The following is a 72089-nucleotide window of genomic DNA, read 5'->3' as shown; positions in this document are numbered from 1 at the left end:
CAGCAATGGCCCTGTATCGACACTTCATGATTTCCACACAGACAGGTCCCACAGCTTCCAACCTTCCACAGACACATCCCTGTCTTGAGTTTGTCCTACAGCAGCGTTCCCTCACAGCATTAAAAGTGTTTTGAGCAGAGGGAGACACTGTGGAACATCACAGGTGTATACTTGCAGTATGTGTCTTAGAGACCTGAGTGTCTCACCCTGCCCTTCACTCACAGTATGCAACCTTCCCTCTGTCCGTCCTTGCTCTATCTTCTTTCCTCCACTGGAAAGACACTGTTAGAAATGAAAATCCTCCTGAAGGAATTTCTATGAAACAGAAGTTCCTGTGGTCAAGTAGATGGACATCTGAGACTAGACTCCTATACGTGCCTATTCCAGTTTACTACACAGTCAGTCCCAACAGCTTCCTTCTTTGACAGACTCAACACGGCCACAAATCCCTCCTAAAGCACACTTCCCTCCCAATGTTTGAAGCATTTTCAAAACAGAAAGACAGTGTGGATGACTACAGGTCGTGCTCATCCAATATGTGTTTTGGATGCCTAAACGCCATAGCCTGCACGTCACTCACAGTTACTAAAGTGCCCAGAGTCTGTCCTTGTTCTATCTTCATTCCTCAATGGATAAGACACTGTTATGAAAGAGTAGCCACTTGAAGTAGTTTCCCTGAACAGATCTCTTTCTATGAATCACCCGTTAGGGCCCTGTTGCGTCACTTCATTATTTCATCCCAGAAACGTCCCATAGCTTCCAGCCTTCCAAGGACATATCCCTGTCATGTGTACATCCTATAGCACAGTTACCTCACGGCATTTGAACTGTTTTGAGCAGAAGGAGACACTCTGGAACATCACAGCTGGAGTATTTGCAGTATATGTCTTAGAGGCCTAAGTGTCTCACCCTGCCCTCACTCACAGTATGCAACCTGCCCTCCGTCCCTCCTTGTTCTGTCTTCTTTCCTCCACAGGAAAGACTGTCAGAAATGAGAATCCGCCTGAAGGAGTTTCACTGAAACAGAACTTCCAATGGTCAAGGGAATTGATGTCTGAGAAGAGATTCCTATACACGCCCATTCCAGTTTACCACACACTTAGTCCCAACAACTTCCTTCTTTGACAACCTCAAAACGGCGACAAATCCCTCCTAAAGCACACTTCCCTCAAAATGTTTAAAGCGTTTTTGACAAAGAAATAGAGTGTGGATGACTACAGGTAAGGACCATCGAAATGTGTTTTGGATGCCTAAGCGCCTTAACATGCACTTCACACACAGTATGCAAACTGCCAAGAGAACGTCCTTGTCTATCTTCTTTCCTCAGTGGAGAAGATATTGTCCTCAATTAGTATTTGCCTGCAAGAGTGTCCCTGAACAGAGAACTTCCTATGTTCACCGGCAATGGCCCTGTATCGACACTTCATGATTTCCACTCAGACAGGTCCCACAGCTTCCAAACTTCCAAAGACACATCTCTGTCGTGAGTTCGTCCTACAGCAGCGTTCCTCATGGAATTTGAAGTGTTTTGAGCAGAGGGAGACACTGTGGATCATCACAGGTGGTGTACTTGCGGTATGTGTCTTAGAGGGCTAAGTGTCTCACACTGTCCTTCACTCACAGTATGCAACCTGCCCTCTGTCCATCCTTGTTCTTTCATCTTTCCTACACTGGGGAGAAACTGTCAGAAATGAGAATCCTCCTTAAGGAATTTCTATGAAACAGAAATTCCTGTGGTTAAGGGGATGGACGTCTGAGACTAGACTCCTATACCCGCCTATTCCAGTTTACCACACAGTCAGTCCCAACATCTTCCTTCTTTGACAGACTCAACACGGCCACAAATTGCTCCTAAAGCACACTTCCCTCATAATGTTTGAAGCGTTTTCGAAACAGAAAGACAGTGTGGATGACTACAGGTCGTGCTAATCCAATATGTGTTTTGGATAGGTGCAGTTCACTCACAGTTCCTAAAGTGCCCATAGTCAGTCCTTGTTCTATCTTCATTCCTCAATGGAGAAGACACTCTTATGAATGAGTATCCACCTGAAGTAGTTTCCCTGAACAGATCCCTCTCTGTGAATCACCTTTTAAGGCCCTGTAGCGTCACTTCATGATTTCAACACAGAGAGATTCCACAGAATCCAACATTCAACAGACACAACCCTGTCGTGAGTACGTTCTATAGCACAGTTTCCTCATGACTTTTAAAGTGTTTTGAGTAGAGGGATACACTGTGGAACATCAAAGTTGGTGTTCTTGCAGTATGTGTCTTAGAGGCCTAAGTGTCTCACCCTGTCCTTCACTCACAGTATGCATCCTGTCCTCTATCCGTCCATGTTCTGTCTTCTTTCCTCCATAGGAAAGACACTGTCAGACATGAGAATCCACCTGAAGGAGTTTCCCTGAAACAGAACTTCTTATGGTCAAGGGGATGGACGTCTGAGACCAGACTCCTATACGCGCCCATTCCCGTTTACCACACACTTAGTCCCAACAACTTCCTTCTTTGACAGACTCAACACGGCCACGAATCCCTCCTAAAGCACACTTCCCTCAAAATGTTTAAAGCGGTTTTGAACAAGAAATAGAGTGTGGATGGCCACAAGTAAGGACCAAACAAATGTGTTTTGGATGCCTAAGCACATTACCTTGCGCCTCACTCACATTATGCAAACTGCCAAGAGAACGTCCTTGTTCTATCTTCTTTCCTCAGCGGAGAAGATACTGTCATCAATTATTATTTGCCTGCAAGAGTTTCCCTGAACAGAGAACTTCCTATGTTCACTGGCAATGTCCCTGTATTGACACTTCATGATTTCCACACAGACAGGTCCCACAGCTTCCAACCTTGCACTGACACATCCCTGCCATGTGTACATCCTACAGCAGCATTCCCTCATGTCATTTGAAGTGTTTTGAGGAGAGGGAGACACTTTGGAAGATCAAAGGTGGTGTACTTGCAGTATGTGTCTTAGAGGCATAAGTGTCCCACCCTGCCCTTCACTCAAAGTATGCAACCTGCCCTCTGTCTGGCCTTGTTCTGTCTTCATTCCTCCACAAGAAATACACTGTCTGAAATGAGAATCTGCCTGAAGGAGTTTCCCTGAAACAGAACTTCCTATGGTCAAGGGGATGGACGTCTGAGACTAGACTCCTATACGTGCCCATTCCAGTTTACAACATAGTCAGTCCCAACAGCTCCCTTCTTTTACAGACCCAACACGGCCACAAATCCTTCTGAAAGCACACTTCCCTCTCATAGTTTGAAAAGTTTTGACACATAAAGACAGTGTGGATGACAACAAGTCGTGCTCATCCAATATGTTTTTTGGATAGGTGCACTTCACTCACAGTTCCTAAAGTGCCCATAGTCCGTCCTTGTTCTATCTTCATTCATCCAAGAAGAAGACACTGTTATGAATGAATATCCTAATGAAGAAGTTTCCCTGGACAGATCCCTTTCTATGAAACACCTTTTAGGGCCCTGTAGCGTCATCTTGATTTCAACACAGAGATTCCACAGAATCCAACATTCAACAGTCTCAACCCTGTCGAGAGTACGTTCTATAGCAGAGATTCCTCATGACATTTGAAGTGTTTTGAGTAGAGGGAGACACTGTGGAACATCAAAGGTGGTGTACTTGCAGTATGTGTCTTAGAGGCATAAGTGTCTCACCCTGCCCTTCAATCACAGTATGCAACCAGCCCTCTGTCCGTCCTTGTTTTGTCTTCTTTCCTCCACAGGAAAGACACTGTCAGAAATGAGAATCCGACTGAAGGAGTTTCCCTGAAACAGAACTTCCTATGGTCAAGGGGATGGACATCTGAGACTAGACTCCTATACATGCCCATTCCAGTTTAGCACACGCTTAGTCCCAACAACTTCCTTCTTTGACAGACTCAACAGGGCCACGAATCTCTCCTAAAGCACAATTTCCTCAAAATGTTTAAAGTGTTTTCGACAAAGAAATAGAGTGTTGATGACCACAGTTGGACCATCCAAATGTGTTTTGGATCCCTATGTGCCTTAACTGGCACTTCACTGACAGTATGCAATCTTCCATGAGAACGTCCTTGTTCTATCTTCTTTCCTCAGCCTAGAAGATACTGTCATCAATTACTATTTGCCTGCAAGAGTTTCCCTGAACAGAGAACTTCCTATGTTCACCAGCAATGGCCCTGTATCGACACTTCATGATTTGTACACAGACAGGTCCCAAAGCTTCCAACCTTCCACAGTCACATCCCTGTTGTGAGTACGTCCGACAGCAGCGTTCCCTCACGGCATGAAGTGATTTGAGCAGAGGGAGACACTTTGGAACATCACAGGTGGTGTACATGCAGAATGTGTCTTAGAGGACTAAGTGTCTCACCCTACCCTTCACTCACAGTATGCAACCTGCCCTCTGTCCATCCTTGTTCTATCTTCTTTCCTCCACTGGAAAGACACTGTGAGAAATGAGAATCATCCTGAAGGAATTTCTATGAAACAGAACTTCCTGTGGTTAAGGGGATGGACATCTGAGACTAGACTCCTATATGCGCCCATTCCAGTTTAGCCCACACTTAGTCCCAACAACTTCCTTCTTTGACAGACTCAATACAGCCACGAATCTCTCCTAAAGCACAATTCCCTCAAAATGTTTAAAGCGTTTTTGACAAAGAAATAGAGTGTGGATGACCACAGGTAGGACCATCCAAATGTGTTTTGGATGCCTAACCGCCTTAACTGGCACTTCAATCACAGTATGCAAACTGCCATGAGAACGTCCTTGTTCTATCTTCTTTCCTCAGCCTAGAAGATACTTTCATCAATTAATATTTGCCTGCAAGAGTTTCCCTGAACAGAGAACTTCCTATGTTCACCGGCAATAGCCTTGTATCGACACTTTATGATTTGTACACAGACAGGTCCCAAAGCTTCCAACCTTCCACAGTTACATCCCTGTCGTGAGTAAGTCCTACAGCAGCGTTCCCTCACGGCTTTTGAAGTGTTTTGATCAGAGGGAGACACTGTGGAACATCACCGGTGGTATACTTGCAGTATATGTCTTAGAGGCCTAAGTGTCTCACCCTGACATTCACTCACAGTATGCAACCTGCCCTCTGTCCGTCCTTGTTCTGTCTTCTTTCCTCCACTGGAAAGACACTGTCAGATATGAGAATCCTCCTGAAGGAATTTCTATGAAACAGAACTTCCTGTTGTCAAGGTGATGGACGTCTGAGACTAGACTCCTATACCCGCCTATTCCAGTTTACCACACAGTCAGTCCCAACAGCTTCCTTCTTTGACAGACTCAACACAGCCACAAATCCCTCCTAAAGCACACTTCCCTCACAATGTTGGAAGCATTTCCAAAACAGAAAGACAGTGTGGATGACTACAGGTCGTGCTCATCCAATATGTGTTTTGGATGCCTCAGCGCCATAGCATGCACTTGACTCACAGTTACTAAAGTTCCCAGAGTCCGTCCTTGCTCTATCTTCATTCCTCAGTGGAGAAGACACTGTTATGGGGCTCTAGTCTCAGACATCAATCCCCTTGACATAGGAAGTTCTGTTTCAGGAAAACTCCTTCAGGCAGATTCTGACTTCTGACAGGGTATTTCCAGTGGAGGAAAGAAGATTGAACAAGGATGGACATAGAGCTGGTTGGACTCTGGGAGTTAAGGGCAGGGTAAGGCTTAGGCCTCTAAGACACATACTGGAAGTTCACCACCAGTGATGTTCCACATTGCCTACCTCTGCTCAAAACCCTTCAAATGTCGTGAGGGTAATGTGCTATATGACGTACTCACTACAGGGTTGAATCTGTGAAATGTTGGATTCTGTGGAACCTGTCTTGTTGAAATTATGAAGTGACGCATACAGGGCCCTAACAGGTCATTCCTAGAAAGGGATATATTCAGGGAAAATGCTTCAGGTCGATACTCATTCATAACAGTGTCTTCCCCTTTGAGGAATGAAGATAGAACAAGGACGGACTATGGGCACTTTAGGTACTGTGAGGGAAGTGCAGGCTATGGCGCTTAGGCATCCAAAACACATTGGATGTTCATGACCTGTGGTCATCCACACTGTTTCTCTGTCGAACACACTACAAATATTGTGAAGGAAGTGTGCTTAAGGAGGTATTTGTGGCATGTTGAGTCTGTCAAAGAAGGAAGCTGTTAGGATTGACTGTGTGGTAAACAGCTATAGTCATGTACAAGGCTCTAGTCTCAGCGTCCATCCCCTTGACCATAGGAAGTTCTGTTTCAGGGAAACTCCTTCAGACAGATTCTGATTTCTGACAGGGTCTTTCCAGTGGAGGAAAGAAGACAAAACAAGGACGGACAGAGAGCAGGTTGGATCCTGTGAGTTAAGGGCAGGGTAAGACTCTTAGGCCTCTAAGACACATACTGGAGGTATAGAACCGGTGGTGTTCCACAGTGTCTACCTCTGCTCAAAGACTTCAAATGTCGTGAGTGAACTGTGCTATAGGACGTACTCACTACAGGGTTGAATGTGCGAAATGTTGGATTCTGTGGAACCTGTCTTGTTGAAATCATGAAGTGATGCATACAGGTCCCTAACAGGTGATTCATAGAAAGGGATCTATTCAGGGAAAATACTTCAGGTGGATCCTCATTCATAAGAGTGTCTTCCCTGTTGAGAAATGAAGATAGAACAAGGACGGACGATGGGCACTTTAGGTACGGTGAGTGAAGTGCAGGCTATGGCGCTTAGGCATCCACAACACATTGGATGTTCAGGACCTGTGGTCATCCACACTTTCTGTGTCGAAAACTCTTCAAGCATTGTGAGGGAAGTTTGCTTTGGGAGGGATTTGTGGCAGTGATGATTCTGTCAAAGAAGGAAGCTTTTTGGACTGACTGTGTGGTGAACTGGAATAGGCGTGTATAAGGCTCTAGTCAGATGTCCATCCCCTTGCCAATAGGAAGTTCTGTTTCAGGGAATCTCCTTAAGGCAGATTCTGACTTCTGACAGTGTCTTTCCAGTAGAGGAAAGAAGATTGAATGAGGACGGACAGAGGGCAGGTTGGATTCTGGGAGTTAAGGGCAGGGTAAGGCTCTTAGGCCTCTAAGACACTGGAAGTTCACCACTGGTGATGTTCCACAGTGTCTACCTCTGCTCAAAACCCTTCAAATGCAGTGAGGGAACTGTGCTATAGGACGTATTCATGACAGGCTTGAGCTAGGAAATGTTGGTTTCTGTGGAACCTGTGTTGAAATCATGAAGTGACATATACAGGTCCCCTACAGGTGATTCACAGGAAGGTATCTGTTCAGGGAAACTACTTCAGATGAATACTCATTCATAACAGTGTCTTCTCCTTTGATGAATGAAGATAGAACAAGGACAGACTATGGGCACCCTGTCTCTCCACACAGGGTGTGGGTGACACTTGTCTTGCAACCGGCCCGCTGTGCTCTCATGCTTAATGTCAGTTTTCCGACAGCAATGCCAAGGTCTCCTCTCTTCTCCCAGGGCAGAGTGCTGCGCCTTCCCCAGACATGCTCTGGGAGAGCGTGGTGACTGGCGTGTCCCTCTCCTTAAAGCTCTTCCCACAGGCGCAACCACACTTCTCTCTTGGGCAGAGGGGATGTCTTCACCAAGAGTGTTTCGCCCAATGTGGGTTTCTCCCACCGTGCCGCCCAGACTAGGCTCAGGCAAGCAGAAGCAGCACACAGAATCAACTCTGATATCCCAGAGAATGCTAAGCTTTCACTGAGCGGTTCAGTGCGGCGGAAACCGCACTTTGCTGCCGCTTCCTCAACATGGGTTTGGGCGTTCGCCCTCTCGCATCAGGGAAGAAGAGTTGTGGGAGAGTTGGTGCCTCTTGGGCTTTGTTTTCCCGGACACTAGGTTCCCACCCTGGGTTCACAATGCCTCGCCTAAATCAGCAGACACAGCCTTGACCCTGCAGCAGCGTGCATCGCCCAGGATGGCACTCTGCACAGACTGCCATCTACCAGCTTAGCCAGGGTCTGGCCTTTCCCTCTGCCCTTCAGTCGAACTTGGAAAAGGCCTGTGCCTTCCCCAGACGAAACGAGAGGTGACAGCAGCACAGCACAGCGCCTGCTCCCTGGGTTGGGAAGCCGCCTGTTTGGCAATATCCCCTCTTCTTGACCGGACACTCATGCCTGCGCAAACGCTACCACATCCTGGGGGATGTCGGGTGCTGACCGTCCGTTCCTCCAGGGAGCTGTTTCTGCGGGTTCAGTTTCAGGAGTCTCATGGCAACCTAAGGTCAGCCCTACGGACAGGCGGGCGGCCAAAAGCTGCTCTCCCCTTGAGCCCAAGGCACAGGACAGGCCTGCCTTCTGCCCAGACTCCTTTCTCAGAGTGGAGCACGCACCCCTGTCCTAGTCGTCCCCTCTGGTCTCCATAGCAGCCAGGCTTCTGTCTCTCCACACAGGGTGTGGGGGAGACTTGTCTTGCCACTGGCCCGCTCTGCCTCAGATGGCAGCCTCTCCTGCTTAGCGTCAGTTTACTGACAGCAATACCAAGGGCTCCTCTCTTCTCCTGGGGTGGCGTGGTGCGCCTTACCCAGACATGCTCCTGGGGAATGCAGTGACAGGCTTGTACTTCTCCTTCAGTCTGTTACAACAGGCGCGACCACGCTTCTCTCTTGGGCAGAGGGGTTGTCCGCCCAAAGACGGTTTCGCTAGATGTGGGTTTGTCCCTCCACACTTCCCACACTAGGCTCAGGCAAGCAGCAGCAGCACACTGAACCGACTCTGATTTCCCAGTGAATGCTGAGTGTTTGCAGAGGTTTACAGCTTGGCGTGAATGGCACTTCACTGCTGCTTCCTCTACAAGGCTTTGGGCGATTGCACTCTTGCATAATGGAAGAATAGTAGTGGGAGAGTTGTTGCCTCTTGGGCATTGCTTTCCCAAGCACCAGGTTTGTGCCCTGGGTTCACACTGCCTTGCCACGTCAGCAGACACAGACTCGACCCTGTCTCCGGGTGCGTCGCCCCGGTTCGTACTCTGCGCAGACAGCCATCTCCCAGCTTAGCCGGGGCCTGGCCTTTTCCTCTGGCGTTCAGGCGAACTCAGGAACAGGCCCGTACCTTCCCTAGACGACGGGAGAGGAGACAGCAGCACTGCACACCTCCTGAGCCCTGGGATGGGAAGCAGCCTGTGGGGGAATATCCCCTCTTCTTGCCCGAACACTCATGCTTGCGCAGACGCTACCACATCCTGGAAGAAGTTGGTAGCTGACAGCCCGTTCCTCCAATGAGCTGTTTCTGCGAGTTCACATGCAGGAGTCTCGTGGCAACCTGAGGTCAGCCCTAGGGACAGGCGGCCAAAACTGCTGTCCCCTTGGGCCCCAGGTATAGGACAGATATGCCTTCTGCCCAGACTCCTTTCTCAGAGTGGAGCACGCACCCCTGCCTTAGTCGTCCCCTCGTCTCTCTTTAGCAGCCAGGCTTCTGTCAAATGCATAGGGAACGGGTGACCCTTGTCTTGCCACCAGCCCACTCTTCTCAGAGGGGAGACTCTCTACTTCACGTCAGTCTCCCAACTGCAATGCCAAGGGCTTTTCTCTTCTCCCCGGGGGTGTGCTGCGCCTTCCCCAGACATGCTCCAGGAGAGCGTCATGACTGGCGTGTCCCTCTCCTTAAAGCTCTTTCCACATGCGCGACCACGCTTCTCTCTTGGGCAGAGGGGATGTCTTCGCCAAGAGTGTTTCACCCAATGCGTGTTTCTCCTACCGAGCTGCCCAGACTAGGCTCAGGCAAGCCGAAGCAGCACACAGAACCGACTCTGATATCTCAGAGAATGCTGAGCTTTCACATAGGTTTTCAGTGCGGCGTGAACCGCACTTTGCTGCCGCTTTCTCAACATGGGTTTGGGCGTTCGCTGTCTCGGGCCAGGGAACAAAGTTGTGGGAGAGTTGGTGCCTCCTGGACCTTACTTTTCCGGGCACCAGGTTCCCACCCTGGGTTCACACTGCCTCGCCGCTATCAGCAGACACAGCCTCAACCCTGCAGCAGCGTGCGTCACCCAGGCTGGCCCTCTGTGCAGACTGCCATCTCCGGCTTAGCCAGGGTCTGATCTTTTCCTCTGGCTTTCAGTCAGACTCAGAACAGGCCTTGCCTTCCACAGACAAGAGGAGAAGCCACAGCAGCACTGCACATCGCCCGCACCCTGGGATGGGAAGACGCCTGTTGGGGAATGTCCCCTCCTCTTGCCCAGACACTCATGCCTGCGAAAATGCTACCACATCCTGGAGGAAGATGGTAGCTGTCTGCCTGTTCCTCCAGGGAGCTGTTTCTGCGAATTCAGGTTCGGGAGTCAGTGGCAACTTGAAGTCAGCCTGAGGGACAGGCGGCCAAAAGCTGCTCTCCCCTTGGGCGCAAGGCATAGGACAGGCCTGCCCTCTACCCAGACTCCTTTCTCAGAGTGGATCACGCGTCCCCGTCCTAGTCGTCCCCTTCTCTCCTTAGCAGCCAGGCTTCTGTCTCTCCCCGTAGACAGCGGGTGACACTTTTTGCCACCAGCCAGCTATTCTCAGCTCAGCTCTCCTGCTTCGAATCTGTTCCCCGACAGCAATGCCAACGGCTTTTCTCTTCTCCACGGGCGGTGCGCTGCACGTTCAACAGATCTGCTCCTGGGGAGCATTGTGACTGGAGTGTCCCTTTCCTTAAGGCTCTTCCCACAGGCGTGACCAGGCTTCTCAATCGGGCTGAGGGGATGTCCTCGCCAAGAGTGTTCGCTCTATGTGGGTTTCTGCCTCCGCGCTGCCCACACTAGTCTCAGGCAAGCAGCAGAAGCACACAGAACTGACTCTGAATTCATAGTGAATGCAGAGCGTTCACAGAGGTTTTCAGCGTGGCACGAACTGCACTGCACTGCTGATTCCACAATATGGGTTTGGGCATTTGCTCACTAGCATCAGGGAAGAAGAGTTGTGGGAGAGTTGGTACATTTTGGGCCTTTCTTTCCAGGGGCTCCAGTTTCACGCCCTGGGTTCACACTGCCACGCTGATGTCAGCAGACACAGCCTCGACCCTGCAGAAGCGTGCTTCGCCCAGGGTGGCACTCTGGGCAGACTGCCATATCCCGGCTTAGCCAGGATCTGGCCTTTTCCTCTGGCATTCAGTCAAGCTCAGAAAAGGCCTGTGCCTTCCTCAAACGAGAGGAGAGGCGATAGCAGCACTGCACACAGCCCGCACCCTGGGATGGGAAGCTGCCTGTGGGGGAATGTCTCTTCTCCTTGCCCGGACACTCATGCCTGCTCAAATGCTACCACATCCTGGAAAAAGACGGTAGCTGTCTGCCCGTTCCTCCAGGGAGCTATTTCTGCGAGTTCAGGGTCGGGAGTCTGGTGGCAACCTGAAGTCAGCCCTAGGGACAGGTGGCCAAAAGCTGCTTTCCCCTTGGGCCCAAACACAGGACAGGTCGGCCTTCTGCCCAGACACCTTTCTCAGAGTGGAGCATGTGCCCCTGCCCTAGTCGTCCCCTTGTCTCTCCTTATGATCTAGACTTCTCTCTCTCCCCATAGGTAGCGGGTGATACTTATCTTGCCACCAGCCCACTGTTCTCAGAGGGGAGGCTCTCCTGCTTCACGTCAGATTCCCGACAGCAATGCCAACGGCTTTTCCCTTCACCCCGGATGGCGTGCTGAGCCTTCCCCAGACATGCTCCTGTGGAGCGTGGTGACTGGCATGTCCCTTTCCTTAAAGCTCTTCCCTCAGGTGTGACTAGGCTTTTCTCTCTCGGGCAGAGGGGATGTCTTCGCAAAGAGTGTTTCCCTCTATGCAGGTTTGTCCCACCGCGCAGCCCAGATTAGGCTCAGGAAAGCAGCAGCAGCACACAGAATCAACTCTGATATCCCAGAGAATGCTGAGCTTTCGCAGAAGTTTTGAGTGTCGCACAAACCGCACATGGCTGCCACTTCCTCAATATGGGTTTGGGTGTTCGCTCTCTCGCGTCAGGGAAGAAGAGTTGTGGGAGAGTTTGTGCCTCTTGGGCCTTGCTTTCCCGGGAACTAGGTTTCCACCCTGGGTTCACATTGTCTCGACTACATCAGCAGACACAGCCTTGACCATGCAGAAGCATGCGTTGCCCAGAGAGGCACTCTGCGCAGACTGCCATCTCCCAGCTTAGCCAGGGTCTGGCCTTTCCTTCTGGCATTCAGTCGAACTCAGAAAAGCCCTGTGCCTTCCCCAGATGAAACGAGAGGAGACAGCAGCACTGCACACGGCCTGCGCCCTGGGTTGGGAAGCCGCCTGTGGGGGAATGTCCCCTCTTCTTGCCCGGAAACTCATGCCTTCGCAAACGCTACCACATCCTGGAGGAAGTCGGTAGCTTACTGCCCGTTCCTCCAGGAAGCTGTTTATGCGAGTTCAGGGTCAGGAGTCTCGTGGCAACCTGAAGTCAGCCCTAGGGACAGGCGGCCAAAAGCTGCTCTCCCCTTGGGCCCAAGGCACAGGACAGGCCTGCCTTCTGCCCAGACTCCTTTCTCAGAGTGGAGCCCGTGCCCCTGCCCTAGTCGTCCCCTCTTGTCTCCATAGCAGCCAGGCTTTTGTCTCTCCGCACAGGGTGTGGGTGCGACTTGTCTTGCCACTGGCCCGCTGTGCCTCAGATGGCAGGCTCTCCTGCTTAGCGTCAGTTTACTGACAGCAATGCCAAGGGCTCCTTGGTGCGCCTTAACCAGACAGTTGTATTCTTCTCCTTAAGTCTGTTACCACAGGCGCCATCACGCACTCTCTCGGGCAGAGGGGATGTCCGTCCAAAGTGGGTTTTGCTCGATGCGGGTTTGTCCCTCCGACCTGCCCAGACTAGCCTCAGGAAAGTAGCAGCAGCACACAGAACGGACTCTGATTTCCCAACGAATGCTGAGTGTTTGCAGAGGTTTATGGCTTGACGTGAACTGCACTTCACTGCTGCTTCCTCCAAAAGGCTTTGGTCAATCACACTCTCTCGTAAGGGAAGAAGAGTAACGGGAGAGTTGTTGCCTCATGGGCATTGCCTTCCCAGGCACCAGGTTTGTGCCCTGGGTTCACATGGCCTCGCCGACGTTAGCAGCCACAGCCTCGACCCTGCGGCTGCGTTTGTCGCCCAGGGTGGCAATCTGCACAGACTGCCATCTCCCGGCTTAGCCAGGGCCTGGCCTTTTCCTCTGGCATTCAGTTGAACTCGGAAAAGGCCTGTGCCTTCCCCAGATGAGAGGAGAGGCAACAGCAGCAGTGCACAGCACCCGCGCTCTGGGATGGGAAGCTGCCTGTGGGGGAATGACCCCTCTTCTTGCCCGGACACTCCTGCACCGCCATTACCACATCCTGGAGGAAGACGGTAGCTGACTGCCCGTTCCTCCATGGAGCTCTTTCTGCGAGTTCAGGTTCCAGAGTCTGGTGGCAATTCAAAATCAGCCCTAGGGACAGCGGCCAAATGTTGCTCTCCCCTTGGGCCCAAGGCACAGGACAGATCTGCCTTCTGCTCAGACTCCTTTCTCAGAGTGGAGCACGCGCCCCTGCCCTAGTCGTCCCCTTGTCTATCCTTAGCCGCCAGACTTCTGTCTCTCTCCATAGGCAACGGGTGACACTTGTTTGCCACCAGCACGCTGTTCTCAGAGGCGAGGCTCTCCAACTTCACGTCAGTTTCCCGACAGCAATGCCAACAGCTTTTCTCTTTACCCCGGACGGCATGCTGTGCCTTCCCCAGACATGCTCCTAAGGAGCGTAGTGACTGGCATGTCCCATTCCTTAAAGCTCTTCCCTCAGGCGTGACTAGGCTTCTCTCTCGGGCAGAGGGGATGTCTTCGCAAAGAGTGTTTCTCTCTATGCAGGTTTTTCCCACCGCGCTGCCCAGACTAGGCTCAGGCAAGCAGCAGCAGCACACAGAACTGACTCTGATATCCCAGAGAATGCCGAGCTTTCAGAGAGGTTTTGAGTGCAGCGCAAACCATACTTGGCTGCCGCTTCCTCAATATGGGTTTGGGCGTTCGCTCTCTCGTGTCAGGGAAGAAGAGTTGTGGGAGAGTTGGTGCCTCTTGGGCCTTGATTTCCCGGGCACCAGGTTCACGCCTTGGGTTCACACTGCCTTGGCGACTTCAGAAGACACAGCCTCGACCCTGCAGAAGTGTGCATCGCCCAGGTTGGCACTCTGAGCAGACTGCCATATCCCGGCTTAGCGAGGGTCTGGCCTTTTCCTCTGACATTCAGTCGAACTTGGAAAAGGCCTGTGCCTTCCCCAGACGAGAGGAGAGGTGACAGCAGCACTGTACAGCACCCGCACCTTTGTTTGGGAAGCTGCCTGTGGTAGAATGTCCCCTCTTCTTGCCCGGAAACTCATGCTTGCACATACACTACCACATCCTGGAGGAAGACGGTAGCTGACTGCCCGTTCCTCCAGGGAGCTGTTTCTGCGAGTTCAGGGTTGGGAGTCTCGGGGCAACCTGAAGTCAGCCCTAGGGACAGGGGGCCAAAAGCTGCTCACCCCTTGGGCCCAAGGCAGAGGACATATCTGCCTTCTGCCCAGACTCCTTTTCCAGAGTGGAGCACCCACTCCTGCCCTAGTCGTCCCCTTGTCTCTCCTTAGCAGGCAGGCCTCTGCCTCTCCACATAGGGAGTGGGTGACCCTTGTTTTACCACCAGCCCGCTGTTCTCAGAGGGGAAGCTCTCCTGCTTTGCGTCCATTTCCCAACAGCAATGCCAACGGCTTTTCTCTTCTCCCTGATTGGCGTGCTGCGCCTTCCCCAGACATGCTCTTAGGGAGCGTGGTGACTGGCGTGTCCCTTTCTTTAAGGCTCTTCCTACAGGCGCGACCACGGTTCTCTCTCTCGGACAGAGGGGATGTCTTCGCAAAGAGTTTTTCCCTCTATGCGGGTTTCTCTCTCTGCGCTGCCCACACTAGGCTCAGGCAAGCAGCAGCAGCACACAAAACTGACTGATTTCACAGCGAATGCTGAGCTTTCGCAGAGGATTTCAGTGCGGCGCGAACCGGACTTCGCTGCTGCTTCCTCAACATGGGTTTGGGCATTCACTTTATCGCGTCAGGGAAGAATTGTGAGAGAGTTGGTGCCTCTTGGGCGTTGCTTTCCCGGGCACAAGGATCTCGCCCTGGGTTCACACTGCCTCGCCAACGTCAGCAGACACAGTCTCGACCCTGCAGAAGCATGGGTCGCCCAGGGTGGCACTCTGTGCAGACTGCCATATCCCGGCTTAGCCAGGGCCTGGCCTTTTCCTCTGGGGTGCAGGCGAACTCGGAAAAGGCCTGTACCTTACCCAGATGAGAGGAGAGACGACAGCAGCACTACACACCGCCCGCGCCCTGGATGGGAAGCCGCCTGTGAGGGAAAGTCTGCGCTCCTTCCCCGGACACTCCTGCCTCTGCAAACGATGTCACACCCTGGAGGGATTCGGTAGCTGACTGCCCGTTCCTCCATGGAGCTGTTTCTGCGAATTCAGGTTCGGGAGCCTGGTGGCAAATCGGAGTCTGCCCTAAGGACAGGTGCCTAAGGAGCTGCTGTCACTTTGAGCCTAGAGGCACAGGACAGGCCTGCCTTCTGTCCAGACTTCTTTCTCAGAATGGAGCATGCGCCGCTGCCCTAGTCGCCCCCTTGTATCTCCAAAGCAGCCAGGCTTCTGTCTGTCCACACAGGGAGTGGGTGACACTTACCTAGCCACCGGCCTGTTGTTCCTGAGAGGGCAGGCTCTCCTGCTTCACGTCAGTTTCCCGACAGCAATGCCAATGGCTAGTCTCCTCCAGGGGCGGCGTGCTTCACTCTCCCCACACGTGCTCCTGGGGAGAGCAGTGACATGCCTGTCCCTTTCCTTAAGGCTGTTACCACAGGCGCGACCACGCTTCTCTCTCGAACAGAGGGCATGTCCAGGTAAAGTGGGTTTTGCTCTATGCGGGTTTCTCCCACCATGCTGCCCAGACTAGGCTACGGCAAGCAGCAGCAGCAGCACACAGAGCCGACCCTGATTTTCCAGCGAATGCTGAGCTTTCATAAATGTTTTCAGTGCAGCGTGAACCGCACTTTGCTGCTGATTCCTCAACAAGGCTTTGGGCGTTCGCTCTCTCACGTCAGGGAAGAAGAGTTGCGGGAGAGTTGGTGCCTCTTGGATCTTGCTTTCCCTGGCACCAGGTTCATGCCTTGGATTCACACTGCCTCGCCAACATCAGCAGACACACTCGACCCTGCAGCAGCATGCGTCGCCTAGGATGGCACTCTGCGCTGACTACCATCTCCCGGGTTAGCTAGGGCCTGGCCTTTTCCTCTCGTGTTCAGGCAGTCTCAGGAACAGGCCTGTGCCTTCTGCAGACTAGAGGAGATGCAATAGGAGCACTGCACAGTGCCCGCACCCTGGGTTGGGGAGCCTGTGGGGTACTGGCCCGCTCTGTCCCCGGACACCCCTACTTCCACAAATGTTGCTACACCTGGAGGAAGACAGTAGCTGACTGGCCGTTCCTCCAGGGAGCTCTTTCTGTGAGTTCATGTCGGGCGCCTGGTGGCAACCCGAAGTTTTCCTGAGGGACAGGTGGCCAAGGAGCTGCTGTCACCTTGGGCCCAGAGGCACAGGACAGGCCTGCCTTCTGCCCAGACTCCTTTCTCAGAGTGGAGCAAACGCCCCTGCCCTAATCATCTCCTTGTGTCTTGTTAGCAGCCAGGCTTCTGTCTCTCAGCTCAGAGAGTGGGTGACACTTGCCTAGCCACCAGCCCGCTGTTCCTGAGAGGGCAGGCTCTCCTGCTTAGCATCAGTTTCCCAGCAGCAATGCCAACAGCTTTTCTTCTCCCGGGGCTGCGTGCTGCGCTCTCCCCAGACATGCTCCTGGGGATTGCGGTGACAGGTATATCCCTTTTCTTAAGGCTGTTACCACAGGCACGACCTTGCTTCTCTCTCAGGCAGAGAGGATTTCTGGGTAAAGTGGGTCTCGCTCTATGCGGGTTTCTCCCACCGGGCTGTGGAGCTCAGGCTAAGGCAAGCAGCAGCAGCACACAGAACCGACTCTGATTTCCCAGCGAATGCTGAGCTTTCACAGAGGTTTTCAGTGCGGCGTGAACCGCACTTCGCTGTTGCTTCCTCAACAAGGCTTTGGGCGTTTGCTTTCTCACAAAGGGAAGAAGAGTTGCGGGAGAGTTTGTGCCTCTTGGGCATTGTTTCCCAGGCACCAGGTTTGCGCCTTGAGTTCACACTGCCTCGCTGACGTCAGGAGACACAGCCTCGACCTGCACCAGCGTGCGGCGCCCACGGTGGCACTCTGCACAGACGGCCATCTCCTGGGTTAGCCAGGGCCTGGCCTTTTCCTCTCGCGTTCAGGTGGACTCATGAACTGACCTGTGCCTTCCACTGATGAGAGGAAAGGCAACAGGAGCAGTGCACACCACCAGTACCCTGGTGTGGGGAGCCTGTGGCAGACTGTCCCCTTTCCTTCCCCGGACTCCCATGCCTCTGCAAACACTGCCACATCCTGGAGGAAGACGGTGGCTGACTGCCCGTTCCTCCAGGGAGCTGTTTCTGAGAGTTCAGGGTCGGGTGCCTGGTGTCAACCCAATGTCTGCCCTAGGGACAGGAGTCCAAGGATCTGCTGTGACATTGGGCCAGAGGCACAGGACAGGCCTGCCTTCTGCCCAGACTCCTTTCTCAGAGTCGATCACGTGCCCCTGCCCTAGTTGTCCCCTCATGTCTCCTTAGCGGCCAGGCTCTGTCTCTCCACACAGGGAGTGGGTGACACTTGTCTGGCCAACAGCCTGCTGTTCCTCAGTGGGCAGGCTCTCCTGCTTCACGTGACTTTCACTACAGCAATGCCAACGACTCCTCTGTTTTCCCAGGGCGGCGTGCTGTGCTCTCCCCAGACATGCTTCTGAGGAGAGGGGTTACAGGCGTGTCCCTTTCCTTAAGGGTGTTACCACAGGTGCGACCAGGCTTCTCTCTCAGGCAGAGGGGATGTTTCTCAGGCAGAGGGGAGGGTTTTGCTTTGGGGTGGTTTCTCCCACCACGCTGCGGAACACTAGGTTCAGGCAAGAAACATCAGCCCACAGAGCTGACTCTGATTTCCCAGTGAATCCTGAGCTTTCGCAGAGGTTTTCGGCTTGGCGTGAACTGCACTTCGCTTCTGCTTCCTCAACAAGGCTTTGGGCATTCGCTCTCTCTCATAAGGGAAGAATACTAGAGGGAGATTTGGTGCCTCTTGGGCCTTGCTTTCCTGATCACCAGGTTCAGGCCCTGAGCTCACACTGACTCGCCAAAGGCAGGAGACACAGCCTCGACCCTGCAGCAGCGTGTGTCGCCAGGGTGGCACTCTACACAGACTTCCATCTCCCGGGGTTAACCAGGGCCTGGCCTTTTCCTCTCATGTTCACGCATACTAGAGAACAGGCCTGTGCCTTCCCCAGAGAGGCAACAGGAGCACTGTACACCTCTCGTGCCCTGAGATCGTGAGCCTATGGTGGACTGTCCCCGCTACTTCCCTTGACACCCCTGCCACCGCCAATGCTGCCACATCCTGTAGTTGACTGCCCGTTCCTCCCAGCAGTTGTTTCTGCGAGTTCAGGCTCAGATTCCTGGTGGCAACCCGAAGTCTGCCCTAGGGACAGGTGGCATAGGAACTGCTGTCCCCGTGGGCCCAGAGGCACAGGACAGGCCTGCCTTCTGCCCAGAGTACTTTCTCAGAGTGGAGCATGAGCCCCTGCCCTAGTCGTCCCCTCGTGTCTCCTTAGCAGCCAGGCTTCTGTCTCTCTGCACAGGGAGTGGGTGAGTGACACTTGTCTTGCCACCGTCCCGCTGTGCCTCAGAGGGCAGGCTCTCCTGCTTTGCCTCAGTTTCCCGACAGCAATGCCAACGGCTCCTCTCTTCTGCCGGGGCGGCCTGCTGCGCTCTCCCCAGACATGCTCCTGGGGAGCTTTGTGACAGGTGTGTCCCTTTCCTTAAGGCAGTTACCACAGGCGCGACCACACTTCTCTCTCGGGTAGAGGGGATGTCCGGGCTAAGAGGGTTTCGCTCTAGGCTGGTTTCTCCGACCACGCTGCGGAGCACTTGGCAATGCAAGCAGCAGAAGCAGCCCAGAGACCTGACTCTGGTTTCCCAGTGAATGCTGAGCTTTCACAGAGGTTCTCATCATGGCGCGAACCGCTTCGATCCTGCTTCTTCAACAAGGCTTTGGGTGTTTAGTCTCTCGCGAAAGGGAAGAAGAGTTAGTTGCAGGAGAGTTGATGCCTCTTTGGGCTTTGCTTTCCCGGGCACCAAATTCGTGCCCTGGGCTCCCACTGTCTCGCTGATGTCAGGAGACACAGCCTCGACACTGCAGCAGCGTGTGTCACCAGGGTGGCGCTTTGTGCAGACTGTCATCTCCCGGGCTAACCAGGGCTTGTCCTTTTCCTCTTGCATTTAGGCGGAACTGGGAACAAACCTGTGCCTTTCACAGATGAGAGGAGATGCGACAGGAGCACTGTACACCGCCCATGACCTGGGATGGGGAGCCTGTGGTGGACTGTCCCCTCTCCTTCCCCGAACAACCCCTGTCTCCGCCAATGCTGGCACATCCTGGAGGAAGACGGAAGCTGACTGCTCGTTCCTCCAGGGTGCTCTTTCTGTGAGTTCCGGGTCAGGCGCCTTGAAGCAACCCAAAGTCTGCCCAAGGGACAGGTGGACAAGGAGCTGCTGTCACCTTGGGCCTAGAGTCAGAAGACAGGCCTGCCTTCTGCCTAGACTCCTTTCTCAGAGTAGAGCAGTCACCCCTGCCCTAGTCGTCCCCTCGTGTCTCCTTAGCAGCCAGTCTCCTGTCTCTCCGCACAGGGAGTGGGTGACACTTGTCTTGCCACAGGCCCGCTGTGCCTCAGGGGGCAGGCTATCCTGCTTCACATCAGTTTCCCAACAGCAATGCCAATGGCTCCTCTCTTCTCCTGGGGTGGCATGATGCGCTCTCCCCAGATGTGCTCCTGGGGAGCACGGTGACAGGCGTGTCCCTTTCCTTAAGGCAGCTACCACAGGCGCGACCACGCTTCTCTCTCAGGCAAAGAAGGTTTCGCTCTAGGCTGGTTTCTCCCACCGCGCTGTGGAGCACTAGGCTCAGGCAAGCAGCAGCAGCCCACAGAACTGAGTCTGATTTCTCAGCGAATGCTGAGCTTTCGCAGAGTTTTTCGGCGTGGCTCAAACCGCACTTTGCTGCTGATTCCTCAAGAAGGCTTTGGGCATTCACTTTCTCGCTTAAGGGAAGAGAACTTGCCTGAGAGTTGGTGCCCCTTGGGCCTTGCTCTCACGGGCACCAGGTTCACGCCCTGGGTTCGCACTGCCTCACCCATGTCAGGAGACACAGCCTCGACCCTACAGCAGCGTGCGTCGTCCAGGGTGGCACTCTGCGCAGACTGCCATGTCCTGAGTTAGCAAGGGCATGGCCTTTTCCTCTCACGTTCAGGCGGTCTCGGGAACAGACCTGTGCATTCCCCAGATGAGAGGAAAGGCCACAGGACCACTGCACACCACCCGCGCCCTGGGATGGCGCCCTGGACACACCTGCCTCTGCAAACGCTACCACATCCTAGAGGAAAACGGGAGCTGACTGCCCGTTCCTCCAGGGAGCTGTTTCTGCGAGTTCAGTGTTGTGTGCCTGGTGGGACATCACGCTTCAGTGAGACATCTGCGTTTCACGCAGGGACCTGGAACCCGAATGAGAAAGCACAGCCCTGATTCAAAGCAATACCGTGCTCGGCAGAAAAAAGTCCTCCCCTGAACGTTGTGTGCAGAGGGAAGCCTGGATTGGAGAGAAAGTGACCTGCTGCCTCAGTCAAGACCACCAGGGCTAATGGACCGACCTCTCATGGGGCAGCGCCTAGCGTTGTTCACAGGGAAGCATTGTACTGCCTCGGAGGGTGTGGGAACTCCCGAGGTGAAGTCTCTGGACCTCCCTGTGACAAATAAGTCAGGGTGCAATACCAGCATCGTCCACGCACACGTTGCCCATGGAGAAGGATGCCTTTCCAAAGCTTAGCCAGGAAACCTCAAGTGAGCACCACAGCCTTACCTCCAAGAAACAGCCTGAAGCCGGCCTACTTTTGCGTGCAGGCCTCTTTTGCGAAGAGAGAAAGAGTAGGACCGTCAGGTTGGGGTGGAAGCCTAAGGAAGGCTGTGTGCCGGCCCTTGGTTCGGGAGCCATCCGAGAAGTCGGCCCCTTCGCTGGGCCTCACGGAAGGCCCACACAAGGGCTTCAAAAGCGCCTCTTGGCGCGCCCGTAACACGGTACCCAAAGCCGAAGCAAAACACTAGATCTGAGGGAATGGTAGGACTTCTGACAGCCGCCCCGCTTCCTTCAGCCTGAAGCACGCTGGCGGTCGCCCCCACGGGAGTGAGCATTAGGAAAGCACCGTGCTGTACACATAGTTCATGGAGAGGACAGGACGGCAATGCCGGCCTTCAAGGCCAACTTTTCTGGGGGCACCCTGAACCGGGAGGCTTGCCCCAAATGGGCACTGGAAGCAAGGAGCCATTTCCACGGCTTTGCTCTAGGACAACACATTTGCCCAGCAAGCCCCACTCTGTCCGTAAAGAGAGAAGTGGTCGTGACACTGAGAAGCACAGAGGAAGGTGACAGCCTCTCAACTCCTTGAACGAGCTTCACCGAGGGTGTCCTGTCAGCTCCCAATTCCCCTAAAGTCCAAAGCCTTCTCTCAGATGCGGAGGAAAGTTCACACAACCTGACGGCTTGGGCCTCCACCCCAGGGACCTGTGGGTGTCGCCAGCGCCTCTGGTGCTACAGTGAGATTCAGGAGACACGGTTGTTTCACTCAAGGGCTCAGAAGCAGAACGAGACAGAGTGGTCCTGATTCAAAGCAACACCATGCTCCGGCAAAACGTCCACTCCAGAACGGCGTGCACCAAGAGTGAAGCGTGGAAGAGAGAGGAACTGGCCTGCATCCTCAGTCGAGACCACCTAGATATGGGGCCTGCCTCACAGGGGGCAGCACCTCGCATTGTCCATGGGGAAGCAATGTGCCGACTCGGAGGGTGTGGGAACGCCCAAGGTGAAGCCTCTCAACCTCCCTGTGAGAAAGAAGTCAGGGTGCAATGCCAGGACTGTCCCCGCACAAGTCGCTCCACGGAGAAGGATACCTTTCCAAAGCTTAGCCAGGAAACCTCAAGTGAGCACCACAGCCTTACTTCCAAGAAACAAGCCTAAAGCCGAGCTGCCTTTCCCATGCAGGCCTCTTTCATGAAGAGAGAAAGAGTGGGCCCGGCAGGTTGGGGCGGAATCCTTAGAAAGCTGCGTGCCGGTCCTCAGGTCGGGGGCAATCCGAGAAGTCGGCCCCTTCCCTGGGCCTCACAGAAGCCCCGTACAAGGGCTTCGAAAGCGCCTCTTGCTGCGCCCATAATACGGGACCCACAGCAGAACCAACACACTGGATCTGAAGGAGCGGTAAGAGTTCTGAGAGCATCCCAGCTTCCCTCAGCCTGCAAGCAGGCTGGCGGTTGGCCCCATGGAAGCGAGCGTTAGGAAAGCACTGTGCTGCACACCCAGCTCGCGGCAAGGACGTGAGGGTGATGCAGGTCTTTAGGCCAACCTCTCTGTGGGCACCCTGAGCCGGGAAGCCTGCCTGAATCGGGCACTGGAAGTGCAGAGCCAGTTCCACGGCTTTGCAATAGGACAACAATTTGGCCGTCAAGCTCCACTCCGTCCCATGAAGAGAGAAGCAGTTGTGACACCGAGAAGCACAGAGCAAGGCGCCATCCCCTCAGCTCCTTGTACGAGCTTTACAGAGAAGATTCTGTCAGCTCCGCATTCCCATAAAGCCCAAAGCCTTCTCTCAGACGTGGAGGAAAGTGCACACAAACTGAGGGCTTGGGCTTCCACCACAGGGACCTGTGGGTGCCGCCAGTGCCTCTGGTGTGACAGTGGGCTTCAGGAGACATGGTCATTTCACTCCAGGGCTGGGAAGTTGAACGAGACAGAGCAGTCCTGATTCAAAGCAACACCGTGCTCTGGCCAAAACGTCCACTCCGGAATGACCTGCGCCAAGAGTGAAGCATGGATGAGAGAGGAACTGGCCTCCTTCCTCAGTCAAGACCGCCCGGGTTAAGGGGCCTGCCTCACGTGGAGCAGTGCCTCGCGTTGTCCAAGGGGAAACGACGTGCCACCTCGGAGGGTGTGGGAAAGCCCGAGGTGAAGCCCCTCGACCTCCCTGTGAGAAACAAGTCAGGGTGCAATGCCAGCACTGCCCCCGCACACGATCCACGGAGAAGGATGACTTTCCAAAGCTTAGCCAGGAAACCTCAAGTGAGTACCAAAGCCTTACATCCAAGAAACAAGCCTGAAGCCGAGCTGCCTTTCCCGTGCAGGCCTCTTTCATGAAGAGAGAAAAAGTGGGCCCAGCAGGTTGGGGCTGAAGCCTAAGGAAGACTACGTGCCCAGCCTTGGGTCGTGGGACATTCGAGAAGGCAGCTCCTTCCCTGGGCCTCACAGAAGCCCCACACAAGGGCTTTGAAAGTGCCTCTTGGTGTGCCCATAATGCGGTACCCAAAGCCAAAACAAAACACTAGATCTGAGGGAGCAGTAGGACTTCTGACAGTCGCCCCGCTTCATTCAGCCTGTAACACACCGGCGGTCATCCCCACGGGAGCAAGCATTAGGAAAGCACCATGCTGTACACCTAGCTCGCGGAGAGGACAGGACAGCGACGCTGGCCTTCAAGGCCAACCTCTCTGGGGGCGCCCCGAGCTAAGAGGCCTGCCCCAAATGGACGCTGGAAGTGAGGAGCCATTTCCACGGCTTTGCTCTAGGACAATGAATTTGCCCAGCAAGTCCCACTCTGTCCCATGAAGAGAGAAGCGGTCACGACACCAAGAAGCACAGAGCAAGGCGCCAGCCCCTCAGCCCCTTGAATGAGCTTCATGGAGGGCGTCCTGTCAGCTCCCCATTCCCCGAAAGCCCAAAGCCTTCTCTCAGACGCAGAGGAAAGTGCACACAAACTGAGGGCTTGGACCTCCACCCCAGGGACCTGTGGGTGCTGCCAGCACCTCTGGTGCGACAGTGAGCTTCAGGAGACACGGTCATTTCACTCAAGGGCCCAGAAGCTGAACGAGACAGAGCGGTCCAGACTGAAAACAACACCATGCTCCGGCAAAAACGTCCACTCCAGAACGGCGTGCACCAAGAGAGAAACGTGGATGAGAGAGGAACTGGCTTGCTTCCTCAGTCGAGACCACCCGGACGTGGGGCCTGCCTCACAGGGGACAGAACCTCACGTTGTCCACGGGGAAGTAACGTGCCGACTCGAATGGTGTGGGAACGCCCGAGGTGAAGCCCCTCTACCTCCCTGTGAGAAATAAGTCAGGGTGCAATGCCAGCACTATCCCCGCACTCATCGCTCCACCGAGAAGGATGCCTTTCCAAAGCTTAGCCAGGAAACCTCAAGTGAGCACCACAGCCTTACCTCCAAGAAACAAGCCTGAAGCTGAGCTGCCTTTCCCCTGCAGGCCTCTTTCGTGAAGAGAGGAAGAGGGAGCCTGGCGGGTTGGGGCGGAAGCCTCAGGAAGGCTGCCTGCTGGGCCTCAGGTCGAGGGCCATCGGAGAGGGCGGCCCCTTCCCTCAGCCTCACGGAAGCCCCGCACATGGGTGTCGAAAGTGCCTCTTGCTGTGCCCCTAACGCAGGACCCACAGCAGAACCAACACACTAGATCTGAGGGAGCTGTAGGACTTCTGACAGCAGCCTCGCTTTCCTCAGCCTAACGCCCTCAGCGGACGGCCCCACAGGATCAAGCATTAGGAAAGCACCGTGCTACACATCCAATTCGGGGAGAGGAGGATAGGACAATGTTGCCCGCCTTTAGGACAAGAAGTCTGAGGGCGTCCTCAGCTGGGATGCTTGCTTGAAATGGGTGGTGGAAGCGCAGAGCCAGTTTCACGGCTTTGCTGCAGGATGACACATTTTCCCAGCAAGCCCTACTCCATCCCGTGGAGAGAGAAGCAGTCCTGACACCGAGAAGCACAGAGCAAGGCACTAGCCCCTCAGCTCCTTGAAGGAGCTTCACACAGGGGGCCCTGTCAGCTCCGCATTCCCCTAAAGCCCAAAGCCTTCTCTCAGAGGTGGAGGAAAGTGCACACAAACTGATGGCTTGGGCCTCCACCCCTGGGACTTGTGGGTGCCGCTAGTGCCTCTGATGTGACAGCATGCTTTAAGGAGACATGGTTGTTTCACGCAGGGGCCTGGAAGCAGAAGGAGACAGCATGGCCCTGATATAAAGCAACACCATGTTCCGGGAAAAACGTCCTCCCGCGAAAGATGTGCGGGTATAGCAAAGCCTGGATGAGAGAGGAACTGGCCCGCTTCCTGAGTTGAGAACACCTGGGCTGGAGGGAGTCCTCTCACAGGGCAGTGCCTTGTGTCGTCCACAGGGATGTGGTGTGCCAACTTGGAGGGTGTGGGAACGTCTGAGGTTAAGCCCCTCAACCACCCTGTGAGAAGCAAGTCAGGGTGGAATGCCAACACCTTCCCCGCACACGTCGCTCCACGGAGAAGGATGCCTTTCCAAAGCTAAGCCTGGAAACTCAAGTGAGCACCACAGTCTTACCTCCAAGAAATAAGTCTGAACCTGATCTGTCTTTCCTATGCAGGCTTACACCAGACAAAATGGACAAAATTAACTAGACATGAAACAACATATGTTGGAGAGGATGTGGAGAAGGGCAACCCTCTTACACTGTTGGTGGGAATGCAAGTTGGTGCAGCCACTTTGGAAAACAGTGTGGAGATTCCTTAAGAAATTAAAAATAGAGCTACCCTATGACCCTGCAATTGAACTACTGGGTATTTACCCCAAAGATACAGATGTAGTGAAAAAAGGGCCATCTGTACCCCAACAGCAGCAAAGGCCACAATCGCCAAACTGTGGCAAGGGTCAAGATGCCTTTCAGCAGACGAATGGCAAATAAGATATGGTCCATATATTATGCCTCCATCAGAAAGGATGAATACCCAACTTTTGTAACAACATGGATGGGAATGGAGGAGATTATGCTGAGTGAAATAAGTCCAGGAGAGAAAGTCAAGTATAATATGGTTTCACTTACTTGTGGAGCATAAGGAATAACAAGGAGGACATTAGGAGAAGGAAAGGAAAAGTGAATTGGGAGAAATCAGAGGAGGAGATGAAGCATGAGAGTCAATGGACTCAGAAACAAACAGTATTTTGGAAGGGAGAGGGACGGAGGATGGGTGAGTTTGTTGGTGGGTATTAGTGAGGGCACGTATTGCATGGAGCAGTGGGTGTGGTGCATCAACAATGAATCTTGGAACACTGAAAAAATAAAATGAAATAAAAAAAAAGGATTAAGTGTCATGAGAGATACAAAGAACAAGGTGGAGGATTCCAAGGCATGAGGAAATATCTCCAAATTTCATGGATAAGCAATACCCTTATAGGAAAGGGCCTTTGCCTGGGCCTAGAAAAATGAGTACGACATGAGCTTGAGGTTGTTAAGGAATGAGAGGGGGAGGGCAAGTGGTGGTAATTTCTGAAAACAGTATGGGGGAAATTGTGAAGAATGTCCTGAAAATTTTGAGTTGTTTAGTTTGGTTGGACTGTGGGGTGCAAAAGAGGAAAAGTGGGCACCAATGCAGCAGAATATATGTTAAGGCTAGCTCCTGATTTCCACTGTGAGCACCCAAAACACAAGGGAGGAGCACACAGTTTGGATGGAAAAATGAGATGGGTCCTCCCCACAAGCCTTAAGTTTCCCTGTTTTAACCTTGAGCCCTCCCATAATGGCCTCCCTTAATGTCTTCTGAAAATAGAACAGCTAGAATGAGTTTCTCTCACATTCAGTTCAAACTTATTTATGCAAGGCACATTCAGTCTCCAAGGAAAGACTTTACCATAACAAAAGGCTAAGGCTATGGTTTTATCTAATAGTGAAGGGTTTTTCTCTGGCTGAAAAAGTCAGAATGGTTGCTGGGTGGCTAACTACCTGGACTCTTTTCCCCTTCCCAGTTTAACACACTGAGCCTCAGTTAGCTATAGACTTAATTAAACTTCGTTTTCAGTGGTGCACATGGGTACTTTAGCTTCTCCTCCAATGAAGGATTTGTCTGGGCCCCTCTACATGGCAAGGTCATTTTTCCTCAGTGGCTCAATTTCCTGAACACACCTCTTCGGTTGAGAAATACAGACTGCAAAGAATGAGGTAGGAAGCTCAACTATCTCCAGAATTCACCTTCTTCACCCTTCGTCTCACTTCCCTTTTTTCCCCTCTGAGATACAAATCCTGTCACATTGAGGTTCTGTAACCCATATTTAATTTTTCCTTGGTTTATTGCCTTGCCATTATTTGAAGCTTTTTTTTTAAACAGCAGGCAGTATGAAAAAGCATTAGGAGATTGTTAACTACACACTCAATGTGAGTCAGCAGTATGATGTGGCTGTCAAAAAAGTTAAAGCAATTTCATTAGAAATAGAGGGCCCATAAGGAGAATGATGAAGGCTCTTGCTCTGCTTTACTCTTCCACCCTGGGAGTCAGCTTCTGTTGCCTCAGCATCCTGCTTAAGAATGCTGCAGATGGAGAAGGAAAGGGCCATTGTCCTGAGAAGCTTCAATTGCATTGGCCTCCTGATAGTTCCTCAACAGACCAGGGCTATTAAAGGGCTCTTTGCCTGAAATGCATCCCTCAGTTTCTGACATAGCTCACTCCTTTACTTCATTAGACCTCTGCATGGATATCTTCTTTTCAGAGAGGCTGCCTCTGACCTCATTGTTCAATAGTTTCTCTCATCATTCTTTATATCCCTTAATACTGTCTTGTTTGTCTCTGTAACATTAATCATCTCCTGATACACATTATGTTTCTCCCATTAGAATATAAGCTCCATGAACATAAAGTTTTGTGTATTTTGTCTATCAATATATCTAAAACTGTGCCTGACACATAGTGGGAGCGCAATACATGTTTGAATAAGCAAAGTACTTCATAACATTTACTTCATGGTACTATAATTTATCTTTTCACTTACCTTGTCCCCACTAAAATCTTATCTAAGAAATCTTTTTCCTCTCTTTTTTGATATTTAATTACCTAGCTAATGCCTAGCATGGAATGTATTGGGATGAATGGTTGGGTGACCTGCCAGAGATGTTGTAGAGGGGTTTCAAACATTAGATGTGGTTGGCCTAAACCCATGATACCCAGATATTAGATACACATGGCAATGGAACATTTGAAGCTTTTCTGAATTGAGATACATTTACAATAGCAAATGCAAAATTTTCAAAAGATTTTGAAACCTTGACATAGAAACATGTAAAATATCTCATCAGCAATATTTTCATTGAGTATATGTTTAAATAGCAATATTTTGATGTACTGGGTTTAATAAATTATATTCTTAAAATTAAGTTCACCTGTCTTACTTCTTTAATCACCAAGAGCAAAAGCTTCTGCACAGCAGAGGAAACAGTCAACAAAACAAAGAGGCAACCCATGGAATGGGAGAAGACATTCGCAAAGGACACTACAGACAAAGGGCTGATATCCAAGATCTATAAAGAACTCTGCAAACTCAACACACACAAAACAGATAACCATGTCAAAAAAGGGGCAGAAGACATGGACACTTCTCCAAAGAAGACATACAAATGGCTAACAGACACACACAAAAAAATGTTCATCATCACTAGCCATCAGGGAGATTCAAATCAAAACCACATTGAGATACCACCTGACACCAGTTAGAATGGCCAAAATTAACAAGACAGTAAACAACTTCTGCTGGAGAGAACATGGAGAAAAGGGAGCCCTCTTACACTATTGGAGGGAATGCAAGTCGGTGCAGCCACTTTGGAGAACAGTGTGGAAATGCCTTAAGAATGTAAAAATAGAGCTTCCATATGATCCTGCAATTGCAGTACCGGGTATTTACCCCAAAGATACAGATGTATTGAAAAGAAGGGCCATCTGTACCCCAATGTTCATAGCAGTGATGGCCACAGTCACCAAACTGTGGAAAGAACCAAGTTGACCTCCAACGGATGAATAGATAAAGAAGATATGGTCCATATATACTATGGACTATTATGTCTCCATCGGAAAAGATCAATATGCAACTTTTGTAGCAACATGGATAGGACTGGAAGAGATTATGCTGAGTAAAATAAGTCAAGCAGAGAGAGTCAATTTTCATATGGTTTCACTTATTTGTGGAGTATAAGGAATAACATGGAGGACATGGGGAGATGGAAAGGAGAGGACAGTTGGAAGAAATTGGAGGGGGAGATGAAGCATGTGAGACTGTGGACTCTGAGAAACTAAGGGTTTTGGAGGGGAGGGGGTGGGAGGTTGGTTGAACTTGGTGGTGGGTATTATGGAGGGCACGTAATGCATGGAGCACTGGGTGTGGTGCATAAACAATGAATTCTGGAACACTGACAAGAAATTGAAAAAATAAATAAAAATTATAAAAAAGAAAATCTTAAATTACATATGTGACTAGAATTATATTTGCATTGAGTAGAACTGCCCTAGATATTTTGACAACCTCCATGTTTAAACTTTGATATTTACAAGCTTGTGAGGTTAGGTGTTGAGGGTGCTGTGTAGGTGGGTCCATGTAATTAACACAGAAGATGATTGATTCTCTCTAATCACTGCTCCTGAGGGATTGGTGACAGTAGGGCCAAATAAGTACCAGGACAAGTAAGCACTATGATTTATTACTCGACCTCATCTTTCTCATTCTGCCTTCTCTCGCCCCATAGTCCTCAGAGCTGCTATCAAAAAGCCAGACTGAATGGTTAGAATTTTTCACCTCCTTTCTTAGTTTCATGCTCATCCTGGCAGTGAGAACAATAAACAGTTTAAATGATCCAAAGGTGAGCTACAAATTCAAAAAGGAAAATATAGTCACCTTGCATCATCTATATCCAGTAGACTCTCGACTTTGGAGAGTCTCTTTCTTCCTGTAATTTTAGTGATGCAGCCAATTCCCCTGTCAGAGCTCTGTGCTGAGTTATCCAAATATAGGAAAGTAGAAGACACATCATCTGCCCTTTAAGGTGATTATAATGAAGTTGGGAAACAAAATTTATGTGTGTGGAAAGTTAAATAAGAACACAAAATAGTCATCCAAGAAATGCTGGGCAGAGTGTGATTAAGGGCCAAATAAATGACCCAGGGAGTTAATGCTTTAGGAATTCAAATCAGTGTCAACCCCAAGGGTCAAGAAAAGTAGAGAAAACTTCCTCACGGAGGTAGTACCTAAGCTGGGGCTTAGGTACTACCTAAGTACCTAAGGTACTTAAGGTACTTAGGTACTTAAGGTACTTAGGATGATCTGTGTGCTGTTACAAAATCCTAGATTTCCAGAGGTTAAATGGCCCTTAGAGACATAGTGTACTCCCCATTATGTAGATAAGGAAATTGAGACCGAGAGAGAAAAGTCTCATAATGAGTAAGGAAAAAGTTGGGATTAAAACCAAGATTTCTTAGTTCCCAATCTACTACCCTCTCCTTCAGGTGCTAAGGAAGAATGGTGTTCTAGGTCCAAAAAAGGCCCAGAAGCCTTAACACTTACTTCTCAATATGCCCCCCTCCCAACACACACACACACACACACACACACACACACACAAAACACATACACACCCCCCACACACACACCATCACATATACATACACACATCCTCAAACCTTATATGGGATCTCTTCCTGGTTTTTTTTTTTTTTCCAAGACCAGTTTAACTTAGCAGGTGATACAGATAACACTGAATTCAAATTCCAGGTCAAACACCAATTCCTTTTTATTTAATTAGAAATGGGCCATGTGTTGATGAATGGCCTCTCTGATGTAACCTGCCATTTCAAAAGCTTTAAGGTTGAGAGGCCCTCCTTCTGTTCCTTTTTGTCCCATCACCACAAGGTATACAGACTCAATCTGAACTACAGTCACTGCCTGGCTGCCCCGACTCTGGCCTTTGGTGCGGAGGTCCATGGTGTTGTTGCCCTCAGTGTAAAGGTTGTCCCGAATCAACAAGCATTTGGTCCCTGCAAGGGTGATTCCCTGAAGAAACAACTTCTCTCTCCCCTCTCTTGCCAGCAAGATCTGAATTTCTTCCTGGGTTAGTTGAAACAAGTTGCCTTCGGGGTAAGAAGCTAACAACCAGGGTGGAGAATTGGTGATAATTGCTGCATCACAGCACATCCCAGTTTGTAGGAAGAGGGTAATGCAGTCTTGCCAGACCTCTTCACTGATATCCCCTATGCACTGCATGATTCAAGTAAGCTGTCTCTAAATGATGAATAATGTGCTTTCTAGTAATTTGGTCTGAAAAGAAGTTTTTTAGCAGTTGGCTTAAGATGACTGATAAGCTGAGACTGAAATAGCCTAAAAATAGTCTGTTTCTGATGGCCACTCCCCAGAAGCAAAGTGGAGGAGGTCTTGGTGGCTTGTATGGCTCAGCTGTCCTCTGCTGTGATTTATCAAGCTACCTCTTGAGCATGAGTGAGGTCACAAAGGCTCTGTGACTTTTTAGTCATCATCCACCACATCATGGGTGACTTTTGGTAGCAGCTTTCTGAGGCTGTACCTCTAGCTATTGAGATAGACAGTGGAGCAAAGTATACCTACTTCCATAGGATACTATAGGAAGAACACCAACCCCCAACAGTGGAAAAGCTCTCAAAGTAGAATATAGGTGGGCAATATAGGGCAATATATAAGTGGGCAATATAGTTGGAAGTTTGTTTATAAAACAGGACATATTTGCTGCAGTAACGAGCATTTCAGATGTTGGCTAATCTTGCTGAGGCCTGAGCTCTAGGTACAAAGTCAAAAACCCCACAGACACAGATCTTTTTGGGAAAACCACAATAGCTTCTTCATGGTTTCCCTGCCTCCAGATTCCTTCCCTCTAGTTTATCTTCTGGCCCACACCAGTTGTGAGTCTAGAGTTATTCATTCTTATCTAGCCATTCAGCAAGTATTTATCAAGCATTCATTATGTGCCAAGTGTTAGGGTCCATAATCAAAGGAGTGAGACTGATACAAAGCGAAGGTCAAGCAAAGCTTTCATCAAGAATCAAACTGACCGGTCAGGGCCGTCTCTTGCAAAGATGCAACCCCTCCCAGCCTCACAGACTAACTTTTATAGAGGTAGTTTAGCCGGGCTATACACAGGTGGCCAATGAGATTGCAATACAAAGAGAAAACTGCACAGTCATACAGAGGTCTGCCACACAGAGAAAAAACTGCTAGGTAACACTCAGGTGGCCAATTGAATTTCAATTTACTCTAGTAGATATATGCATGCCCCACTGATTGGATGTCTTCACCTGGCCTGACCCGCCCTTGTATCTAGGCTTTGCAAGTAAGTTCTTTGGGAGGGACGGAGTCAATCTAAGTTCACTGCATAAACACAAAATTACTCCCTCTGGCTAACCAGGCCCTTATACCAAGTACTCTTCTAAGCACTGGGACACAGCAGCAAACAGAAAAACCTCATGGAAGTGACATCAGAATGGGGGAGAAAAACGAATAATTTGAGGCCCATACTTTCCCCCCATATTTCCCCTTTTTAACCCCAGGCTTTCTTTACTCTAGTGGGGGTCCTATTTGACTTCTGATTCTTCTGAAACCTTTGGCAAGCTACTGCCTGTCCCTTAATTTCCTCTGAAATGACATCAACTTGCTTTAAGAAGGAAGTGTTAGGGGAAATGGATAAATTTAATGGTAGATAAAATCTTGGGTAGCTTTGAAAATTTATTTATGCAACAAGTATTTATTAAGTATCTACTGTATGCCAAGTCTTTTCTAGACTTTGGAGATCTAGCAGTGAACAAAAGTTCCTGCCTCACAATTTGTCAAAAAATAAGTGACATTTATAATATATCAGGCTTTCCAACACCCAGACATTATTTTTTCCATCACAAGTCTGATTCAGAGAATACCACTGAATGGCTGAATCTGTCCACACCTCATTTGAGAGATGGTCTGGTCGGCCCTTCATCTGTGATGACAAAAATTATGAGGTTACTGCAATCATCCAGGACTTAACTAGGCTAATGATAATAGACTAGTAGAAGAGGGGAATAAGAAGAGAATATGCTTTTCAGAAAGTATTCTACTGTGACTTGTCCAAGTTCTCACAGCTAGGAAGCTTTTCAGAAGCCCCTTGCCGGAATGGGATTGTTCGTCCTATCTCGGTAGGGTGTCATCACTGTTAACATTAGACTTTAGTGGAATTATATAGGTGCCCAGAACACTTACAGCATTAAAGTTTGTGAGAATAGAGACAGTACTGGAGTATGGGACTTATCTCCCAGGCCAAACCTGTAGCCCAAACCAGAAAACCATCAGCTTTCCATCACAAAGGGCATTTGCCAACAAGCAAGATGGCGAGAGGCCACAGTCAAAGTATCACAATAGAAACCGCCTGGAGGGTCACATGACGAGAGTTTGTGCTGGGGCAGAGTGGGGGTGGCAGAGTTGAGAAAGTAGAAGCTGGAGTCTGGAGGCAGTGGGAGTAGTGGCTGCAGTGACAGCCCAAGTGGTACTGAGGACTTCAGGTGGTGGGAACATGGACCATGTCACGGTGCCCAAGGTAAGGAGGAGAGCTAGGAGAGGCTGGGAGCCTCAAGCTCTCTTCAGGTGTCCAACAGAGAGCCCAGGCACACCCTTTCAGACCTTTTCTGGGAGCTCTTTGATGCCGTCTTCCCGCGCTGGGATCCGCATCGTTCTCCGTGAGTCACACCCCCTTTCAACCAAATTGTACTTTTCTCAGGGCCGCCTTCTGGCTGCCATGCGTTGGAGAGGTGGTCTGCGCCAACTGTACCCTCACACAATGCAGGGTGTGTGCCTGCCAGGTCCCTCCCTTCCCTGTCCCTCAGACTCCAGTTCCTTCTGGCACCCCAGCAGTCACCTCACACTCCAGCCTCTTAATACACACTGGCCACTCTTGTAACCCTTTTCTCAAATATCCCACAAGCTATCACATCCTAGAGTTACTTCCTATATCCTGCATTTTCCTACCCTCCTCTTGACTCCCTCTGCCCTTAACCTGCCATGATGGCTGCCCAGACCAGCACCACTGCCCCTGATTCAGTGCGGTTTTAGGTATGGGGGCTACTGCATCTCTCCAGCCCAAGCTGGGCTATGTGCAAAAGAAGGAGGTGTAGCACAGTAGACCTGGCCCTGCTCAGCCAGGAGGAAAAATCCAAAAGGTGGCACCACCAGATCAGTTGGCGCCTGCTTACAGCATTTCCCAGTTAGAGCCGCTTCTACTTTTTTTTTTTTTTTTTTTTTTAGATCCTACTTCTTCCCTCCACATTGCTAGGCTCTTTTTATTCCAAATCCATCTACTTCCTGTCCGCTTTCTTTCTGCCATCTGAGACTGAGGATCAAGAAGAGTTCACACAACTAGTCTCTGCTGATTTTTTTTTTCTTTCAATCATAATGAACGGACCCAGGCTAATTGCAGTCCACATAGAATTCCAGTATGTTTTAATTGAAAAAAAAAGGGGGGGGGTTGAACCCAGAACACTTGAATTAGAATGCTGGTGCCCCCCAGCTACCAGCTGATGGCTTCGGACAAATTATTTTACTTCTCTAAGTATTTCTTTCTTCCTGTATTAAATGGGGATAATTAAATTTTCTCTGTTCACTCCACAGGATGGTTATGAGGACTAAATAAAAAACCATGTGTGAAAACTTTTTGTAACTAGAAAAATGTTCTACCTACGTGTTAACTTAAGATTATGATGCTACCTGTTGGGCAAATCAGGAAATATAATCTTCAAACCTCTCCTTTATTGACTCCTTCTTTGGGTTCTTTCTCTGTTGAAGATCGTAACATCCTTTGTAGTATACAGCCTTACCTTATATTGGGTCATTTCTTCTGCAGGTCATGTCATCTGCCCCAGGTTTTCTGTCATGATATAGAAAGGTGGCATCATCAGAGCAAATCATCTGCTACCCAGACTCCCTATTCTCCCAACCCACTTGACCCTGGGCCACCCTACTTTCCTAGCCCCAGATTACTACTTTTTGTACCTGGGTGGTTCAGTCGGTTAAGCATGGGACTCTTGATTTCAGCTCTGGCTCCTGTTGTGATCTCAGGGTCCTGGGGACAAGACCTGCCTCAGGCTCCATGCTCAGCAGGCAGTCTGTTTGAGATTCCCTTGCTCCCTCTCCCTTTGGTCCTCCCCCTTGTGCCTATGGGCTCTTTCTCTCTCTCCAAAATGAATAAATAAATTTTAAAAAGAATTACTCCCTTTTTATTATTTATCAGAGAGAGCAGGGAGGCAGAACTGACCTTTTGCTTGAGTATTAAAATATTAAAATCTTCATGTTGGGAGATTAAAGCTATAAACTGGGCTAGCTATATGGTAAAGTAGAAAATGCCATTATCCTACTTATATCTAGATAATAATAGCAGCTAATACATTGAATATTTAACTATGTGGCAGACACTGTGCTAAATGCTTTACATGAAACTGGTCTTCAGTCCTTACATCAACCTATATGGGAGGTACTATTATTATTCCCATGTTACAGATGAGGAAATAGATGTATAGAGGTGAAGTGTGTTGTGTAATAGAGATAGGAGTGCTCAGTTTCAGACTGTTATAGAGATGTGGTTAATGCTCAAGAAAACTTTAATTGGCATCATGCCCAGACTCCATTTGTATTGCATGGATGATGGCATGGTTACTCTTGGAATATAAATAAAAACTCCAAATGAAGACTTAGTTCCTCTAATAAAATTGGCATTTCATTTTGTGTCTGGCAGAGCTGAGTGCCTACAAGTTGTATGCTGCCACAAGTCTGTTTTTTCTCCTATTATGAGTTTCTGGGAAGGATTAGGGTTTCACTGATGGCTAGGGATTAAGGTGGCCTCTCTCGGTAACTCTCTGTATCCACAAAAGGAAACGATTGTCTTGTCCATCTCAGGACAAAGAGATAACCATGAGCTTGTCAGTCATTAGTTCTGTATGTCAAGTGTAGAAGTAACTTTTATTTTGGGTTTTCATTTGTCTTTTTCTTCTCTTGGAAAGACTTTTTAAACAACAATTGAGGTACAACATACATAGAGAAAAGTTTATGTCTACATAATGTAATCTGTTATAAATTATTAATATAAATGCATACTCCATGAATGTTCGCAAATTGCATGCACTCGTGTCACCCTCACCCAGATCAAGAAACAGATTACTCTTCTACTCAGTACCCCTCCCAAGGGTAACCATTATCTTGACTTCTAATAGAATAGTTTTGCCCTTTTTTGGGTACTGAATATATGTGAATTCATATAGTATATACCCTTGTGTCTGGCTTCTTTTGCTCAACATTATGTGTGAAAGATTCATCCGTATTATTCCTTGTATTTACTGATCATTCCCATTGCTGTATTTTGTTTTGTTAACATGCCACGTGTGATTTCATCCATTCTTTTGTTGATGGGAATTTCTAGTTCTGGCTATTACAACTAGAACTTATTTTTGGTGGATATGCATAAACAATTTTGTTGGCATATATACAGGAATGGAATTTCTGGATCATAGGTTATGCATATATTTACCTAGAGTAGAAACTACCAATTTTGCACTATCACCACTTATGTATGAGAGAGGAATTATCTTTGTAAGTTATAACCTTAGGGTTTAACAAAGTACCTCAGGGCCAAGCCACAAGTTTAGCGACTCTCCTGTCCAAATCAGGATTTGTCCTTTTTACTTCTGTGTCAGCACCTAGAATTCTATTTATTTATTTATTTATTTATTTATTTATTTATTTGACAGGCAGATACCACAAGCAGGCAGAGAGGCAGGCAGAGAGAGAGAGGGAAGCAGGCTCCCGGCTGAGCAGAGAACCTGATGTGGGACTTGATCCCAGGACCCCGAGATCTTGACCTGAGCCGAAGGCAGCGGCTTAACCCACTGAGCCACCCAGGCGCCTCAGCACCTAGAATTCTTAATTACCTTTCCTTCCCAGAATGGAGCCTTATTGATTAGGATTTTTTCAGTTAACATTTACTGTTTCATTTGGCTTAGAGATGTACTGTAGTGGTTAAGAGTGTATGTTAGAGCCAGACTGAATGCAAATCTCAACTCTACTTAACCTTTTTATCTTGGCATATGTATACCTTCTCTGTGCCTCAGTTTCTTTTCTGTAAAATGATGGTAATAATAATAGTACCTATCTCACTGGGTAGTTACAGGGATGAAATGAGTTAATATTTATAGAAGTGCTTAGAACAGTGCATGGCACATTATTGGTGCTTAATTTAGCTACCAATTACTATCATCACCATCATTAATTGTTATTTACAAAGTGCAACATTGGGAGTTGTTAAGCATACATACATAGCTCTCTTAGTTACAGCAACTGACTGCCTTCTAAGATAATCAAATGAGTAGTTGAGATATTAAGCATAATATCCACAAATGAAAGTAAGAACTTTCATGAGTGGGGCAAATGAAATACTATCAGAGATTAGAGGAAAATAAGGTGTTGTTTCAGATGAGTGTGAGGGGTATGAAATGAAGAAAGTTTTATGGAAGAGTGGCATTTAGACTGAATCCAAATAATAGGATTTTACTCCTCAGAGATTGGGGAGGTGAGAGGGACCAAGGGAACTGTAAGACCATAAACTCAATGTGGTAACTCATTAGGGCAAGGGAGTGAGAGGAACAGAGAGGTATTGTAGATTGTAGAGGCTTGAATGTTACACAGAGAATTTGAACTTAGTTCTAAGTTAACCCTTGAACAACATGGGTTTGAACTACATGGATCAACTTACATGCATTTTTTTCTCCTAAATGTACAGTACTATAAAAGTATCTTATCTTCCCTCTGATATTTTAAATAATATTTTATTAATTTAATTATTTTTTAAATAGTTTAGGTAATAAAATATTATTTTAAATAATATTTTATTAATTCATTGTAACAATGGAGTATATAATACACATAGCATAAAAATATGTGTTGATCAACTGTTTATATTATTGGTAAGGCTTCCAATAGTAGTTAAGTTGTGGGGGAGTCAAAAGTTTTATATGGATTTTCAACTGTGTGGGTTTTGGTGCCCCTAATCCCCAGTGTTGTTCAAGGGTCAACAGTATAAGTAGCAAAGAGTTTTGGTGCCCCTAATCCCCAGTGTTGTTCAAGGGTCAACAGTATAAGTAGCAAAGAGTTGCTAAAGCTTGGTAAGTCTAGAAACTTGAATATAAAAGTTAGAAAGAAACTTTTAAATATTCTTAATAAGGAATGGGAATGCACTTTTTTTTCCAGCATGATGTCAGTGTTCTAAAATTATATATTGTGGTGATGGTTATACAAACTCTGTAAATTTACTAAAAATCAGAGAATTTTACACAAATGATTTTTATGGTAAGTTCAATAAAGCTGCTAACAAATAAATACAGAAAGCGGTAAAAAATAAGATGGTCTAGTGATAATCCAAACCTCTCATGTCACAAATATGGAAGCTGAGGCTCAGATAGCTGAATTTTCTTGTTCAAGATCAACCATATAGCTAGTGGCAAAGTAGCATTGTCTTTTTGTTGTTTAGTATATGTAGCAGGTTCAGACTATGATAAATTGTGTGAAATTGCCATCGGAACAACAGCAAAAATAATTGGAGTACCGGCTGGGTATAGAATGCCATTCTGGATAATAATAATAATAGCAATAATAATAATAATAATAATAACGCTTTATAGTACTCTACTGTTTACAAAGTGCTTTTCAAGCCACCATACCTGCTCTCACGATTATGATTCACATGAAACTTTCCTAAAACCAGATAATTTTTGGCTTGAGTGCCAGGAAACTAATAACCAAATTTAATATTCAATTATATTAACTATATTTGCCCTTGTAGTTAGTATAATAACTTCCTACTCCACTTCATGACTTTGATTTTCTGTTCTAATAACCTAATTATAGATCTGGGTGGCATTAAAAAAATTTTCTTTTGTTTTGTTTTGATTTTACTGTAAACCACTTCAAATTCATTTAGGATATAAGCAGGGTCAAACTGAATCAAGATAAAACTGGGTAAAGTGTTTTTTCCTTATCAAGTAAATGTGATTTTATTTATACATATATATGTATATTTTAAATCTTTATTTAAATTTTAGTTACTATACAGTACAATATCAGGAGAGTATTCACTGATTCATCACTTATATACAACAGCAGTGCTCATCACAAGTGCTCTCTTTAATACCCATCACCCATTTAGCTCATTCTCCACCCATGTTTCTCCATCAGATCTCAGTTTGTTCTCTACCATTAAAGGTATCTTATGGTTTGATTCATTCTCTCCTTTTTTCCCACCTTCATATATTTTCATTTGTTTTCTTTCTAAAATTCTGTATATGGGTGAAATCATATGGTACTTATATTTCTCTGACTTATTTTGCTTAGCATAATACAATCTACCTCTATCCACATTGTTACAAATGGCAAGATTCATTCTTTTTGATGGCTGAAAAATTACATAAAAATTATCCATCTATATATCTATGTCTATATCTAGATATTATCTATCAATCTACCTATCTATCATCTATCTATAGCACATCTTCCTTATCCATTTGTCAGTTGATGGACATTTGGGCTCTCTCCATAGTTTTGCTATTGTTACTAATACTGCTCTAAACACTGGAGTGCATGTACCCCTTCAAGTGTGTATTTCTGTATCCTTTGGTAAATAAATAACTACTAGGGAAATTACTGGATCATAGGGTAGTTCTATTCTTAGCTTTCTGAGGAACTGCTATACTGTTCTGCAGAGTTGTTGTCCAGTGCACCACCGGTGGTGGTGCATCCCCACCAACAGTGCAAGAGGGCTCCCCTTCCTCCACATCCTGGCCAACCCTCTTGTTTCTTGTGTTGTTAAGTTTAGTCATTCTGACAGGTGTGAGGTGGTGTATTATTGGGTTTTGATTTGTATTTCCCTGATGATGAGTGATGTGAGCATCTTTTCATGTGTCTGTTAGCCGTTTAACATAAATGGAGAGAGAAACCCCTGGATGTCTTCTTTGGAAAAGTGTATATTAATGTCTTCTGCCTATTTCTTAACTGGATTATTTGTTTTTTGGGGGGGGGCTGTTGAATTTGATAAACTCTTTATAGATTTTGGATCCTAACCTTTTATCAGTTTGCAAAAATCCTCTCTCGTTTTATAGGCTGCCTTTTAGTTTTGTTGATTTTTTTTCCTTTGCTGTAAAAAAGCTTTTTATCTTTTTAAAAAAGATTTTATTTATTGACACACAGAGAGAAACCAAGAGAGGGAACACACACAGGGGAGGTGTGAGAGGGAGAAGCAGCTTCTTGCAGAGCATGGAGCCTGACATGGGGCTCGATCCCAGGACCCTGGGATCATGACCTGAGCTGAGGGCAGACACTTAATGACTAATCACACAGGTCCCCCTAAATACTTTTTATCTTATGAACTCCCAGTGGTTCACTTTTGCTTTTGTTTCTTGAGCCTTTGGAATCATATCTAGCAAGAAGTTGCTGGGGCTAAGGTCAAAGAGGTTGCTGCCTGTGTTCTCCTCTAGGAGATAGTTTCCTGTATTATATTTAGGTATTTAATCCATTTTGAATTTGTTTTTGTGTATGGTATAAGTAGGTGGTCCAGTTTCATTCTTCTGCCTGTTGCTATCCAGTTTTCCACACACCATTTGTTGAGGAGACTTTTTACCTTTTTAAAAAAATATTTGTGGAATAAGTCAAGCAGAGAGAGTCAGTTATATGGTTTTGCTTCTTTGTGGAACATAAGGAATAACACAGAGGACATGGGGAGATGGAGAGGAGAAGGGAGTTGGGGGAAATTGGAGGGTGAGAAGAAGCATGAGAGACTGTAGATGCTGAGAAACAAACTGAAGGTTTTGGAGGGGAGGGGGTGGGAGATTGAGTGAGCCTGGTGGTGGGTATTATGGAGGGCACATATTGCATGGAGCACTGGGTGTGGTGCATAAACAATGAATTCTGGAACACTGAAAATAAATTTTTTTTAAAGATTTTATTTATTTATTTGTCATAGAGAGAGAAGCGAGAGCAAGCACAGGCAGACAGAGTGGCAGGCAAAGGCAGAGGGAGAAGCAGGCTCCCCGCCAAGCAAGGAGCCCTATGTGGGACTCGATCCCAGGACGCTGGGATCATGACCTGAGCTGAAGGCAGCCGCTTAACCAACTGAGCCACCCAGGCGTCCCCTGAAAAGAAATTTTTAAAAAATAAAAGGAATTTAAAAGATCTTATTTTTTAAAAAATTATTTATTGGAGAGAGAGAGAGAGAGAGAGAGAGAAGGATCATAGGCAAATGGAGTGGCAGGCAGAGGGAGAGGGAGAAGCAGGCTTTCTGCTGGGCAGAGAGCCTGATGCAGAGCTTGATCCCAGGACCTTGGGACCATGACCTGAGACACCCAGGCACCCTGAGACTGTCTTTTTTCCATGGGACATTCTTTCCTGCTTTGCCAAGTTTAATCAACTGTATAGTTGTGGGTTCATTTCTCTGTTTTCTATTCTGTTCCATTGATCTATATCTCTATTTTTGTTCTAGTACTATACTAACTTGATGACTACAGCTTGGTAATGTAACTAAAAAAATCCACAATTGTAGATGCCTCCCATTTTGTTTTTCTTCTTAAGATTTGCTTTGGCTATTCGGGGTCTTTGGTGGTAACATACAAATTTTAGAATTGTTTTTTCTAACTCTGTGAACAATCCTGGTGGAATTTTTTGAAGATTATTTCACTACAAAATTAAGGGTCCATATCTGGGCTCTCTACTCTGTTCCACTGGTCTCTATGCCTGTTTTGGTGCCAGTACCATGCTGTTGTAGTGATCATAGCTTTGTAATAAAGCTTGGAATCAGGCCACATCATGCCCCCAGTTTTGTTTTTCTTTTTTAATATTTCCTTAGGAGTTTGGCATCTCTTTTGGTTCCATACAAATTTTAGAATTGTTTGTTCCAGCTCTTTGAAAAATGCCAGTTGGATTTTGATCGGAATGGCATTGAAAGTATAGATTGCTCTAGGCAGTATAGACATTTTTTTAAAAAGATTATTTATTTATTTATTTGAGAGAGTGAGATCACAAGTAGGCAGAGAGAGAGCGGGAAGCAGGTTCTCCACTGAGCAGAGAGCCGGACATGGTGCTTGATGCCAGGACCCTGAGATCATGACCTGAGCTGAAAACAGAGGCTTAACACATTGAACCACCCAGGCACCTCCCAGTATAGACATTTTAACAAAGTTTATTCTTCTGATCCATGAGCATGGAATGCTTTTCCATCTTTCTGTATCTTCTTCAATTTCTTTCTTGAGTGTTCTGTAGTTCCTTAAGTACATATCCTTTACCTCTTTGGTTAGGTTTATTCCCAGGTGTCTTATGGTTCTTGGTGCTATAGTAAATGGAATCGATTCTCTAATTTCACTTTCTGTATTTTCATTGTTAGAATATAAGAAATCAACTGATTTCTGTACATCGATTTTGTATCCTTCCATGTTACTGAATTGCTGTATGAGTTCTAGTAGTTTGGGGTAGAGTCTTTTGGGTTTTCCATATAAAGTATCATATCATCTGCAAAGACAGATAGTTTGACTTATTCATTGTCAGTTTGAATGCTTTTTATTTCTCTTTGTTGTCTGATTGCTGTTGCTAGGACTTCTAATACTATGTTGAACAAGAGTGGTGAGAGTGGGCATCCTTGTCGTGTTCCTGATCTCAAAGGGGAAGTTGTTAGCATTTCTCCATTGAGAATGCTATTTGCTGTGGGATTTTCATAGATCTATTTTATGAAGTTTAGGAATGTTTCCTCCATCCTATACTTTGAAGCATTTTAATCAGGAACAGATGCTGTATCTTGTCAAATGCTTTTTCTGCATCCATTGAGAGGACCATGTGGTTCTTCTCTCTTCTCTTATTGATTTGTTCTATCACCTTGACTGATTTGCGAATGTTGAACCACCCTTGCATCCCATGGATAAATCCCATCCGGTGATGATGGATAATCTTTTAAAGCCTTTTTTTTTTTTAATATTTTATTTATTTATTTGACAGAGAGAAATCACAAGTAGTTGGAGAGGCAGGCAGAGAGAGAGAGAGAGAGAGAGGGAAGCAGGCTCCCTGCTGAGCAGAGAGCCCGATGCGGGACTCGATCCCAGTGCCCTGAGATCATGACCTGAGCCAAAGGCAGCGGCTTAACCCACTGAGCCACCCAGGTGCCCCGGATAATCTTTTAAACATAGTGTTGGATCCTATTAGGTCGGATCTTGTTGAGAATCTTAGCAGTCATATTCATCAGGGATATTGGTCTGATATTCTCCTTTTGGATGGGGTCTTTGCCTGGTTTTGGGATCAGGGTAAACCTGGCTTTATTAAAAAAAAGTCTAGAAGTTTTCCTTCTCCTTCAATTTTTTGAAATAGCTTGAGGAGAATAGGTATTATTTCTTCTTTGAATGTTTGATAGAATTCCCCAGGGAATCCGTGAGGTCCTGGGCTCTTGTTTTTGGGAGGTTTTTGACCACTGCTTCAATCTAGTTACTAGATATCAGTCTATTCAGGTTGTCAGTTTCTTCGTGATTCAGTTTTGGAAGTTTATAGGTTTCCACGAATGCATTCATTTCATCTAGGTTGCTTAACTAATTGGCATATAACTGTTTATAATAATTTCTGATGCTTGTTTCTATTTCCTTGGTGTTATACATGATATTTCCCTCTTCATTCATAACTTTATAAATTTGAGTTTTCTCTCTTTTTTCTTTTGGATTAGTTTGGCCAATGGTTTATTGATCTTATTGATTCTTTCAAAAAAACCAGCTTCTGGTTTTGTTGATGTCTTCTACTGCATCTTTAGTTTCTATCTCATGGATCTCTGCTCTAACCATGATTATTTCCCTTCTTGTCTGTGGGGTTGGCTTAATTTGTTGTTGATCCTCCCATTCTTTAAGGTGTAAAGATAGCTGGTGTAGTGTGGATTTTTCCTTTTTTTTTTTTCAATTGTCCACTATTTTTAAAAAATTTCTTTTCAGGGTAACAGTATTCATTGTTTTTGCAAAAAAAAAAAAAAAAGTTCGATGGCTATGTGTTTCCCTCTTTAAGACCACCTTTGCTGTAGCCCATAGGTTTTGGACTGAAGTGTCCTCATTGTCATTGTTTTCATGAATTGTAAGTTCTTCTTTGATGTCCTTTCTGGTTGATCCAAACGTTCTTAAGCAAGGTTGTCCTTAGCTTCCAGGTGTTTGAATTCTTTCCAAACTTTTTCTTGTTATTGAGTTCCAGTTTCAAAGCATTGTGGTCTGAGAATATGCAGGGAATAATCTCAATATTTTGGTATTGGGCAAGTCCTGATCTGCGACCCATATGTGGCCTATTCTGGTGACAGTTCCTTGTGTGCTCAAGAAGAATGAGTATTCTATTGGTTTAGGGTGGAATATTCTGTATATATCTACGATGTCAATCTGGTCTGATGTGTCATTCAATGCTCTTGTTTCTTTATTGATTTTCTGCTTGGATGATCTATTACCAAGAGAGGTGTGTTAAGGTCCCCTACTATTAATGTATTCATATCAATATGACTCTTTATCTTGATTAACAGTTGTCTTATGTAGTTGGGTTCAGGTGGCATATTGGTAGCATAAATATTGGTATTGATGGCATAAATATTTACAAATGTTATATCTTCTTGGTGGATAGACCCTTTTATAATGATGTAGTGGCCTTCTTTATCTCTGACGACAAGTCTCTAGTTTAAAATCTAACTTATATGTTATGAGAATCACTACCCCAACCTTCTTTTGAGGCCTATTGCAGGAAAGAGTCTTCTCCATCCCTTCACTTTCAGTCTGGATGTATCCTTAGGTTCAAAATGGGTCTCTTGTAGACAGCATATAGATGGGTCCTGTCATTTTATCCAGTCTGCAGCCCTGTGCCATTTGATGGGAGCATTTAGGCAGTCACATTGAGAGTGATTCTTTTTTTTTAATTTATTTTCAGCGTAACAGTATTCATTATTTTTTTCACCACACCCAGTGCTCCATGCAATCCATGCCCTCTATAATACCCACCACCTGGTACTCCAACCTCCCACCCACCCCCGCCACTTCAAAACCCTCAGATTGTTTTATAGAGTCCATAGTCTCTCATGGTTCACCTCCCTTTCCAATTTTCCCCAACTCCCTTCTCCTAACTCCCCTTGTCCTCCATGATATTTGTTATGCTCCACAAATAAGTGAAACCATATGATAATTGACTCTCTCTGCTTGACTTATTTCACTCAGCAAAATCTCTTCCAGTCCCGTCCATGTTGCTATAAAAGTTGGGTATTCATCCTTTCTGATGGAGGCATAATACTCCATAGTGTATATGGACCACGTTTTTCTTATCTACTCGTCCGTTGAAGGGCATCTTGGTTCTTTCCACAGTTTGGCGACCATGGCCATTGCTGCTATAAACATTGGGGTACAGATGGCCCTTCTTTTCACGACATCTGTATCATTGGGGTAAATACCCAGGAGTGCAATTGCAGGGTCATAGGGAAGTTCTATTTTTAATTTCTTGAGGAATCTCCACACTGTTCTCCAAAGAGGCTGCACCAACTTGCATTCCCACCAACAGTGTAAGAGGGTTCCCCTTTCTCCACATCCCCTCCAACACATGTTGTTTCCTGTCTTGCTAATTTTGGCCATTCTAACTGGTGTAAGGTGATATCTCAATGATGGGTGGGTACAAAAGGCGGGGAAGTAGGAGGAGGCGCCTTTTTAACCTATACCCTAAAGTGACCTGATTACCTACCAAAGAACTCTGATCACCCATTAAATCAGCCTGAGATCAGAATTATACACATCTGGATCTCTACAGGGGCAGAAGACACCAGTGGGCAGGTAAAGTGGAGTGGGAACAGCAGACTGATATCGGAAGATAAACAAAAGGGGGAGGGAGCCACCAGAGGCGACCAGTTGGAAAGTAATACCCCCAATACAAGCAAGAGTGCCCTGCATCTGGGGACCAGCATTAACTTGGAGACTGGTTGAAAGCACTCCAAAAGAGCAAAGTATCGTGGTGGGGGGGATATTGTGGGAATCGGGGCGGTTAGGGACAGGGGCTTAAGTCCCTGGTCCCAGGACCGCCTCCTCTTGTGCTGAGCCAGAAAGTGTGGTGGAGAAACCAGGTCTTGGTTCCTAAGCCACCAGCACACCCGAGAACGCGTGGGGTCTGGTTCCTGTGAGGGGCTGGGAGCCATGCCAGATGGCAGAATACGCAAGCCCTGCTATAGAGCCTGAGATGTGCATGCCCCTCATTCTCCCCTGAGAGAGGTACAAAGGCTTAGCTTGTGTCATTTGATATGCGCCATTGTTTCAGAGCCTAAGGCACGTGCACCAAACTCTCCTCCCAGAGAGGAGCGTGAAGGCCCAGCCTGATGCTTTTGGACCTGTGCCCCGTTCTCAGAGCCTGAAATGCGTGCGCGACCCACAGCCTCCTCTGAAAGAGGTGCATGCAAGCTGGGCGCTCTTAGACCCAGAAAGACCAGGCACTCCCAGCCTGGGCCAGTGGGAAAATCTCAGTGTGCGATCACTGCTTGGAACCTCTCTGGTGGTCTGGAGCTGCCCAGACAGCCGCCGCTGACATGACTTTGGGTACAAGCAAAAGATCCTGTGTCCCCAGGGACTGCGACTCAGAACCTGCTCTGCCAGCGGCCAAGGGGGAATTTATTTGGGCCCTGCAGCCAGACTGAGGCTTCTCTCTGAGAGGGAGGTCAGGGTGCAGTTTGTTTTCCTCTAAAACTACAAAAACCATCAAAAGCGGCCAAGGTGAGAGAAAAAAAAAAAAGTGAACAAACATAAAAACCGCCAGAGAACAAAAGCCTGAAAAAAACCAGTTCCCCCAGAACCCACCCCCTTGAGGGGGGCGGTAGGACTTAACTCAGGGAACATCATTAACTGAAAACCCACGTGGCAGGCCCCTCCCCCAAAAAACAAACCAAGAAAGGAAAAAAAAAAAAAAAGGATGACAAGAGAACAACCACCACTACTTCATAGGAAAACTTTTATTTTTTACTCGTTCCCACTGTTCTGGTTCTTTTTTTTTAATATATAGATAATTTTTTTAACCTATTTACCATCACAATGAGCTGTATAGTACATCAAATTCCATAATAATCTTCTAACCTGAACTTTTTGATAATACACCTATGTTTTTCTTTTGCATTTCTATTTTTTTTAATTTCATTTTTTAAAATTTTAGTTTCATTTAGTCTAGTTTATTCCTTTTTATTTTTATTTTCTAATATTCATATAGAGTTAAACTTCAAAGTAATCCCCTTTCCTCAATCAATACTACCCCTATAGGTAAACCAATTTTTAATCCCCCTTTATCTTAGGAAAGTTGAGTCCTTTAAAAAAGATATCAAGATACATCCAGGAAGAATCAAAACAACGTTCCTTGCCCACACTGAGAACTTATAACCACTCTCCCATCTTTTTCTTCCACCACTGTTTCTGTGTTTTTGTGTTTGTCTCGATAGTATATAAATCTTACACTTGGGGTTCTTTTTGACGAGGTTCTTCCTTTATTTGCATATATATTTTTTTCTCTTGTCATATACTTTTATCAGTCTTTTTATTTGTCTGTTTTTGTTTGTCTACTTCATAAATCTTACCTTGGGTCCCATCTGGGCTGAACCTTCTCTTTCATCTTCCCTTTCTTTCCTGTCTCTCTCTCTCTTTTTTTTCTTTTTCTTTTCTTTTGTCTCTCATTTGGGTGGGGAATCCTGATTGCTCAGAAGTGTTCCAGGGTGCGCCTTGACTGCACCACGGTCAATAAATCCAGCTACATCTGTTCAGTCATCTCTCACCAAAATGACTAGGAGAAGGAATGCCCAACAGAAGAAAAATACAGAGGATGGACCTTCTGCAACAAAGCTAATGGTTATCAGCATAGACAATATGTCAGAAAGAGAATTCAGGCTAACAATTATCCAAGCAATAGCTAGGTTGGAAAAAGCCATGGATGACCAAATGGAATTGATTAGGGCCGAGCTGAAAGCCACCAGAGATGATGTCCACAATGTTAGGGCAGAGCTAAAAGCTACCAGGGCTGATGTTCACAATGCTCTCAATGAGTTCCAATCCAATCTAAATTCTCTCAAAGCTAGGGTAACTGAGAGAGAAGATAGAATTAGTGATCTGGAGGACAAACAGAGAGAAAGGATTAGGAGGAAGCCTGGAACAAACAGCTTATAAACCATGAAAACAGAATCAGGGAAATAAATGATGCCATGAAAAGTTCCAACATCAGAATTATTGGAATCCCTGAAGGAGAGTGATTCTTGAGAGATACATTTTTATTGATATCGTGTTGCCTGTGAAGTCCTTGTTTCTATAGACTGTCTCTGTAAATTCCTGTTCTATGACACTCTTGGGTTCTTTCTTCTTTTATTAACCCCCATTAATATTTCTTGTGGTGCTGGCTTTGTGGTACATACTCTTTTAAACCTTGCTGTCTTGGAAGCTCTTTATCTTTCTCTTCATTCTGAATGTCAGCCTTGCTGGATAAACTTTTCTTGGATGCACATTCTTTTCTTTCAGTGCCATGAATACATATTGACAGCTCTTTCTGGCTTGCCAGGTTTCTGTACACAGGCCTGACATTATTCTGATGGGCCTTCCTCTGTATGTAAGGAATCTCTTTCCCTTAGCAGCTTTCAAGAGCTCCTGTCCACAATTATGATTCATCAGTTTCACAATCAGGTGTCATGTGGTCTTTCTAGATTGTGTGATCTTGGGGGCAAACCTTTCTGCCTCTAGGATACAAACACTGGTTCAATATCCCACATTGGGAATTTTTCATGGAGAATTTATTCAACTATATCTTCTAGTCTTCTTTATTTCTCCTCCCTCTCAGGGTTTCCAGTCATTCTGATATTGGAACTTTCCATGGCATTATTTATTTCCCTAATTCTGTTTTCATGGCTTTTAAGCTGTTTGTTCCAGGCCTCCTCCTGATCTTTTTTCTCTATCAGTTTGTCCTCTAGATTACTAATTCTATCTTCTGTCTCAGTTACCCTATCTGTAAGAAAATTTAGATTAGATTGGATCTCACTGATAGCATTTTAGCTTCTTCCATGTTGGCTTTCACTTCTTCCCTAATCTATTCCATGGTGTCATTAATGGTTTTCTCCAATCTAGCTTTTGCCTGGGTAATTGTTAGCATGAATTCCCTTTCCAATATAATGTTTATGTCCATATCCAATAGCTCTAATGGAGAGGGGATAGTCTCTGAATTTTTGCACTGTTGGGCCTCCCTCCTCCCAGTCATTTTGGTGAGAGTATGTGTAGCTGAATTTATTAACCGTGATCCAGGCAAGGTGCACCCTGGAATGCTTCTGAGCAATCAGGAGTCCCCACCGAAAAGAAGGAAAAAAGAAAAAAAAGAAAAAGAGAGATACAGGAAAAAAAAAAAGAAAAAAAAAGAGAATACCTAGCCAGAATGTGCCCCAAAGGTAAAATTTATAGAATATATAAAAAAATGGACAAACAAAAAGACCGACAAAAAGAAATGACAAGAAAAAGAAGAACATAGCCATAATGAACCCCAAGTATAAGATTTTTATACTATCAGAAGAAAAACAAATACACAGAAACACTGAGAGAAGAAAAAGATTGGAGGGTGATTATAAATCCTCAGTGTTTGTGAGGAAGGTTATTTTGATTCTTCCTGGGTGTATCTTGATATCTTTGTTAAAGGACTCAACTTTTCCAAGATAAAAGGGGGCTTAAAACTGGTGTATACATAGGGGTAGTATTGAATGGGGAAAGAGGATTACCTTCAATTTTATCTCAATATGAATATTAAAAAAATAGAAAATCATAAGAAAAACAGATATATGTATAAAAAAGTTCAAGTTATAAGGTCAATACAGAATTTTTTGTATTGAACCTCTCATTGTGATGTAAGTAGGTTATAAAAATTTCAAAAAATTAAAAAGAATGAGAATAGTGGGAATAAATTAAAAATGAAAATTGTATCACTACGTTTGTATCTTTAGGGTAAATACCCAATAGTGCAATTGCTGGGTCATAGGGCAGTTCTATTTTCAACATTTTGAGGAACCTCCATGCTGTTTATAGCAGCAATGTCCACAATAGCCAAACTATGGAAAGAACCTAGATGTCCATCAACAGATGAATGGATCAAGAAGATGTGGTATATATACACAATGGAATACTATGCAGCCATCAAAAGAAATGAAATCTTGCCATTTGCGACAACATGGATGGAACTAGAGTGTATCATGCTTAGCGAAATAAGTCAAGCAGAAAAAGACAACTATCATATGATCTCCCTGATATGAGGAAGTGGTGATGCAACATGGGAGCTTAAGTGGGTAGGAGAAGAATCAATGAAACAAGATGGGATTGGGAGGGAGACAAACCATAAGTGACTCTTAGTCTCACAAAACAAACTGAGGGTTGCTGGGGGGAGGGGGTTTGGGAGAAGGGGGTGGGATTATGGACATTGGGGAGGGTATGTGCTTTGGTGAGTGCTGTGAAGTGTGTAAACCTGGTGATTCACAGACCTGTACCCCTGGGGATAAAAATATATGTTTATAAAAAATAAAAAATTAAAAAAAAATGAAAATTGTATCTATGACATATGCAGGTTTTAGTCCAATACCAGGAACTTAATATTTTCTTTTTCCCTGATATTAGGGTTTTACAGTTTTATGGGGACCCTATGGTGGTTATCCTCTTGGTTTGTTTGTTTTTTTTTTTTTGTTTTTTTTTTTTTTGTTGTTGTTGTTGGATGGCTTTCTGGGAGAGGGGCCTGCTGCTAGTAATTGAGTCCTCCTGCCCCCTATCAATCAAGGGGCTGGGCTCTGAGGAAACTGGTTTTTCAGGCTTTTGTTCTCCGGAGGCCCCCCCCACCATTGGTAGCTTTTGGTGGTTCTTTGGCGGTTTAGAGGAAAGCAAACTGCCCCCAGACCTCTGTCTCAGAGGTAAGCCTCAGTCTGTTCCCCTCTGGGTGGTCCAGAGCACACAGACTCCCCCTCTGGCACCTCCCACTGGCAAAGCATGTCCCCAGCCACAGTCTTAGGGGTCACAGGAGCTATTGCTTATCTCTACCGGTGCTACTAAAACCTCAGAGAATCTTAATCCAGAAAGCCCACTCTCCAGTGCTTGCCTTTGCCACAGCAGTCTGGGCAGGTCCAGACTACTGGAAAGAACTCAACCAGAGATAGCACACTGAGATTTTCACGTTTTCTGGGCTGGGAGTGTTCAGACTCTTGCTGGTCCTAGAGAGCACTGGCTAACGCCCAGACGGACCTCTCTCAGGGGAGGGTGTGGAGCGCAACTCAGACCCCAGTTGTGCATCGTGCATTCAGAGTGCAAAAGACAGTGGTTTTAGAGAGCGCCACCCAGACACTCTCATGTGCACCTGAACCTCAGGTACCAAGGCCTGGATGCATTGCTGCACTCTCTCTGGCACAGTGCTGGCAGTGGCTGTCCTGGGTCTATGGGCTTAAGCCCGTGCCAATAACTGCCCTATTCCACCAATTTCCCCTTAAGATCTTTTGCTGTTTTAGAGTTCTTTGAACCAGACTCCAAGTTAATGCTAGTCCCCAGTCACAGGGAACTCTTGTATTGGGGTATTACTTTCCAATGGGTTGCTTCTGGTGCCTCCCGACCCTTCTGTTTATCCTCTGATATCAGTCCGAGCATTCCCACTCCACTTTACCTATCCACTGATGTCTGCTATCCCAGTAGAGATCAGGAAGTGTATAATCCTACACCATAGGCTGATTTCATGGGTGTTCAGAGTGTTTTGGTAGATAATCAGCTCACTTTAGAGGACTGATTGAAACAGCATCTCCTACTTCTCCACCATCTTGCCCCCCTCTAGAGCATGTTGTTCTGCCACAAATCTATCTTCCCTAGTAGTTTAAGCACTTTTTCCCTTGCTCCTTTCAAGATTCTTTCCTTGTTTATTTTGTGAATTTGACTATGATATACCTTGGCAATGGTCAACTTTTTTTTTTTTTAAATTTAAGGGAGTTGTCTGTGCTTCTTGGATTTTGATATCTGTATCCTTCCCCAGATTAGGGACGTTTTCAGCTATAGTTTGCTCAAATATATCTTCTGCCATTTTTGCTCTCTCTGCATCATCTGTACTACTGTGATACAAATTTTATTGTTTTTATAAGTCACTGATTTCCCTAAGTCTATCTTAATGATCCATTACCTTTCTTTTCCTCTTTTTTTCAACTTCATTCTTTTCCATAATTTTATCTTCTATATCACTGATTTCATCCTCTGTTTCATTCATCCTCATTTTTATGGCCTTCACTTGTTTTTGCATCTCAGTTATAGTATTTTTAATTTCAGCCTGACTAGATTTTAGTTCTTTAGTGTCTTGCTTTTTTTTCAAGCCCAGCTAGTTTCCTTATAATTTTTTTTTCATCATTAGGAGAGAGTTTTATTTTAAAAGTGTCATCTTAAACTGCAAGGATGTCCGTTAAACATCACAATTAAACATGCCAAAGGAGAAGCCATGTTGTCAAAATGCCCACTTAACTCACCCAAACATCTGAAACCCACCCTTTGCTGACCTTATATAACCCCATTTTTTTAAGTTTTTTTTTCTTTTTTTTAAACAAGAGAAAGTAGACAGGTACATGTTGGTAAATGCTAACTGTCCATATTCACATAGAGACACAGTGTAATCTCTGATCCCAATATACAGAGAAAGGAGGAAAAAAGCTAGAATTCTATGCACTACTACACAGGGGCCTAGCACCCTCCAGCTTCCAGCAGAGCTAAGGGAGCAGAAGGTTTTTCTTTTTTCCCACAGAGCGCGGTGGTGTTGATTCCATAAAGTTTTTGTTTTTGTTGTGACAGGAAGGGACAAAAATGAATTTGGAACAAAAAGGGGTAGAGATTCTTTTCCCACTGTATTCTGCTCAAGGTATTTCCCCCCAAAATAAGTTGAGAACCATGGTATAAAGGGAGAGAAAAAGGAGACTTCAAAAAACAGGGCGAATGAGCACAAGAGGAGAAAAGAAAAAGAAAAAGAAAAAGAAAAAAAAGAAAGACGGCAACTTGCTCCCAGGGACTGAAGAAAATCAAAAAAGGAAGGTTGGAATCCATCAGTGTTCCATTAGTCATCTTCCCCTTCATCCTCCTCTCCTTCCTCCCCCTCATCATCATCTTCATCTTCTTCACCTTCATCCTCATCTCCTTCTTCATCAATATCTTCCAATCCTTCTTCTTCTTCATCATCATCATCATCCTCTTCTCCTTCCCCTTCTTCGTCATCCATATCGGGAACCAAGTAGTACTGTAATGGATTTGGCCAAATATCATCTTTGATGACTTCTCCTAACTCATCTGCACCTGCATCAGAATGGTCAGTAAACCAGGTGAAGAAGCTCTCTGGTTCCTCATGCTGTCTCTTCCTGCTGGTTTTATTCTGTGTTTGACTTGAACGTTTCACAGCATGGCCCCCAAATGCCAGTCTTCGCTCCCGCCTCAAATGAACAAACCGAGACAGCCCCCTGCCCCCAAGCCAGGGCAGACGTCAACATCCCAGCACTTGCATAGAGGAGAAAAAGAACAGCAAGAAGCAATTGAACATATTGATGAAGTACAAAATGAAATAGACTTAATGAACAAGCCAGTGAGGAGATTTTGAAAGTAGAACAGAAATATAACAAACTCCGCCAACCATTTTTTCAGAAGAGGTCGGAATTGATCGCCAAAATCCCCAATTTTGGGGTAACAACATTTGTCAACCATCCACAAGTGTCTGCACTGCTTGGGGAGGAGGATGAAGAGGTGCTGCATTATTTGACAAGAGTTGAAGTGACAGAATTTGAAGATATTAAATCAGGTTACAGAATAGATTTTTATTTTGATGAAAACCCTTACTTCAAAAATAAAGTTCTCTCCAAAGAATTTCATCTGAATGAGAGTGGTGATCCATCTTCAAAGTCCACTGAAATCAAATGGAAATCTGGAAAGGATTTGACGAAACGTTCAAGTCCTTATAAATTTTTTAAATTTTAGTTCAAACATCTCTCATCTGTATTGATTAAATCCTTGGCCATGAGTTCTATTTCCTGTTCTTCATTTTAGGGTGAATTTCTTTGTCTTGTCATTTTGTCCAGAAAAGAAAAAGAAAAACAAACAAACAAAAAGAAAAAAGAAAAACTAGATCCTGTGTGTTTCGGTTTGCTTATTAAAAGAAGATAGATCCAAAAAGGAAACAAAATGAAATGAAAAAATATATAAAAAGATATGTAAAAATAAAAATTAAAAATAACATTAAAAAAGAAAAAGAATTAAAAATACTTTTAAATAAAGTATTAACCATAAAATAAAAATAAAAGTAAAAAGGAAGCTAGATCTAGTTGGTTTGTATGAGTTTTTGTGCTGGTCTTCTGGGGGTGGGGCTCGTCGCACCGATTATCAGGGGAATTTGCCCTACTGGAGATGCACCTGCAGGGCACAGGGGGCAGGACTTAGTCCAAGCATATCTGCCTCCACTGGGTGATGCTATTTTGCTCCCTGATGTCTTTTAGGGTTGATGGGTGAGATAAAAATGGCAATACCCACCTCTCCAGTCCTGGGGCTGAAAGTCTCCACCCCCCCATTCTTAAGGAAACCCTCACAGAAGAGTAATCAACCACTCCACATGTGTCTCCACCTTCCACCAGATCCCTGCCTTTACCTGCCTGTGTCCAAGCTGTTCTGTTTCAGGTGTGTGACTGGTTTCAAAACTCCAAATTTTAGGCACTCCCACAGTGGGAGGACCTGCACTGATCTACTGGGGGAGAGTCTCAGCATACTTTTTCTGTTTGCCATCTTCTGCCAGGATATTGGTCACACAACCATTCAGTGGTTTGGAGTTTATGTCAAAGTGGAGTATAGAGCTGGACCCCAGGCTTCCTGTCCTCTGCTGGAAACCTGCTCCTATGCCTGAGGACATTGGTGTCACCTGTTCTTCTAGTAAAGCAAGGGATCCTAAGAGGATCAGGTCCACTCCTAGGTCTGTGCTCTGCTTCCCCACCTGTGCTTCTTTAAGTCAGGCATGACTCTCATGATGGTGGACTTCTAAAATTTCAGATTTTGAGCACTGATTCTTATAATACTTTGTGGTAGTGTCCAAAAGCAGGACTCCCTCCTCTCCACAGTACCCACAGCTATATCTCCCTCAGATCAACTTTCCACACCTCCTACCTTCCAGAAGGTGGTTGTTTTTCTACTTATAGACTTTTAGCTTTGTTCTCTAAGAAGCTGGATTGTTTTTCTGGGTGTTCAGAATGATTTGATAATTATTCAGCTGTGTTTGAGGGATGAAGCGAGGTTAGGGTCCCCCTACTCCACTGCCATCTTAATTCCTCCCAACAAATGCAATTTCTAAAGGTGAGGATTGTGCTCCACTTCCATTTATCAAAAGTCCAAATCTAGTTGCCTTTACTTTGATGTGAACACACAGAGGTGGGTTTGAATTCTAGAAGTATTATTTCTTAGCTCTGTGTTCTTGGGAAGACTACTCAAAAGTTCTGAGTCTCAGTTTCCTCATTTGCAAAATTGGGAAATAGTTACTTCTTGGGACTATGATAAATATTAAGACAAAATATAAGGACCTGGTACATATTAAGTACTTCATAACTGTGTATCCCCTTCTCTTTCCATCAGAGCCAAAGAGTGGTGGAGACTTTAGTATATATTAGTCCTGGGAGGTCTCAAAAATCAAGTGTGTAAACCTGGTGATTCACAGACCTGTACCCCTGGGGATAAAAATATATGTTTATAAAAAATAAAAAATAATTTAAAAAAAAAAATCAGCCTGTATCAAAGAGGTATATGCTCTTGAGCATCCATATAGGTTCCTGTTACTAGAGTGAAACAAGAGAGGCTACTGAGGAATGGCAGTGGTCTAGGATTTTGGCTACTGTTTTGTAGGCATTGGAATCATTTTCCTTACCACAAAACCTTCTTTTACCTCACTTTATACTTGGAAAACCTCAACTAAGCTGTTACTTCTAGAAACCCACTGTGATTTTGTTGGAGGGTTGTATCTTTTTAAGATGTCATTTTGTGGTTTTGTGGTGTAATTCTTATATGTTATAGAAAGAGTTTTTGATAAGCTCCATGAAATTTTTATTATTTGAGAAACCCATGATGGACAGGGAATCAAGAGACCTGGATTCTGGTCCCAGCTCTGATACTGACAGGCTGTATGAACTTAGGCTTCATTTTCCTAGTGGGTAAAATAACAATATCTAACATTTATTGAACTATTACTATGTGTCAGACTCTATTCTCATTGTTTTACTGAAATATTACATATGTGTATGATTATTTAACACACAACAGTACTACTGTCCTTATTTTAAAGATAAAGAAATGAAGACCCAGGAAGCTTAAGTAACTTTCTCAGAGCCATAAAATGAAACAGATGGACTGTGTCTTAAAAGCATGTGCTCTTAACCCCTGAACTCTACTGCTTTAATAGAATGAGAAGATCAGATTATACCAGCATTTTCTACACCTTGTTCCTGCTAACCTGTCCATAAGATAAGTTGTTTTATAAAAAAGAAAAAAAAGATCTTCCACTTAAGAATAAAATATATAAGTTGTTTAAAACAACAAAAAATGGTTCTAAGGTAGTATATGTTGATACTACGAACATTGTGGAGATTCATAGTGAATTTTCATCTATTTAAGTCTCTGAGAAACCCTGCAACAAAGAGACTTGCTTATATTTGTTTAGCCCAATGTTTCCCTAACCTGACCACGTATGTATGGATACCTATTAATGTCTGGTGGACTAGGGTTCATAGAACATAATTTGAGAAATGCTGATGTCAATTGGGAAAGTTAATTCTAACTCTGAAGTGTTTCCAACACTTAATAAAGATAGATGTGTGGACTGTGAAATGCAACATTCCTTTCTGAGTCTTGAATTTGCTTTAATTGGAGGGGTGATGAAAAATGGGGTGTAAAAAATAGGACATAATTCAAGACTATTCTGGGTTGCTTTTTAAATGCTTGCTTCAAATAACTTTGTACATGTTGACAAAAAAGACTTCATTTGCCCTTCACCTTTTCCTTTCCTCTCTCCTGCTGTGTTACATATTTTCACTTATTACTTTAAAGAAGAGACCTAAATCAGAGATGCTTGTTATGAAAGTAGGAGAAAGCCTTTTTAATCCATGCAAAGCACAGCAGTTGTTTTCATGACAAATGCTGTCTGCTGTCAGAGGTGATGCCACATGGGGCAGGGCTTATGTGAAACACGTACAATTGATAGATAGCACATTGTTGGTCCTCCTGAAACCAGATGTCTCATCTTTTATTTATTTTTTGCAGTGTATCCAAGTCATTACAAATAGTTGTGGCAAACTAGGAGAGTAAATAAATTCAGAGGTCTCTAAAGTGCAACTGATTTCTTCCCTTCCTAGGAGGGAAGTGTAAAAAAACAACATGGTTTATGATCCACAGCTTCTCCAAGAGCAAAGATCTTATAAATGTCAGAGTGCTCTGTCTATAGCCCAAGAGTGCAAAACTAACAAAACATTTGGGTGGTCTGTCTGGAAAATAGAGTCTGTATAGTACTTAGTGGTGGTTAGTGTCTTTTCTCCCCCTTTCTCTCTATCTCCTCCTCATCTCTCTCCTCTTTCCTCTCCCTCCCTCTTTTTCCTTTTCCCCCCTTTCTCCTCCTTTTTTCTCCCTTTTTCTTCTTCTCTCTCCCTTTTCCACATTTGCTTTCTCTCTCCCTATCTCTTTTTCTTTCCCCCCTCACACACACACATAGTATGGGACCCAGGTTTCTGTGGAATAAAAGCATGCTAAGCAGAGGAACCTTCTTACCATGCTGTCTCAGAACCGAGAGGACTCTGGTGCCCATGAGTAGAGAAGGGGGAGGATCTGGATAATTGCAGATCTTCTAGAAGGTTCTATAGATACAGGTTCCCTGCAATGTGGAGACCTATAGGAAATCAATATCAACAGTTTCCATTTCTTCCAATGCTTCCTTAGGGGACACCCACCAAGAAGCATATAGCACTCTTCATTCATGGACATTGTAGCCTTTTGTTAGGCAGTAACTTGTGACTTAGCAGGAACTTCTCGAGTGGCTAATTTTTTCTCTTATTGAAAACCTCCTACTGTACAAGCCAAATATGCTTTATAGTTTCAATTTCTACTCCTCACTTCTTGTCCATTCTTTTCCTGAAGTGTGACTTCTTTTCCTCAGTGTGAGAAAATGAGCCCTTATTACAATTGGCACTGATTTCTTCTATTAACCTAATCACAATATGTCCTTCTGGAGACAACAAGCCTACTTTCTTTTTAACTTTCAGTTGGCTGAAGCTATCACATGCTTTTACCAAACTGTTCTCACCAAGTTACATAGCCTCTTGTGTACAGATTAAAGGAAATGGTATGTACTTGTCTCTTACAGCATTCCTTTGCTGTCTTCCCCATAAACATTTTCTACTCCTTTATTCCTACCCCTCTTGTTCTATGCCTGAAGATTACTATGGATTCTTCCCCCCCCCTCTTTTTAGTCTATTTGAGCTGCTATAACAAAATACTGGAGACTGGGTGGATTATAAACAAGAGAAATTTATTTGTCACAGTGCTAGAGGCTGATAGTCTAAGATTAGGTGGCTATTACAGTTGGGTTCTGATATAGTCCCTCTTCTGGGGTGCAGACTGCCAACTTCACACTGTGCCTTCACAAGGTGATGGGGGCAAGGAATATCTCTTGAGCCTCTTTCATAAGGACACTAATTCTATTTATGAAGACCATGACCTTAAGACCTAAATCATCCCCCAAAATTCCCACCAGAAATACCATCACATTAGGCATTAGGTTTTCAACATATGAAATTTGGGGAGAACACAAACATTCCGAGTGTAGCATCTCCACTTGGGTTTTTGGCCTTAAAATTTCTCCTGGGTTTTAACAAATCTTTTTCATTTGTCTTACACTGGACCTTCAGAATCTGGCTTTTCACTTAACTATTTATTCCTTCTCTAGTCTTGTCCCACCTCCCTCCTTTTTGTAGTCTCCCTCCCTATTTTAATTGGACACTTCTTTTTTTTTTTTTTTTTTTTTTTTTTTTTTTTTTTTTTTTTTTAATTTTTTTATTTTTATAAACATATATTTTTATCCCCAGGGGTACAGGTCTGTGAATCACCAGGTTTACACACTTCACAGCACTCACCAAATCACATACCCTCCCCAATGTCCATAATCCCACCCCCTTCTCCCAAACCCCCTCCCCCCGGCAACCCTCAGTTTGTTTTGTGAGATTAAGAGTCACTTATGGTTTGTCTCCCTCCCAATCCCATCTTGTTTCATTTATTCTTCTACCCACTTAAGCCTCCATGTTGCATCACCACTTCCTCATATCAGGGAGATCATATGATAGTTGTCTTTCTCTGCTTGACTTATTTCGCTAAGCATGATACGCTCTAGTTCCATCCATGTTGTTGCAAATGGCAAGATTTCATTTCTTTTGATGGCTGCATAGTATTCCATTGTGGACACTTCTTTTTTATGAGAATTATTTATTAATTTATTTTGAGAGAGAGAAAGAAGGGGGAGGGGCAGAGGGAGATAATTTTTCAAGAAGACTCCCCACTGAGCATGGATCCTGACATGGGGTTTGATCCCAAAACCCATGAGATCATTACCTGAACTGAAAGCAAGGGTTAGACACTCAACCCAGGCACCTATATAATTAGACACTTCTTGCTGTCTTCCCCTTCCTTCTTTTTCTCCAGCCACCCCTTAGCCATCTTCTATATCTTTATCTCTAGCAAGGATAACTGCTGGAGATAAATGCCTTCCTATCCTATATAAGAAAATAAGATTAGTTTTTTTGAGGATGGAAAAAAGCTCTGTGTGTGTGTATGTGTGTGTGTGCATGTGTGTGTGTGTTAAAAATAACTTGTAATTACCATTTTAACAATTTTGAAGCACACAGTTTGGTATTGCTAACTATATTCACATTATTTTGCAACATTTCTGTAGAACTTTTTCATCTTGCAATACTAAAAACTGTATGTTTACTAAACAGTAATTCCTGCTCCACCTCCTCCCAACACATGTCATTCACCTTTTTACTTTCTGTTTCTATAATTTGATTACCATAGGTCTTTCATGTAAGTGGAATGATGTAGTATTTGTCCTTTTATGACTGAGTTATTTCATTTAGTGTAATGTCATCCATGTTGTGGTGTGGTGTCCTTTTTTCGAGAGAGAGATAGGGTATGAGGAGAGGGGAAAGGGAGAGAGAGAGAGACAATCCCAAGAGGGTTTTGTGTCCAGTGTGGAGCCCGATGCAGGTCTCTATCCCATGACCCTGAGTTCATAACATGAGCTAAAATCAAGAATCAGATGCTTAACTGACTGAGCCACCCAGGTGCCATAGGATATCCTTTTATTGAGGCTGCATAACATTTCATTTTGTGTAAATATCACAGGTTCTTATTCATCTATCTATGAACATTCCAGTTACTTGTATCTTTTGGCTATTTTAAATAATGCTGCAGTGAACATGGATGTGTAATTATTGCTTCAAGAACCTGCTCTGAATTATTTTGATATAAATCCATAAGTGAGATTGCTGGATTAAATTATAGTAACATTTTTCATTTTTGGAGCATTTTCATAATGTCTGCACTATTTAACTTTCCCACCAGTATTGTGGAAGTGTTCCAACTTCTTTGTATCTTCATAAACATTTGTTATTTTCCGTTCTTGTTTAGTACTCATTCCAATAGGTGTGAGGTGCTATCTCATGGTTTTGATTTTATTTTCCCTTGTAGTTAGTGATGTTGAGCATCTTTTCACATACTTGTTTTGTTTTGTTTCATTTATTTTTATTTTATTTTTTTAATCTTGGAATACTGGAAAAAACCTCATTGGTTTTGTATATCTTCTTTGGAAAACTGTCTATTCAAGTCTTTTGGTGATTTTTAAAATCAGCGTTTTTGTTGTTGTTGTTGTTGTTGTTGAGTTCTTTATATGTTCTGCATGTTAGCCCTTTTTCAAATATACGATTTGCAAATATTTTCTATTCTCTAGGTTTCTATTTACCCTGTGAGATGTTTCTTTTGATGTACAGAAGTTTTTAAGTTTGATGTAGTCATATTTATTTATTTTTACTTTCACTGTCTGTGGTTTTGGTGTCATATCCAAGAAATAATTGTCAAATCCAATGTCCTAAAGGTGCTTCCCTATATTTTATTTTTTATACTTTTTGCTCTTACGCTTAATCAATTTTGAGTTAATTTTTGTGTATGATACAAGGTAAAGGCCCAAATTTCTTCTTTTGCATGTGAATATCCAGTTGTTGCCATACCCTTTTTTTCTTTTTGAACTTTTTATTTAAATCCCAGTTAGTTAACATACAGTATAATATTTCATGTGTAGAATTTAGTGATTTATCACTTCCATACAATAGCCAATGGTCATCACAAGTGCTCCACTATTAATACCCATCACATATTTAACCTATTCCTCCACCCACCTTCCCTCCAGCAACCTGCAGTTTTGTCTCTGTACTTGAGAACAAAGATATACAAACCTTCCCTGGTTTACCTCTCTTTTACTCCAACATGTTCATCTGTTTTGTTACTTAATTCCACATATGAGTGAAATCATGTGGTAGTTGTCCTTCTCTGACTGATTTCGCTTAGCATAATGATCTCTAGCTCTCTCCACGTCATTGCAAATGGCAAGATTTTGTTATTTTTGATGGCTGAGTAATATTCCATGGTGTGTGTATACACACACACACACACACACGCAATATCTTCTTTATCCACTTCTCAGTTGATGAATATTTGGGCTCTTTTCATAATTTGGCTATTAATGCTGATATAAACATGGGGTGCATGTATCCTTTCAAATTGGTATTTTTGTATCCTTTGGACAAATGCCTAGTAGTGCAATTGATGGATTGTAGTTCTATTTTACACTTTATGAGGAACCTCCATACTGTTCTCCAGAGCATCTGCACCAGTTTTCATTCCCACCAGAGTGTAAGAGGGTTTCCCTTTTAGCCATTCTTAAACGTGTGAGGTGATATCACATTGTAGTTTTGATAATGAATGATACCGAGCATCTTTTCATATGTCTGATATCCATTTGTATGTTTTCATGGGAAAAAAGGTATTTATGTCTTTTGTCCATTTTGTAACTGGATTATTCATTTTCTGTGTGAAAAGTTTGATAAGTTTTTCATACATTGTGAATACTAAACCTTTATCAGATATGTTATTTGCCAATGTCTTCTTGCATTTTGAAGGTTGCCTTTTAGTTTTGTTGATTGTTTGTGATGCACAAGCTTTTTAGCTTAAAGAAGTTCCAACAATTCATTTTTGCTTTTGTTTACCTTGCCACAGGAGATAGATCTAGTAAGGAGTTGTTATGGCTGAAGTGAAAGAGGATACAGCCTGTTTTCCTCTAGGATTTGAATGGTGTCCTGTCTCACATTTAGGTCTTTGATCCATTTTGAATTTATTTTTGTGTTTGATATGAGTAAGTGGTCCAGTTTCATTCTTTTACATGTTGCTATCTAGTTTGTCCAGCATCATTTGTTGAATGTTGTTGAAGACATCATTTGCTGTCTTTTTCCAATTGGATATTCTTTCCTGAATTGTTGAAGATTGATTGACCATGTAGTTGTGGGTTCATATCTGGGTTTTCTATTCTGTTCCGTGAATCTATGTGTCTGTTTTTGTGATACTGCCATATTGTCTTGATAACATTGTAATACAGCTTAAAGCCTGGAATTGTGATGCCTCCAGCTTTGGTTTTCTTTTTGAGATTGCTTTGGCTATTGAGGGTCTTTTGTGGTATGATAGAAATTTTAGAATTGTTTCAAGCTCTGTGAAAAAGGCTGGTGTTATTTTGATAGGGATTGCATTGAATGTGTAGATTGCTTTGGGTAGTATAGACATTTTAACAATATTTGTTCTTCCAATCCATGAGAATGGAATGTTTTTTCTAATTCCTTTGTCCTTTTCAGGTTTTTTTCATAAGTTTTCTATAGTTTTCCAAGTACAGACATTTTACCTCTTTGGGTAGGTTTGTTCTTAGGTGTCTTATAGTTTTTGGTGCAATTGTAAATAAGATTGATTCCTTGATTCCTCTTTCTGCTACTTAATTATTGATGTATAGAACTGCAACAGATTTCTCTATGTTGAATTTGTATCCTGAAACGTTACTGTATTTGTGTATCTGTTCTAGCATTTTGGGGGGGAGTCTTTTGGGTTTTCTACATAGAGTGTCATGTCCTCTGCAAATAGTTAAAGTTTGATTTCTTCCTTGATGATTTGGATGCCTTTTATTTCTTTTTGTTGTCTGATTGCTGAGGCTAGGACTTCCAAGTCTATGTTAAATTACAGTGGTGAGAGTGCGCATCCCTCTTTGCCTTGACCATGGAGGGAAAGCTCTGTTTTTCCCCATTGAGGTCGATAGTAGCTGTGGGTCTTAAATGCATGGCCTTTATGATGTTGAGGTATGGTCCCACTATCCCCACTTTCTTGAGGGTTTCTATTAAGAATGGGGATGATGTTGTTTGTCAAATGGTTGTTCTGCAAGCATAAGATTCTATTGAGAATCTTATGGGGTTTTTTAATGTATTTATTTCTTTATTTCAAGGTTTTATTTTAATCACTCAGTGCTTATCATGATGAGTGCACTTCTTCTTTTTTTTTTAAATATAATTTTTTATTTTTTATAAACATATATTTTTATCCCCAGGGGTACAGGTCTGTGAATCACCAGGTTTACACACTTCACAGCACTCACCAAAGCACATACCCTCCCCAATGTCCATAATCCCACCCCCTTCTCCCAAACCCCCTCCACCCAGCAACCCTCAGTTTGTTTTGTGAGATTAAGAGTCACTTATGGTTTGTCTCCCTCCCAATCCCATCTTGTTTCATTTATTCTTCTCGTACCCACTTAAGCCCCCATGTTGCAACACCACTTCCTCATATCATATGATAGTTGTCTTTCTCCGCCTGACTTATTTCACTAAGCATGATACGCTCTAGTTCCATCCATGTTGTCGCAAATGGCAAGATTTCATTTCTTTTGATGGCTGCATAGTATTCCATTGTGTATATATACCACATCTTCTTGATCCATTCATCTGTTGATGGACATCTAGGTTCTTTCCATAGTTTGGCTATTGTGGACATTGTTGCTATAAACATTCGAGTACACGTGCCCCTTTGGATCACTACGTTTGTATCTTTAGGGTAAATACCCAATAGTGCAATTGCTGGGTCATAGGGCAGTTCTATTTTCAACATTTTGAGGAACCTCCATGCTGTTTTCCAGAGAGGTTGCACCAGCTTGCATTCCCACCAACCAATTTACAATTGCACCCAAAACCATAAGATACCTAGGAATAAACCTAACCAAAGAGACACAGAATCTATACTCAGAAAACTATAAAGTACTCATGAAAGAAATTGAGGAAGACACAAAGAAATGGAAAAATGTTCCATGCTCCTGGATTGGAAGAATAAATATTGTGAAAATGTCTATGCTACCTAAAGCAATCTACACATTTAATGCAATTCCTATCAAAGTACCAACCATCTTTTTCAAAGAAATGGAACAAATAATTCTAAAATTTATATGGAACCTGAAAAGACCTCGAATAGCTAAAGGGATATTGAAAAAGAAAGCCAACGTTGGTGGCATCACAATCCCAGACTTCAAGCTCTATTACAAAGCTGTCATCATCAAGACAGCATGGTACTGGCACAAAAACAGACCCATAGACCAATGGAACAGAATAGAGAGCCCAGAAATAGACTCTCAACTCTATGGTCAACTAATCTTCGACAAAGCAGGAAAGAATGTCCAATGGAAAAAAGACAGCCTCTTCAATAAATGGTGCTGGGAAAATTGGACAGCCACATGCAGAAAAATGAAATTGGACCATTTCCTTACACCACACACGAAAATAGACTCAAAATGGATGAAGGACCTCAATGTGTGAAAGGAATCCATCAAAATCCTTGAGGAGAACACAGGCAGCAACCTCTTCGACCTCCGCCGCAGCAACATCTTCCTAAGAACAACGCAAAAGGCAAGGGAAGCAAGGGCAAAAATGAACTATTGGGATTTCATCAAGATCAAAAGCTTTTGCACATCAAAGGAAACAGTTAACAAAATCAAAAGACAACTGACAGAATTGGAGAAGATATTTGCAAACGACATATCAGATAAAGGACTAGTGTCCAGAATCTATAAAGAACTTAGCAAACTCAACACCCAAAGAACAAATAACCCAATCAAGAAATGGGCAGAGAACATGAACAGACATTTCTGCAAAGAAGACATCCAGATGGCCAACAGACACATGAAAAAGTGCTCCATATCACTCAGCATCAGGGAAATACAAATCAAAACCACAATGCGATATCACCTCACACCAGTCAGAATGGCTAAAATCAACAAGTCAGGAAATGACAGATGCTGGCGAGGATGTGGAAAAAGGGGAACCCTCCTACACTGTTGGTTCTTATGGTTTCTTTTATTTGTGTGGTATATCATGTTGATTGATTTCTGAATACTGAACCACCCTTGCAACTCAGGCATAAATCCCACTTTATCACGGTGAATGATTCTTTAAATAAGCTGTTGAATTTGATTTGGTAGTATATTGTTGAGAATGTTTGCACCCATGCTATTCAGGCATATTGACCTGTATTTCTCCTTTTTAGAAGGGTTTTTGGTTTTTGAATCAAGATAGAGCTGGCCTTGAAGAATGAGTTTGAAAGTCTTTCTTCCATTTCCATCATTTGGAACAATTTGAGAATAGGTATTAACTCCATTTTACTTATTTTTTAAACTTTGTTTTATTTTCTCAGTGTTCCTAGATTCATTGTTTATGCATCACACCCAGTGCTCCATGCAATATGTGCCCTCCTTAATGCCCATCATCAGGCTCACCCAACCTCCCATCCCCGTCCCCTCCAAAACTCTCAGTTTGTTTTTCAGAGTCCACAGTCTCTCATGGTTTGTCTCCCCCTCTGATTTCCTCCAACTCCCTTCTCCTCTCCTTCCCCCAATGTCCTGTGTTATTCCTTATGTTCCATAAGTAAGTGAAACCATATGATAATTAACTCTCTCTGCTTGACTTATTTCACTCTGAATAATCTCTTCCAGTCCTGTCCCTATTGATACAAAAGTTGGGTATTCATCCTTTCTGATGGAGGCAAAATATTCCATTGTATATATGGACCATATCTTCTTTAACCATTTGTCTGTTGAAGGGCATCTTTGCTCTTTCCATAGTTTGGTGCCATAGCACCAAATGGCCATAGCCATTGCTGCTATGAACATTGGGGTACAGATGGCCTTTCTTTTCACTACATCTGTATCTTTGGGAAAAATACCCAGTAGTGCAATTGCAGGGTCATAGGGATCATAGGGTAGCTCTATTTTTAATTTCTTGAGGAATCTCCACACTGTTTTCCAAAGTGGCTGCACCAACTTGCATTCCCACCAACAGTGTAAGAAGCTTCCCCTTTCTCCACATCCTCTCCAACACTTGTTTACTCTTTAACTCTTTTTTAAATGTCTCATAGAATTCTCTTGGGATGCCATCTGGTCCTGAACTTTTGTTTGTTAGGAGATTTTTGATTACTGCTTCAATTTCATAGGTGGTTATGGAACTGGTCAAATTTTCTATTTCTTCCTCCTTCAGTTTTGGTAGTTTTTATGTGTCTAGGAATTTGTCCATTTCTTCCAAATTGCCCAATTCATTGACATATACAGTTTCTTAATATTCTCTTAGTATTGTTTGTATTTCTTTGGTGTTAGTTGTTATTTCTCTCTCCTTTGTGAATTTACTTTTTTGGGTCATTTTTCTTTTTGATAAATATGGCTAGGGGGTTGTTTATTTTGTTAATTATTCTAAAGAATCAGCTCCTAGTGTTACAGGACTTCTATTCCCTTAGTGCCTGTGGTTCTTGATCATTCCACTTCAAAGAATGAAGAGGTAGATCAGATGAAGATTGGTGGGCAGCCAGGCAAAGTTTATTGAATGATAGTATCTATCAGGTTACTGTTTATGCACTGATGGTCTTTTTGGGTTGACATCTGGAGACTTATAGCTTAATTAATTATAGTGACAGTGTTTCATGGTGAATTGTTTTATCTCAGAACCTTTTCTAAAAGTCATTTCTGCAGAAGCTGCTAGACAGTGTGCTATTGTGGTCTTGTCTAAGCTGTAAGACAGGATGCTAGTATGGCTTTTGGCTTATCTGTCCCTGCTCCCTGTTTCCTTGTAGAGCATCTTGGCTCTGACTGCTTAATGGTCCAACTAACTCCTAACATTAGTTTCATTGATTTGTTCTACTATTTCTTTCTTTCTCTTTCTTTCTTTCTTTCTTTCTTTCTTTCTTTCTTTCTTTCTTTCTTTTTTGTTTCTATATCATTTATTTTTTTCTCCAATCTTTATTATTTCCTTCTGGCTTTGTGGTTCATTTGTCATTCTTTTCCTCTCACCTTTATGTATAAGGTTAGGTTCTATATTAGAGATTTTTCTTGATTTTTTAAAATATTTTATTTATTTATTTGACAGAGAGAGATCACAAGTAGGCAGACAGTCAGGCAGAGAGAGAGAGAGGAGGAAACAGGCCCCCTACTGAGCAGAGAGCCCTACGCAGGACTCGATCCCAGGACCCGGAGATCATTACCTGAGCCGAAGGCAGCGGCTTAACCTACTGAGCCACCCAGGTGCCCTTGCTTTTTGAGGTGGTCCTATATTGCCTTAGATTTCCCTCTTATGACCACTATCAGTGCATTCCAAATGCTTCTGACATCCTGTTATATCTTTATTTGTTTCCATGCATTTTAAGTTTCTTCTTCAATTTCCTGGTTAACCTATTCATTCTTATTCAGATGTTCTCTAACCTCCATGTATTTGTAGTCTTTCTAAATTTCATCTTGTGGTTGAATTCAAGTTTCATAGCATTGTGGTCCGAAAATGTGCATAGTATCATTTCTATCTCTTTGTATTTCTTGAGGGCTGATTGTGACCCAGTTTTTTTTTTATTTTTTATCTACTCTGGCAACTGTTCCATGTGCAATTGAAAAGAATGTGTATTCTGTTGCTTTAGGATGAAATATTCTGAATATATCTCTTAAGTCCATCTGGTCCAGTGTTTCATTCAAAGCCACTGTTTCCTTGTTGATGTTTTGCTTAGATAACCTGTACATTGCAGTAAGTGGGCTGTTAAATTTTCCTACTATTATTGTATTATTATCAATGAGTTCCTTTAAGGTTGTTATGAATTGTTTTTGTATTTGGGTACTCCCAAGTTGGGAGCATAAATATTTACAATTTTTAATTTTCCAATTGGATACACAGACCCCTTTATTATGATATAGTGCCCTTCTTCATCTCTTGTTACAGTCTTTATTTTAAAATCTAGTTTCTCTAAGGTTCCCCCCCCCCCTCTGGCTTTGTCTTGATATCCATCAGCATGATCGTTCTTTCTGCCCCTACTCTTACTTTCAGTTTGGAGCTGTCTTTTGGTCTAAAACGTCTCTCTTGTAGGCAGCATGTAGATGAGTATTTTCTTTACCCATTCTGATACTTTATGTCTTTTTATTGGAGCATTTATTCCATTTACATTAATCATTGATAGAAATTAATTTAGTTCCATTGTATTGTCTGTAAAGTCGCTGATTGTGGAGACTTTCTCTGTTCCCTTCTAGTTTTGTTACTTTTGGTCTTTATTTCCCTCTGAAGAAGTTTTCTTCAATATGTCTTGCAGGGCTGGTTTAGTGGTCAGAAATTCCTTTAGTTTTTGTTTGGGTAACTCTATATTTCTCTTTCTGAATGACAACTTCAGTGGATAGTGTATTCTTGGATGCATATTTTTCCCATTCAGCACACTGAATATATGCTCCCACTGTCTTCTGGCCTGGAGAGATCTGCTGCTAATCTTATTTGTCTTCCCTTGTAAATTACTTTTTTTTTCCCCCATTCTGCTTTTAGGACTTTTTTCTTTATCTCTATATTTTGTAAATAAAACTATGGTATGTCTTGGCATAAGCCAGCTTTTGTTGATTTTGATGAGTGTTCTCTGTGCATCCTGGATTTGGATTTTTTTCTCCCTAATTTTTAGCTTCAATTTCCTCAAATAAACCTTCTGTCTCTTTTTTCCTGTCTTCTTCATCTGGTACTCCTATGATTTGAACGTTATGCTTTATGGAGTCACTGAGTTCCCTGAGTCCACATTAGTGATCTAATATTTTTCTTTCCTTCTTCTTTTCAGTTTCATTTTTCCCCCTAAATTTATCTTCTATATCACTATTCATCTCTCTACTTCTTCGCTCCTTGTGTTCATTACATCCAATTAGATTTTCATCTTTGTTTATTGCTGCCTAGCTAGATTTTAGGTCTTTTATCTCTGCGATAAGGGCCTTCCTGTTATCGTCTATGCTTTTCTCAAGCGGCACTAATATCCTTATGATTATTGTTTTAAAATCTGATTCAGGCATATTACTTATATCTGTTTTGATTAGATCCTTGTCCATGACCTTTTGTTGTTCTTTCTTTTGGGATAAATTTTTCCATCTTGGCATTTCATTTATGTCTGTCTTCTCTGTGTTAGGAAAGTGTGTTATGTATGTTTCATGCTTCTGAGAGTAAAGGATATATTAAGAAGGTGTAATATACTGACCAGGGTCTCATGCTTCAGGAAGCATTTCTGCATAGACTGTGTGCACTCTGCTGTTGTGTTTTGACTGCTCTTTCCATCAGGTCAGTCCTCTGCAGAGTTTCACCTTGCCTGCAGTTGGAAGTATTTGGACCTTGTCTTGTATGTGTTGAGTTTTAATTAGGTGTATTTTCATGTCTTTGTTTTTTTTTTTTTTTAAAAAGCCTAGATTTAATATTCACTAGAGCTGACATTTTTCAGTGTTCTGTTGTTAGTAGACTTGGTGCATGCAGGGGGTTTGTGCTCATCTTCTGGAGAAAGAACTCGGCTTTTCTGGATCTCAGACACACTTGCCCTAATAACAAAGCACCTGCAGAGTTCAGGGTGGTGGGGCTTGTTGTAAATGGCTAAGGCTCCACTGTGGGCGATGTGCTTCTCCCTGAAGTCCCTTTGTGCTAATTGGTGGGATATAAAAATGGCATCATTCCTTTCTTTCATCCCTTGAGAGGGAAGTTTGCACATGCTGCTGTTCAGGAAACCCTCATAGAAGAGTGATGAATCTCCCCTTGTGTCTTGCTATATTCTATATTCTCAGATCCCTAAGTTCACCTTATCTGTCTCCAAATTGTCTTCCCATATGGCAGCACAGTACTCCTGTGTTTTACTCCAGGTGGACTGGCTGGGTTTTAAAACTCCAAATTTTGGGGACCTGGCATACCACGGACCTGTGCTGATCCTCTGGGGGAGCATCTCACTGCACTGTGGCTGGTGCTGTTTTATTCAAGAAGGGCAGGCACATGAACACACAGGGTCTTGGAGTTTATGACAAAGCATAGCAAAAAAGCCAATGTCCGGGTTTTGCTGCTTTCAGCAGTTTCCTCCATGCCTATGCTAATGTGAATGGGGCAGCTCAATGGTGCCCACAATCTCTTTTTTGCCCTAAGAGGCAGTGCTGCCTGTTGCAAAAGCACTCTAAGAAGGGTATCTACAGACCATGGTCTGCAGTCCCAGACCTTTGTCATCTTCCACAGAAGCACCACTAAACTGACAGGCTCCACTGTGGCAATGGTACTGACCTCTAAAACTTCAGACTTTAATGTACCTTTACTGTACATAAAAATGTACAGTAATTGGGGCACCTGGGTGGCTCAGTGGGTTAAAGCCTCTGCCTTCAGCTCAGGTCACGATCCCAGGGTCCTGGGATCGAGCCCCGCATCAGACTCTCTGCTCAGTGGGGAGCTTGCTTCCACCTCTCTCTCTGCCTACTTGTGATTTCTGTCTGTCAAATAAAAAATCTAAAAAAAAAAAAAGTACAGTAATCAACCCCTCTTGTTTTCCTAGTCAGTAGCTTTGGGGAAATATTTCTCTTGTGTAATCCCTAGCATGTTGCCACCGCCATATCTTCATGATCAGGGCTCCCTCCCCTCTGTAGTGCCCATGATCTTCTTCTTCCCCAAATCATGTCTCTGCACCTCCTACCTTCTATGATATGGCCTCTTCTCTCCCTCTGGTAGTGCAGTTCTTTTAGTCCTCAGATCAATTTCTTGAGTGGTCACAGGATTTGATATTTATCCAGTTATATTTGAGGGATGAAGCAAGCATAGGGTCCTCCTATTACTGTGCAACCTTAACTCCCACATGGAAACTATTATTTCTTTAAGAAAATTATTTCTATAAGTAAACTTTTGGTCACCTTGTCTTTCTCTTCTTTTTCTGGGACTCCTGTAATACAAATGTTATTATGTTTTATGACATCATTGAGTTCTCTAAGTCTATTCATGTTTTAAATAATTCTTTTTTGTCTCTATTCAGTTTGATTACTTTCTATTACTCTGTCATTGGTTTGTTTCTCTTCTTTCAGTCTGTTATTCATTACATCAAACATGTTTCTGATTTGCTTGTTGAGCCCTTTATCTCTCCTTTGTTATTCCCTATCTCTGTGTTAATGGTCTCACTGATGCCTTCTACTCTTCTCAAATCCATTGAGTATCCTTATGATCATTTCTTTAAACTCCCTATTTGTCACATTTGTTTGTTTATTTATTTAAAATTCCATTGGCCAAGGTATAGTACATCATTAGTTTTTGATATAATGTCCACTAGTTGAATATATCACCCAGTGGTCATATTATATCACATGACCTCTTCAATGCCCATCACCAGGTACCCCATCTCCCCACCCATCTCCCTTTATGCAACCCTCAGTTTGTTTCCCGAAGCCAAGGGTCTCATACGGTTGTCTCCCTCTCTGATTTCTTCCCATTCAGTTCCCTCCTCCCCTATTGTCCTCTGCACTGTTCCTTATCTTCCACATATGAGCAAAACCATATGATATTGTGTTTCTCTGATTGAATTATTTCACATAGCATAATCTTCTCCAAGTTCCATCCATGTTGATGTAAATGGTAGA

General features: G+C 44.5%; 1 pseudogene; it reads left to right on the top strand.

The window, feature by feature from the left end:
• Positions 1-53450: 53450 nt before the first annotated feature.
• LOC123391595 lies at positions 53451-54019 on the top strand (annotated as a pseudogene).
• The last annotated feature ends 18070 nt before the right edge of the window (positions 54020-72089 follow it).

This window comes from Mustela putorius, unplaced genomic scaffold (assembly GCF_011764305.1).
Source record: "Mustela putorius furo isolate JIRA1106 unplaced genomic scaffold, ASM1176430v1.1 tig00000250_pilon_pilon_pilon, whole genome shotgun sequence".
In the NCBI taxonomy this organism is placed as follows: Eukaryota; Metazoa; Chordata; class Mammalia; order Carnivora; family Mustelidae; genus Mustela; species Mustela putorius.
The sequence above is the reverse complement of the archived record's forward strand: the minus strand, read 5'-3'. Positions and strand labels throughout refer to the sequence as shown.